The sequence below is a fragment of the Seriola dumerili genome, unplaced genomic scaffold, assembly GCF_002260705.1.
Source record: "Seriola dumerili isolate Sdu_G_001 unplaced genomic scaffold, Sdu_1.0 BDQW01000321.1, whole genome shotgun sequence".
In the NCBI taxonomy this organism is placed as follows: domain Eukaryota; kingdom Metazoa; phylum Chordata; class Actinopteri; order Carangiformes; family Carangidae; genus Seriola; species Seriola dumerili.
Genome location: NW_019174576.1, coordinates 2,717,703 through 2,789,791, shown reverse-complemented (window position 1 = coordinate 2,789,791; position 72,089 = coordinate 2,717,703).

Below are 72,089 nucleotides of genomic sequence, written 5' to 3'. Positions count from 1 at the left end.
GGTTGCAAAGTACCATTTCCTGTTGACTAGTATATAAAGTAGCAGTTAAGACACAATCTACGGCAGCGGTTGTCAATCTCTATCCCTTATCCAAATCCCTTATCACCCTCCCTTCAAATTAAATGAATGCTAATTGTGTTCCCTGGATATTAACGTTGATTATTATTCTCTTTATAATTATGGATAATATTTTCTGATTATTATTCGTGTTGTGCATATATTATCTATTTATCTATTTCTTCTCATATTAGGATTATTATTCTTTGTTATATGATAATAAAGCATGCCACTGAATGCTAAATAACAGATTTGATTTAACTGGACAGTTGGGAAATTGTTATCATTAGTTTCCCAGGGAGCAGAATAGCCATGTGAATAGAAATTATATTTTGTTGAGTGTCAAACAAATACAACGGTTAGAAATTTGACATTCAAACTTTAATCAGGCTTAGGTGTCGTTATTGATCACAATCGGCAGCTAATCAGAAACAGTTAGAAATCTGACATTCTAACTATAATTAGGTATCAACAGCAGCCAATCAGAAATGCCAATTGAAATTCTCAATTGTTCCCATGGAAAACAAGAGGAGCTTACCAAGGAAACAGTCTGAGGTTACTGGGAAAAAAAAACAAAATCAAAATGATTTATCTGAACTTTAAAAGGAAATAAGCAAGATTGCTTTAAAAGTGTGAGACCTTTGCATGATGGTTCTCTGCCAATTTCTTCACTGGGGGTTGTAGAGAAGTTAGTTTCAGCTGTAGTGCGCTTCAGAACAGCAAGTTCAAGCGATTACAGTACTTGTACTGCATGTGGAGGACCTGAGGACCCTGCTCAACTATGTTGTTGGAAAAGAAAGAAGAGGCAGCCTGGTCTTCTCCCAGAGAAACCAGGTAACACTGGGCATATTTGACCCACATGATGCCCCAGCGCAAGGCGCAGAAAGTAGCCCGGGCCACGTTATTGCACTGGACGTCTGACAAGATGCTCCTGGATAGCAGGTTCAGATTCAGTCATGTCCGTCTGAAAGGGCTGCACCACCCAGGCTGGAACATTGAGGTCACTGAAGTGGATCTCTGCGTCAGCCTTAACCATCCTCAGGGGCATGGTTGGAAATGGGGAGCCAGTCATCGGTAAGAACCTTCAGTGGCACGTGCAAGGATGTTTGTTGATAGAAATTGACTTATTCATCTCCATGTCCGGTTGGAGCCCGTAAGCAGCCTTATCTAGTGCTTGTCCAGGGTCAGGCCCAATCCAGTCGAGACAGCTGCTCCTCTATATCAACTTAATTTATCAGATTTTTGAAAGGAGTTTGGTCTCACATTGTTTTGTGCTATTGCAGGCAAATTAAACCTAGTAAATTTACTTCACAGACTTATTAAAGATGTTTAATGAAGACTTTAAAGTTCATGGTTCATAACGCTGCAGAGGGAAGTTGCAGTGGTGTAGAACAGCAGTGTTCAAAGTGTGAGGTGCGCCTCCCCGGTGGGGGGCGCCAGTGTACTTCAGAGGAGGCGCAGCGTGAGAAAAAATACACCAGAAAAAACAACTGTAAACATCTGGTTGGCTAAACTCAGCTATGCGTGGGGCAAAATGGATCAAATTTTAGTACCTACAGTGAGAGGGGAGACAGAGTGTGGGGCAAGCGGAAAACAGAGGAAGTATGATGTATGTTTATTTTCCACAGTGCATCAACCACCTGTGTGCATCAAAGACACAGGGCTCTGTCTTACACAGGGCATACAGGGCTCAGCTGTCTATTTGTTCTCTGAGGGGGAGGCTCACTTTCCCACACTTTGAAAACCCCATGGTGTAGAATATTGTTTTAGAAAACACTTTATTCATGTTTATTATGACTGTATTGTAGCTTCCAGGGCTCTGATGTTCTCTCAACACCCCCTGGGGGTGACCCTATTGAGGAATGATAAGCTCAGGGTAGAATTATGTAATCACATTATTTTTTTTATTTTTTTTATTATTTTTTTTTTTTGGGGGGGGGGTGTTTTGCATAATTGACAAAGCAATCAATTTTCTCTTCAAACTCAAATTTGGCTTACTAAAGGATATCAGGAAAAAAAAACACATCACCAAGTCATTCAAAGAGCCCTGAGGGCAAGATATAAACACAAATGTGAAGTCAAATAACCTAAAAATAGAAACATAAAATTTGGAGAAGAGATGCAGAAGCTGAGGGAAGGATGATGTGCTGCGATCAGGCTGCCAAGTAGGTTGTGGACTGCCAGCACTGGAGGAGTCTGGTTTCTCATTTATGCGCCACAAGGCATGAGTATAAGGATATAGTCTACTCGCACTTTGAATTAAACTGGGGGACATATTCAACAGATCTGCCCCAATCTTCAACCTGCAGTGTCTGAAGATGTCAACATTTCAAATGAAATGTCTGTGTGAGGTCCAAAAATGATCATGAATTGCATTTTAAAAGGAGACATGGGTTGCTATGGCCATAAAAGGCAAAGCTGAAAGGGAGTGATGACGATGAGCTGCAGTCACACTGCCAAATCAGCCACAGATCGCCAACAGTGGAGGAAGCTTGTCTGTCCTTATACACCCCTAGGCATGAAGACGATCATTTTCTAAGTATAAGACTACATAATGGGCCAACAGCGGAGGAGGCTGCCTTTTCTTTGCCTCATCCATTCATAGGCATGAAGGACATGTAACCAAATTAGTCTGCTTACTCCCATTTCACTGTGGTCTTACTGGCAGAAGTCACATTTTACTGTCATTTGAAATGGTTTAACAGTCGGAATTTAATGGGCACCCTGTATTTGATATTTTCTTAAATCTTGAACAATACATTGATATGTAATTTCTAAATATATAAATGTTATATGAAAGGTCTAAAATGATCTCATATTGAGGGTAGGTATCAGAACATGGAGTACTATTTGTGACCTTTCACTGTTTTAGACATGACTTGGAGCTAATTGTCAATGACCCAGATTTTGATTACCTTAATTGAGCACCTGCTTAAATTCTAAAAAGGTACATGCAGAACTGGTTGACCTTTTCAATGCACCTGACTTTAATAACACACTAAACGTCCTATTAGGACCTGTGAGCAGCTAATTACCAAGCTGACTTTAAAAAAAAAAAAAAAAAAAAAGCTTGTGCGTTTTCAGATGTATTGCAATGACATTTTGACACCTAGTCTCACAGTGCAGAGAGGCCCAAGCATCTCCATTGGGCTCAGCTTTCAGTCAACAAATCTGTGCTGTAACAAAGTACTAAAGCAGACAGACTCCATGGATCAAACCAGCTGAATAAAATTTGCAGACTTCCTTTCCTTAATGACAAAACTACGACCATAATGACAGTTGTAAACATTGAGAAGTTATTTTAGGGGCGGTTTGTAAGTTTTTCTCTGCTGCTGAACGTGGTTTGTTGCCGGGGTTGAGTGGTGGTGATTGTCTCTGGACAAGATCATCGGCCATAGTTGCGTTTATAAAACATAAGTCATAATCCTCTGAGCAGAAGGGCAGATTGGAGCACTGAACACTGTGCTCCGATCAGTAGAAGAAAAGACGTGATAGAGACAAGAGTTAACATTGGCATTGCTTTCCACTGCTGGCGACAACTCTTGGTGAGTAAAGGAATGAAGTTTGATGCTGAATCTATAACTTGTCTTCCTGACTGGTGAGTAAAAAGCTGTTAATTCTAACACTGACTATTTAGCAATTGCAAAACTTACAAATAACTCCTTTAAGAAGTTGATTTTTTTTAATCCAGATGTTATGCAGCTTTTTTTCTAGAAAATTAAATTGCTAAAAAGGCAATGCTGCAAGAATCCAGCTAGACATGGCAACCTGAGAGGTCAGTAATAGCTTATAACTGATCTATAAAGCATTAGGAAATTGTATACTAACTGTTAATAAAGCAGTAGTTACAACGTATGACCCCTTTATGAATGGTGCCTAATTAGAAAGTTATCTCATTAAAAAAAATTGTAAAAACTACATCACACTGTTAACTCACCATGTGAATGTAAATTTTATCTATAGTCAAAATATCAATTTTGAAATTAGTACATATAAATGTGGTTCAAATATTAAATATACAGAAAAACACAATTTCACCTTCGAAAAAATGTTAGCCAAAATAAAAGTTGCTTGTTAGTAGATACTTCTTAATGCTTGGTAATGGTAATAGACAACAACAACAGGCTAATTCACTGAGATGCAAAGACAACTCTCCATTTGGCCCACGTGCACGGCCCCACAATGCACTCGAAGTGCTGAAGCACTGCATCAGAGAGGGAATTATCATGGTGTATTAAAGAGGGCTCAAGTATCTCTAGCCCCCATTGTACTGGAAACCTTTGTTCTGGCTCCTTGATGGGGATCTAAGAGGGTGGATGTGTATGTGTGTGTGTGTGTGTGTGTGTGTGTATGTGTGTGTGTGTGTGTGTGTATGTGTGTGTGTGTGTGTGTGTATGTGTGTGTGTGTGTGTGTGTATGTGTGTGTGTGTGTGTGTGTATGTGTGTGTGTGTGTGTGTGTATGTGTGTGTGTGTGTGTGTGTATGTGTGTGTGTGTGTGTGTGTATGTGTGTGTGTGTGTGTGTGTATGTGTGTGTGTGTGTGTGTGTATGTGTGTGTGTGTGTGTGTGTATGTGTGTGTGTCTGCATTATCGAACCTCCGCATTAAGAAACAACCAGTGTGCTGGATCCAGAGCCCTGTCTCATATAGCTCCGTCATCGGTAACAGGAGTCCACTCAGGCATCAGTACCCACACGCAAAAACACAGCACTAACTTTTATCCCTAAACAACATTCCCATACTGTATCCCGACTGTTCATCTGAGGTGAAACAATAGCTCAGTGCACAGGACTGAGAGTTCAGTGACAGCACTTGTACTCGCCATGACAGAGGAGACACAGCGACACATTCAGCACGGCACGGCTAATCACCATTAAAGGCTTACAAGAGAAAAGTAGAGGAACAGGACGGCCGGACAGAGAGGGAGAGGGAGGGTGGGAAAGAGAGACAGGGGCAGAGAAAAAGACGGAGAGAGACCGACAATAAGAGAAAGTTACAATGGGGCATCTGTTCCAGTGTTGAACAGCAAGAAAGGAGCTCAGGCTACAGCAGCAAAGAGCAGGCAGACATGTTGATAGGCACTTTTAAAGCTGCACTTGGCAAGAGGTTTCTATGAAAATCCGCCTGTCCTTTCATGCAAGATTTATTAAAAAGAGTGACTTACTTCCTGTTGCTTTAGTGATGAGAAATCTCCGCCTGCAAGAAAGGACAAAATCAAAATATGAAACCCTCTAACATCTAAAAAGGGGAGCTAATTTGCACAGCATGAAAAAAAAATATATATGTAAATATATATTTTATGATAAAGAAAAAGTAAGCGTTAAACAAACTTTGCTGAAAACCAGATTGAAGTCCGTTTTTGTGTTCATTCTATTATTCAGTCAGATGTTAGATTCATGTTATTTTGCCCAAACCGTTCTCGTACCAACAAGGAAGCAGCTAGAAGCAGTTTTACTATATTATTTTTTGCCAAGGTAATATTCCTAATTGTTAATCCATTATATTCTCCCTCACTACTTTACTGTGTTTTTTTGGTTTAGGCCAGTGACAATGAGAGAACCAGTTTTTTGCTTCACCGTTTCAACCAACAGTATAATTTAATCGTTAAAGTACCTACAACCTACAATATCAATTTCTTAACCAGCTCAGTCAACTCTACACAAACATCCGTCTGTTGCTTCTCTCATTCTTTTTTGGTATGATCATGGCCTGGTAACCATTAAAGTTCGAGGTCAACAGTTAAAGTTAGGAAGGAGCCAAGTGAATTTGCAGGTTCAGCTTAAACTCTCGAACGGTCCTCAATTCAAGATCCCATCTAGAACTCCAACATGTATTTCATTTATTGCCCAGAGAGGTAGTGCAACTTCACACGGTGGTGATTTTTTTTTCTTTGACTATTTAGGCCTGATTTTAATGGTCAATATCAATAGTTGTTAACCTTGTCGGCTTTAAAATGCAGCAATGTTGTACTTGCATTCACAGGCGTGCATGACACTGAGTGATGTGTTGTTCAACCAAAGCGCCAATTTGCTTTGCAGAGCTGGCGAATTGCCTGCAGCATCCTCTGGGTTAACAAAACAGAGATCTTCATCGTATATTGTCCAATAGGTCCTATTTGATAGGTCCTTGCTTCTGAGAACTCTGTTAAATCAAAACATTGCTCTGTTAAATTAAATTTGAGCTATGAGTGCAGGGCACAGATCTTTTGTCTGACTTTTGTTAGTTTGTCTTTTGATGCAGCACCTGCAGAGGTTTTGTGGGCGTGCACGCCCTACACCCTGGTCAGCTTCAGTACAGCACGATACATTCTACATGTGTCTTCTTTCTCATTTCATTCCACTTTACACGCACGTCTACAGATAGTACAACACACTGTGAGCTCACCTGATGAGCATACTGCTGTTTAGAGCACAAAAACACATCAATCTGCAGTAGGACATTAATGTTGCTCAGTAGGTGGCACTCATCAGATGAGGTTGCTGCTTCTAAAACAGAAGGTGTTTATGTGTTTATCCCTCTCTTACTCTCTCTCGTTCTCTGTCTCATCACTCCATCCCCAAATGTCTGAGTTTAGCTCTGTGAAATGGATCTTATGAAATATCACAATGTGGCTGAAAATTAAAGCTGATGCTGCTTGATTGGTCACTAAAGATAAAACACTTTGACTGATGCTAAATTAGGAGCATTATCACAGGGCACAGAAAGGAATGGGAGCGCTGAAACACCGCTGATTTAATTCGAGCAGCTCAACCTCAGTGGGAGACAGCTGTGCTTTGAAATTCAATATTTAATAGCTGTCCCAGAATAACAGCAGCCATTGTGTTACATTTGAACAGAAAATATCACTCGTATGATGTGGAAAGATCATAGCTGCCTGCCATTAATTTGACTTGACTGCTACCATGATCCCTGAGCACAGTATGTAACATAAAATGACAAAATATTACAGGCAGCACTCTTAAATGTTGGCAATCTTCCCCAGTGCTTGCAAGCCTTTGTACGCCTTCAGCATTGGAGTAACTCATGCATGTATGTATTCCTCTGAGATTCTGCTCCCTGTTGATGTGAGTGTATCACATCATTTCTGCACATTCATGCTGCCAATCTCCTGTTCTGCCACATCACACAGATGTTCTACTGGATTCAGATGTGATGACTGTGGAGGTTACCGAAGTTCACTGAGCTCACCATCATGTTCATGAAACCAGTCTGAGACGACTTCTACTTCGTAACATTGTCCATTATCCTGATGGATGCAGCCATTAGAGGATGGTATCAAAGATGGCTGTCAAACTTGCTTGTGCTTTCCTGATCACCACAGTTGTAAAGAGTGGTTATCCGAGTTACCGTGGCCAGTTCTGTCAGCTCCGACCAGTCTGACCTTTCCACTCTGACCTCTCTCGTAAGCAAGTGGATATTTTTTGTTTTGGTACCATTGTCAGTAAACCATATTGACGGTTGTCAGTGAAAAACCCCTGAGATCAGCAGTTTCAGAAATACTAATTGGATTAACTGCATGAATAAGCAGGTGTTCCTTAAAAAGTGCTCGGTGAGGGTAATTGCTGCATGGATTACGTCCACTGGCAACATATTTCCCTCATTTGGAAGTGTAACATAGCCAAACAGTCGAGAAGTCATGGGGCTAGATGGATGGACGTGTGAGTCCAGATGACTATGACACTTAAGACTCAAGTTTGAGTCCTGTGATTTTAATGCTTCTGTTGTTACATTTAGGCTTTTACAAGAAAAGACAGATTATTGCCTACATTGCAAGCATGCAACCACAGTACTGTCATGCACTCAGAGGTATTTTGTAAGTGCTCAGCGCACAATAAACACTCTGCAAAATTTGTGTCCTTTTATGGCCAGAATGTAAAGTTTAATAATTAGAATGCACCATGCCATTACTTTTCTCAAACCATTCCCTCCAATTTCATAGCGTCACATTATCAAGAGACTTTGCCACTTCTAAGCAGATGAATACTTTTCTTTCATCCATACCATTGTTGGACCATTTCACAAAATAGTAACAACCAAGCTATGCAAGCTGTGAAGCCTAGTGTGTTTAATAACAATGACTGTCTTTGCAGGGATAACCAAATATAGACAAGGCTTTTCTGTGCAATTCCATAAAGTAAAAAAACTCCACTGAGCTGTACTGGGGACCGGGATACATCAGGAAACTGACAAACAGGCCTGAAATGTATCCTGTTTTGCGATTTTACATCTCACTTATTGACTTAAATTGTGTCATTTTTCAGTTTGAACCACAACTTCAGCAGTGCTGACAGCTAAAATGTCATATTTGATACTGTCAGTGAAGAACAACCACACAGAATAGAAACACTTGAGTCCAAGTTGTCGTTTTGCTTTCACAAAATGGAGTACAAGCTAAATTTTTCAAGAAGATCGTTTATCCTCGGAGTGTGTAATGTAATAAATAACTGAAGTGATAGTGCAGCACAACTTGAGTCACTCTTTCTCAAGACGTTCACTTGTTATACCATAATGGTTATAGCTGGCAGTTTGAGGCACTGCTCTTTATAGAGCCAGGAGAGGAGGATGCTGGGATGATGGTGGGACTGAGCATTTTATTTTGCTGAAGATCAGACAATGAAAATGTGTGTACTTAATGCAATCCTTTGTAGGAAGATTACCAACATGAAGGAAAGTTCACCTTCAGCAGAGAAAGCAATCTCACCCCAGTAAACAAACTGGTGGTATTTATTGCTAATAATCACACTGAAAAGATGGCTCATTCATTTGAAATTGAGACTGCCAAAATCACAGCCAAATCTTCACACTTATGCCAAAATGTGAATTCTCATTACCAGATATTACCCTGATTGAAGTCTGGCCAGCCATTATTTCAGCTGCAACTCAGTACTTTTATCAAGTATGAATGCTTTTTGAATAAATACAACATTGTAGTCCAAGTAAAAGTATAGCAATTATCCTAAGAAGCTTGATGAAAATTTGCATTCCTTGTAAAATGCCAAGCTATGTGAAGAAAAGCCTTTTTATTTATTCACTCATTCATTCATTCATTCATTATTATTTTCTTTTTACAATTGGTAACCAACATTTCCCTCTACTGTGCTTTGGTTACTTACTTGTTACTTGGATAAACATCACCTCACCATCATAGCTCACCAGTTGCTAAGAGAGACGAACCAACTTTTAATCTTACTGTAAACTCAGATTTTTGGAATTTAAATAACAGACCAAAGGATCAGCCCATTCATGAGTCAACATAAAAGCAGCAGCAAACAGCCAGGAGTACTAAGACTTGCTGCACATGTCATGCTCCAATGACACAGACCAAAAACCAGAACACCCCAAGCATGTGGTCTTGCCACACACACACACACACACACACACACACACACACACACACACACACACACACACACACAATGCAAATGTCCAAATAAGTTGGACTGGACATTAAATGGACTTTCCCCCACTAGCTGCCTGGTACAAAGGCCATGTATTGTCCGACTGAGCCGATGTGTGTGACTCGAGCTGGTAATTGTCTGGAGAATTGGCAACATGGCCACACACATACACACAGAAACAAATGGCGCACACGGCCCCTTTAAGACAATGGTAAACAAAGAACTGAAACTCATGGACTCTTAACTAACTGTTGTCTTCTTTGTTTCAACACAGTCAGTGCTGTATGTTAGAGAGTGTGTGTGTGTGTGTGTGTGTGTGTGTGTGTGTGTGTGTGTGTGTGTGTGTGCATGTAATAATATGTGTCTGTTTTAGTTACACATTCATTCCACTGTTCTTAAGTCAGTATGCGTATCTTCAATTTAACGTCATCATATTTGATATTGAAATATTGATGTTTGAATATAATGTTTGGTGTCATTCTGCTTGTTTAAGCCTCATGCTGAATCTACAATTGGAAATACACTACTAGAAATCTTGTTACTGCTGACACAGAAGTAGAGCCGCCAACAGCAGGGGATGCCCCCAAGAACTCTGTAAAGCTGATATTGGCCGGGATGAATCTAGTGGGTGACCAGAGCAAAACTGTATAAGGTTTCCAACCATGGTCTAACAGAAAGGAAGGAGAAGAAATAACAACAGGAAAAATACCTCACGTAGAGAGCCACATAGCTCCTCTAAAATTTCACTATCTTAAAAGGAAGCTCTCCTTCCTCAGACCTGTCCAGACTTTTCCCCAGCTCCAGAAAGTGTTCTCTCATCATAACTAAATACTGAACCATGTACAGATCTAGAGAGTGAAAGGTAGAGAATATACAGTACAATGGGTAAAAATCAACAAATGGCAGGATGAATAAGGAGCTGACAGCTTTAAAGTCGAAACATTTTATGTCAGGTGGCATAAGGCAACACTAAAGCAAGAACATTTTTGTAATTGTTAAAAATAGAAAACCCTTAACTGAAATTGAAAACTTCACTCAATAAGAAAACGCCTTTGCATGAAATGACAACTAAATCTGTGTTGTCAGACTTGAATCCACTCCCATATAACCTCCATACCTCACTGTTCACAGCACAATCTTAATGTCAGACAACTGCCTGTTTCCATCAGAGTCTGCTCCATCTAAACTTCCCCTGGCAGGAAACGTGTAACCTACGTGCACAGAACAGGTAGTTTCATCAAGGTTATTTCAAAAAATGTATTTACGTAAGAAAAGTTAAAGAGAGACAATGAGAGGAGGAGTTGATACATCTGATGGACAGAAAAGCAGCACAAGCTTTAGAACTAAATGTAATAGAAACAGTTTAGTAGTGAGAATGACAAAAAAAAAAAAAAATACATGTGAACACTCGATAATGGATTTATCAGCTCTGACATTAGTTCAAACCCACTGGGTCAGAACAAGACCTTCTGGATAACTGATGATGATCCAATGAGGTCAAAGCATTGGTGTTGTTAATAAATTTGCGATGTCATTACGCTGTATGACTCAGGCTGACTCATTGTCTTCATGCTGAAAGATTAAGAAGTTGTAAGTGCATCACTGGCTCATCAGTCTCCCTGCGGTTTCTCTGTGTGTATGAAAGGTAGAACGTACCCCCAGCTGATTCCAGCCTTCAGACTAATGCATGCTCAAAAAAAAAAAAAAAAAAAAAGTCAACATCCAGACAAAAAGTAGTAACAACAGATATTTACGCCGTCCTATTGCCATTATTTAAGATTATTTTTTTAAGGGTTGTCAATTTTAATTTCAGTCAGTGATGGTCTAAGACACACAGCTGCAATGTCCTAACTTTGAATATGACCTGTTGTTGTATGGTAAGTGGACATCACTTTTATAGCAGTCTCATCAACCATTTAAAGCGCTTTACACTACAAGCCACATTCACCCATTCACACACACATTCATACAGTGTTTTTTGCTACACATTCAGCACGACCTTAACCACACTACTACTAACCCTAACCACACACACACAGATGCTACATCGGGGGCAATTTGGGATTCAGTATGTTGGCCAAGACCACCTCAACATGCAGACAGGAAGAGACAGGAATCAACGGCCGACCTTCCGATTAGTACATCATTGTACATTGCACATCATCTCCCTTTATCTGCCTGTTTCCTGCCTCTCAACTAAGAGTATACTACCACATGAGAGAAAAAAAAAACATTACTGAAACTTATTCACCACTCAGTAGGCAGACAAACTCATTTGGATTTCTGTTTCTGGTCAGATGCAATATTTATTCTCTTTTCAGCTCTGTTCTCGTGTTCATCAACTCCATCTTTAGCTGCTAAATGTTCCACTGTTTACAAAAGCCAGTCAGACTTTGTTTGTCAGCTGTTTAGTGCTGTGAAGGAACAGTGGATTTGTTAGAGCCTTTTCTGGAGCTGAAACCAGCTTCCTGATGCATGTGGAAATGAGGTTTATGTGAGAGGTGAGACTAAACTGAAACAATAGAGTTGTGGGCTGAAAACAGAAATGATGAGCTGAAAATTGCAAACACGTTCTCTGTAGCTAAGGAGAACTGCAGGGTCTGCTGATGATTCACTGCCGATATTAGTGCAACTTTAAAGCACTAATTGGATGGTGACATCGTCAAACAGTGGAAAAGTGAAAAGGGAAAGCTTCATCTAAAGCAGTGGTTCAATATCAGACAGAAAAACACTATTTGTATTGCACTGTCTGGAGTTTGAACTCCAACTGAATCCAGTCACCGTTAATATTATTAATTACCGCAGTGAGAAAGCTTTTAAAATGCTTTACAACAGCATTCTTGTTCTGCATGATCAATAAGACAAATCACATTAGGTACCTGAAAAGAAAATAACTAATGTGAGGTGTGTTGTGTGTGTATGTGTGTGGGTTACAGCAGTGACCCAGGTCAGTCAGCTAAACCGCCCACACAACTCCCCAAATCATGCCTTTACACAAACACACATGCACACGAACATGCATGAAATCAACTTACCATTAAACCATAACAATGATGTTAATCTGCCCTGGCTGTCAGACAGGTCTTGGTCCAAGGCGTCAGTGGCCTGTCATCATGATCTCAGCACTGTGAAACATGGCACAGTGTTCAGCCTCTCAGCGCTCAGGCTGTTGCATGTCCAATTAACACAATAATATCATAAGGCTGACATGGCCTTCAAAAATTAACAACTCACTGCAGCAACACAACGTGCAGACTGTCATACTGCAACAGTTGACTCACATACAATTAAACACCGCAGTACTGCACTCTCTCAGTGTGTGTCTCCAATCTATGCGTGCGATCGAAATCACAGCTAAGCCTTTACAGCACCGGTAAGCCCCCTGCCATGATGCAGTTGAACGGCCAAATCCCTTTTCCGTTATTACAGATGTATTTTCAATAAACAGTAGCAAAATTTAATTAACGTGCTTCTCTTTCTTTCTACCAGACTAACAGAAATTAAATAGCTTTCAAGGGCTGTAAAGGATTCCAAACAGCCTCGCACTCTTTATCTGAAACAAGATGTCCCTTTATCCGGAATGAAAAATGTTTTTTCGTTCACTTTTTCTTAAGTTTTGTGACATTGCAGTGAACATAAAAATGCATTCATCCAGCGAGACTCATCATTCACCAGCTGGACTGTCCATTAACATGTGATGATAGGATATATCCCTTCATCGTGCAGCTCTGTCTGGGGAGACACAATGAGGGATGGTAACTTTGGAAGATACCCACTCAATTTGGCTCAACTCAGACCGCTCAAGCATCATGTTAGCTTCATCCAAACTTGAGGACTGTGGATTTCCTACCCCTTTGTTTAGAGCAAAGTCATGCTAAGAAGGGATTACTTTACTGTCTGTCTAATTGAAAAGGAACTGGAGATGATTGCTTGAAGTCACTATGTGTATAATTTGAAAATTCCCCCTAGCAACCCCCTGAAAGACTGAACATGAAGCAAACTGGCATTTGAGGCTATTTGAGCAGATATTAGCTGTAGCTGCTTTGCTTATGTAGCCTTATCTGTAAATGTTCATAAAGTGGAGTCACAAAGCATCACTATAAGCATGAACTTTCTGTTGGAGTTGAAACTGTGTCAGTTTTAAAACTCGCACAGAACCATCATCACCTCATGTCACACTGCCTATATGAGTGATGAGTTACAGCTCCTTTGTTTTTCATATCAACATGTGTTTGGACCTTTGCACCTATTTTCACTTGTCATTTTTCTTCAAAGACCAATTATACCATGTTATTTCAAATGGTTTGAAGGACTTTTTTACCTCAACAACATGTCATACATATCTGCATTTTCTTAAGCTGGTGCATAATTTCCCAGCTGGCAAAAAAGTCTGTAGCAATAATGATACCAACACCTGAAATAAAATTGGGTAAACTGAGTGAACTCGTTCTTTGCTGTCATAACAATTTCTTCATTAGATTTACAAGGCACATTTCAGTGTTCAGCCTACTGCCTTTACAGTGTGAATAGACCTGAAAAAAAAAACACCTCCATAATAATTTGGCACCGACTCCAGATAAATGCCAAACCGCTGCAGATGGGGGAGTTGTATCATTACACTAAATGAAGGTTAAAGAGTGTTATAGCAATTGTTGCCTTGATTTACCAATGGTTTTCATCCCCCAGCGAAAGATAATCTGCGTCTCTCCTCATTTTTTCTCCATTTTCTCAATTCATGGTTACTTGTTAAGCATCTTGCTGTATTTCGGCAAATGCTTCTGTATAGATTATTATTCCATGATCCAATTTTCTGACCGACAATAAGATGCATTGAACATGACACAGAGCAGCATAAAGAAAAGAATTTGCATCAAATTGGATATGCATCCGCATAATGGTTCTGTTGACAGTGCTGTCACACTCTTCCTCCAACGCTTCCTTATAAACAGCCCACACTTGTCATCTCTCTAAATGACAAAATGGATCTAACATTGAAGTGACAACTAGATGGTATGTGACACAATGAATATTGCAAAAGAAATGAGAATTTTCTTCTGTCAAAACTGCCCATTCTTACTGGAGGGAAATGCCTGAATGTATTGTAATCAGCACCAGGGCCACCGCCACCCCCCCGCTGAGTCTGCTGTGTTAAAAAGCTGCAGCCACATCATTAATAATGGAAGACCAGGTCAGAGAGGTCTGGATGGTATGTACGTGTGTGTTTGTGTGGGTGTGTGTTATCACCCACATGTCATTGATCTGGCTGTATGTGCATGTGTGTAAGGCGGTGTATGTTCAAGGAGGTGTGTACGTATAGACAGCACATGTAGTCACTGGTGTGTGGTCGTGTACTCATGTGAGCGATTTCTCCCGTGTGTGTATGTGCTGGAAGCACTTGTATGAACGTCAGGTGGAACGAGGAAGAGGCTGCTGCTGCTGCTGCTGCCATCAGCGACACTGCTATGCTACTCCAAGGACACACTGAGGCAGGTTGGCATTATGGGATGTTGAGTGATTTATCCATAACTTTCACAACAGCTAACACACACACACACACATCTCACATTAGTTATTTTCTTTTCAGGTACCTAATGTGATTTGTCTTATTGATCATGCAGAACAAGAATGCTGTTGTAAAGCATTTTAAAGGCTTTCTCACTGCGGTAATTAATAATATTAACAGTGACTGGATTCAGTTTAACTCCAGACAGTGCAATACAAATAGTGTTTTTCTGTCTGGTATTGAGCCACTGCTTTAGATGACGCTTTCCCTTTTCTTTGGTGGCCCTGAGAGCTCAACACACTAAAACTTGAGAAAACACATGCAATTAAGGCAAAACATTTGCATATTCAGAAAACATCTTCATCAACTGTGTCTGTGCAACTCGCAGCGCATTTCTGAATTTGCTTTTTTTTTTTTTCTGCTTTCTTAAGTTGTAGTTCGTTGAGCTCTCAGGGACGCCGTACTCTTCCCTGGTGAACCCAACAAACATACGTTTCACAGAAGCAGTTTAACAACTGAGAACCGGTGAAACTGAGAACCATCTTTGAAGTACAAAGTGAAGTATAACGGGGAGGCGTTTGAAAACGATATCACATGGTGTGAAAAACTCAGGTATTTAAAGCTGCAGGATGCAGTTGGTGTCCGAAAAAAGTTTCCAGTGCAACCAAAACCATCCACATAATTCAATGTGATCTGCACTCAAGTGTTGAAGAAAATTTCTGGAAATGTTACCAATATTAGAAATTTTGGTTATTCATTGTGGATTAATGTGACTGTTTCATTAGTTAATCTATTTAATCTTGGAAATGTCCAAAATACTGAAAAATGCACGTTGTCTCATTGTCCAGGTGTCTTCAAATTTCTTTGTTTTGTCCAACCAACAGCCCAAAACCTCAATCAATTATAAAAAAACGATTTTACATTTGAGAAGATGAAACCAAATAAATTTTTAACACGTATGCTTTATAAACACACAATCAATAATCAAGATTGTTGTTGATGAAACAGGCAAATTGGAAATTTGAATTCCTGTAATACTTGTGTGTGATCTTACATATTCTTATATTAGGTTGTCTTGAGCGTGGGGGGCTCAGCAGGAGCCAATGGGTCACGTTTGCGCACATTTTCAGATAGTTGTGTCACCTAATGGAGAACTGAGTATTTTCTGTTAGATGAAAAAAGCAAAGCAAGAACTTTAACATCTCCATTATTTTTTCACACAGCTTTTTCTTTCTATAAAAGCTCATGATTTACCATATAATGTTCTGTTCTTTTTTCACTGGACTTTGGCTGCGATTCACACATCATTTTTCTCGATACAGTGTTTGCGTATGCGACTCTTTGATCACATGCTCACATCAACAGTACTTATAACCTTCACAGCTATTGTATACCTTCAAATTTCAATAATAGAAGTCCTGAATTTCTAGTGGAGGCTTTGTGACAAAAGAAGATTGCTTTAGTTTTGTGAAAGAATGAGAAAAGACAATGGGAAGGAAATGAGGCAGTTTCTTCTGCGTTTGCCTATTCAAGGTCATTAAATCACACACACACACACACACTTACGGAAGCTACCACACATGACATAACACAGCATGGTGAATAATAAGGTCCTGGTAAAGGATTAAAACAAGTGGGAAATAGCCAGCAGTCCCAGAACACATCAAAGAAAACATGCAGGGACTGTGCACACACACACACACACACACACACACACACACACACACCCCTCAGCACCCAAATTCTCCCGACTATGCAGGAAACACAGGTACACTGAGATATCTTCAAAAGAAAATGGATTCAAACAATACCCGTTGTACTGTATGTGTCCACAAGGTATTGTCTGCCACACCAAATGACAAATATTAATTTTCATCAAACAATTCGCCCTCTATCTCTCACTCTCTCCTGCTCTTTGTGTCTCTCTCTCGCTCTCTGTTTCTCTTGGCCTTTCCTCGGCTGGGGGCCCCTGGGATACAATGGGCTGCTATTTGAAGCCCAGGACCTAGTTTCACTGCTACCATGGGCCCTGTCTTAGATGCACAATTTATAAAAGAAAAGAATGAGATGGTGGGAGAATGAGAAAGAACTAGTGTTTGGGGACTGAATTCAAAATTGTGGAAAGTATAGTTTGAGGAAATGTCTCCCTGGAACATTCTTCATCGAATGAACTGAAACCTGGCCAATCAAATCGGACGGGAAAAGCTTGTGTTTTTCACTTAAAAACATAGTATCAACAGAAGTTAGCCATGTGATGAGTTGCTGACCTGTCCTGGGTGTCTCCCTGCCTTCTGTCCCAATGCATGCTGGGATCCAGTCCTATGTGACCCTGGAAGGGAGTGAAAGATTGAATGACTGAATGAATATATGAATGATCCTTAACTGGCTTTATCCAACTCTTTCTCTGTTCTTTGAAACATGGGTCTACGCTATGTAATGCCACATGACCATAACATCCACAGTCTGATTCCACCTGGGGTATTTCACACTCAATTTTTTTTTACCCATAATGATTTTACAAACTAAACTGTGTGTTTATTATTGTAACCATGACAATGAAGGTCCTCTAACCTTAAGGAAGCACTTATTTTTTCGGTTTGAGTGTCTAAAACTAACCAAACCATGACTATTCCATAAGCTTAACCATGTTTTTATCATTGAATCCATGATGACCGAGGTCTTTTACACAGCCAATAGTAAACCCCAATGTTTACAATTGTAACTACAACGACAAAGGTCAGGTACGCCCACTGCTGTAGGGGCCCTATTTCAGGGATGAGACAAATAACATATGGTAATTTAGGGGCTGAGAAGTTGTTGCAATGTGCAGGTCTACAGGTGTACCTAATAAACTGACCACTGAGTTTCCATTCACAAGTGAGCGTTCTGCCTCAGAGGCACGAGCTGCCAACATGTAAAGATAGAGAAAGAGCTGTGAATGTGATGCTCCGCTTGCGTTTAGTGGACATTAGCACACTGGCTAAAAGTGAATAATCTTCTAATGGGACACAGGTGCATCCAATGGACATTAGGGGTTTAATATAACTACATTCAATTCAGACATATTGGATTATGGAAATGTTATTCTGTCCGACTTGGCAACACTGTTGTTGTAACTTTAATGGAAAAGTACCTCCAGCACTTCCGTGCAAACAGGAGCCCGGCGTGTAAAATTCCCATCACATTTAGTCTTCACATTCAGGTCATGAAGTGCACGTCTAAAAGGGACATCTGTCCTACCACTATGAGAGGAATCACTTACTTAGGGAGTTTTAATTTTTTTTCTTTTCCCCCCACAGTGACAACACATTATACGTCTAAACCCCAAGTCATTGTATGCTGAAATCCATCTCTGTTCTCTTAACCTTCTAAAGTGAAATACAACACCAGCGCACGTCAGTTTAATATTCTCTGCTGGTGATTAGGGATTTGACAGACTCTAATCTTTCCTACTGCTTCTCTTACTGTAGACTAATCCAATAGAGAGTGTTACATAAAGATCTTTACTACAGTGGTAACAGAGTCACATAGATGATGTGGATGAGACCCAGGATATTGATTTGTGGGATTATCAGGCTAATAATTTCCCTCCTCTAATAATGAAATATCTATGCATCATTAGCAAAATATGAGAAGTTTCAATCTAAAGATGACAATAAGAGTTTTTTTTACAACCTTTGATAAAAAAAGGTCAAGCATAATCAGGAATCATTAAAGTTTTGCTCAAATACTCATGTCCAAAATATCATAAAAAGTCTTAAATAAGACCAGCTAATATTATAAAGCCACTTGTTGTCTTGTGTTTTCCAATTTATTTCCTCATTCTTCTTCAGCCATTACAACAGAATCTTGAATTTTTCCTCAGCTGTGACCTAACAGTGGAGTTGCATGAGTAAGAGTGCAAATTCTGTCCTCCGCTCAATCTCTACGATCGCTTAGTGCTGTAATTGCGCCATTGAGATGCAGTCCGGGAGCTTTCTGAATGGATGAACTGATGGAAAACAAGCCTATTTCCATCCTGCAGCATTAATAATTTGCCACATAAAGTGTCATTATTTAAAAAGAAAAGCTGCCTTGGATGACACACTCTCATGACAGAGGAAGAGAGGAGCCAGAGAGAGGAGAGGGAGAGGGAAAGGGAGAGGGAGAGAGATGGCTGCAAAGATGGATAGGTGTGAAAGAGGAAAAGAGGGGAGAGAGAGATGAGTATGCAAAGTTGCAGAGGAGCCGGGAGGCTGGGGACAAGAGAGGAGGCATAAATATGCATCGCCATGGGCTATCTTTGTAGAGGAGCTTTGACGTTAGCTGCAAGTTAGAGCTAAGACGCTCCTGTCATTCCCCTTCCTTTTTCTTCGGCTCCCTCCCTCTTCTTCTTACCTCTGCTCTTCCACTTCAGCCTTTATTCCTGTTGTTACACACACACACACACACACACACACAGACAGAAGCCATGCATACAGGCACATGCACCAGGCGGCCAGTGTTGTCAGTCTCTCGTGCATCAAAACCAATATCAGCTCTCTCCAAATTAATTACCAGCTCTCGCCCTGGCCTGCCTCGGTAATAAGTCTCTCAGGGAGCAGAAGTGATGGGCTCTAGTGTGTCCTCTCCCTCCCTCCACACAGGCTGACAGCTATTTCCCCCCCCTCAGTCGTGGTCTTTCCACTCTTAATACAAGGCCTCTCACCAACACCACTACCCTGTCGCCCTCACGCTGCGTGAGGAGAGAGGATGAACCTGTGAAACAATCACTCCCGGAATTGGCTTTGTGTCAAGGAGAATTAAGTCATGTTCTATAATGGGGCCTGCACCAGAGAGCCCCCCCCCCCGCCCCCCCGCCTGTGATGAGCAGGGCCAATGTAGATGTAAAATGACTTGTTGAATATCATCACGTGCAGATCAGATGTTCTGTCACAGTGCAGCGATATTAATATGATTAAACGGTTTCGTGGTCCAGAGTGCAGCCACAATGAGACTTTGATCAGTCATCCTCCTGGCTGACTGCCCGACATGACTGTCAATCTGAACAACACACAATTACAGACACTGCAGTGGAGCTAGGTAAACCGAGCTGGGTAACAAACGGTTCTGAAATGCTCTCGTATTCCAGCAATACCGAAACTGAGGCACAGTGAGTTCTGCTCTGCAAGCTGCTGAGGTATCAAATCTGACGTCCATAAGCTGCTGCCGACATATAAAAACTGAGGTCTGTAAGCCAAGGTCTTTGAAATATAAAATCAGGGAAACTGTAACCAACCTCTGAGACATAAAACCAGAGGTCTGCAAGCTGCTTTTGTGCAATTAAAGCTAATGTACAATCCTGCTGACGTATAAACACTGTAGGTCTGCAAGCGGGTCGTGGGGTGGGAAAAATTGTGTTCTGCTAGCTTGGTTCCTACATATAAAAACACAGGTCTGTAATCAGCTTCATCTGTGGTATAAAAGCCAAAGTCTCATAAGCAACTTCTTCGTCACTTAAACATAAACATACATCATTTTGAGGCATTTGCTAAATAAATCGAATGCTGTCTTTTTTTTATTATTATTGCTACATGCTATTCACCACCGCGACCTTAGCATATTACTTCCTGCATTTGGCACCGAGTCTTGGCATCGGATGTAGAAATGGAAGTCTACAAGCTGGTTGTAAGGAAGAGAAACCGCAACCTGTTAGCTTGATCAAAAGAATGAGGACTAAGGTCTGGAAGCTGGTTGAAAGGTATGAAAACTGGTGTCAGTAAACTGCTTCAAATGAATATAAAGCAAATCTCAAAGCTGCTGTTGAATGATAAAAGCTAAGAACTCTGAAATGCTTGTAAAAAAAACAGAGGTCTGTAAGCTACCACTGAAGTACAAAAACTAAGAGCTGTAAGTTTCTTCCAAGGTACAGTGAGGTCAATCAATAGATCTCTTTCCGCTTCTTAAGTGTGAGGCCCCCTTATAAATGTTCAGACATAAAAACAACCTGAGGTCTACAACCTGGTTAAGTCTAAAGTTTAAGGTATAAGACAAGGCAAGACAAGTTCATCTATAAAGCACCATCCAGATACAAGGCATTTCAGAGTGCTTTTCGGAGACACATGGAGATACGCTGAAAATAAAACTCTAAGACATTAAAACTGTAAAAAAAAAAAAAAAAAGCTTCTGTGGAATAAAAGCAGGTCTTTCAGCTGCTTTTCAGGCAGAAAAAGCTGAGGTCCTTCAAATACTTGTTGGTCTGTTAGGCCTACACACTGTGCTCAGATATATTAGTCTGGAGTGAAAAATATAATCTAGTTATGAATTCCAAGATGTCTTAAATGCCTCTGTAAACCTGTAAACTGTTTCTAAAGCCCAAGAACAAACTTCTGAGGTATAAAAGAGGAGGTCTCTATACTGCTGCTGCAATCTGCTCCTGGGACTGAAAAACACAAGTCTCCATTTTGGGCTCTGAAGTCAAAAAACTGAAAGCTGCGAGTAACTGAGAGGTACAAAAACGGTCTCCATCTGATGTATAAAAGATGCATTCAGGTGCAGTACTGACTATTGGTCATCAGTGTTTTAGTAATGTTCAGAGCTTTGATCTACATTTATGTGCGTGTAGCACATCAATGTTCTGTGTATGTAAGCAGAAGAACCCACACCTTTCGGGACTTGTAAAGGAACCACCTGTCCTATGATTGGCCTCTACTTTGAGATTGGATAGTGTCTATCCATTTGGGTCAGATTCAGGTGTAAAGACAGGGTCAAAATTTGCACTTGCGTTACTTGAGCATCACACAGTATGGAAACTTTGAGCGCTGAGTTTTACACGCAGTTTTCTGGATGGTATTTCTACAAAGATGTTGACAGAAGCACCTTGCTCTTCATGGTGCCTTGTCGATTTTTACAGTGAATGAAGTCGTGGTGGCTTGTCAGCAAACGCTTTACTGATATGCACTTGGAATGAGTTGTAGAGCGGTAAGAACAAATGACCACGCACACCATAAAAATGCAAACACAGGGACGCCATTCTTCCAGTATTTCTCCATTCAATTACAGTAATAAATAAAGAAAAACAAAACAATCAAACAAAAGTATTGTTCTAATAAACAATAAAACAGGCTCCTTATTTTAAACTTAAGCTGTTAACCGGGTGACTCGTGTGGCAGTACAGGGGGAGCTGTTCCTCACTCTAATCCGCATGTAGCAGTGGCAAGGATTTCCAATACTCCATAAATTCCGGGCTTATCTCCAGACAGTGACTAGTAAATGGTCAGCAATGCTATCAATCATGGAGCTCCCTGCTGTGTGATTCATAGTACCGCGTTTCCATTTAAAACTCCCCTGGGGTGGAGGAGAGAGGAGAGAAGAGGAGAACAGCAAGTCTCTAGGCATCAAATTCCTCACAACAATCAATATGTGGAGCTCAAACAGCCCATGCCTCAGCCTGTCCAGGGTCAAATAAATGTATTGAGGTAAGGAAAATGCATTAAAGAGGAGGGAAAATGTGTTTAGGTGAAAGGAGAATAATCAGGAACGAGGCATCAAAGCAAAGGCCAGGAGCATGCGGAGACTCAGCTGGCTGTAAGAAAGGGCTGAGTGGAACAGCTTTGTAATACGGCTCAGAGACAGACAAATGGAGCTTTATTCTAAGAGAGATGGATAAGAAAGATAATAGTGATAGTAGATAAAGGTGGCATCAAGACAATATGTGAGACAGCCTGGAGAAATTAACATAAGAATTATCACTCTTATCTCCACTACCAACAATTCTCATCAGTGCCATCGCTGAAACATGACAACTGGGGTTCACCCAACTCCACTTTACAGGTCTTGAATATTCATGATGACTGCATTAACAGCCCTATACTGTAACATTAGTTTGTGCACTAACTAAAAATCAGAAACATACAAGCAAAGCAACGAAAGAGTTTTCAGGATGAAGAATTCAAGGAATATACTTGACTGGCCGAGCCAATCACTTGGTCTCAATCTGACTGAGCTGGATTCCACTTGCTGAAGACCAGATTTAAGGCCTAGAGATTCTACAAAAAAGAGCTGAAGGGTGACTGCAGTGACGACCTAGGAGAGCATCACCAGGGAAGATTCAAAGCATCTGGTGATGTCCACAAAATATAAATATGATCAGTTTGTTTGACTTCATGTGTGTCTGTCCAATTACTTTTAAACCCCAAAACTCTGGACCCAATATGTTGAAAGGGCTATATCCCCCACACAGTTCTTTCTAAATGAATGAACCTTCTCAAATAAAAGCAGGGACTTGGCAGTTTGTTGGAGTACTCATTATTCTATTTCATACTGAATGTGCTGAAGCACAAAGTCTGGAGAACAAAAAATGTGTAACTGTCCATTTATTTATGATCTGGACTGTATTTGTTCCCTTGATACAACAACAAGAACATTTCATGACACATTAATAATGCAAGTCATGTCTGGAGTTGTTTAGGACATGGCAGGTAGGTCTGTGCAACAATTCATCCAGCCATTATTTTTGAAAAATTATTATTTTTTTGGACAAACTCAGTGGACCAACCAACAAATACAGTGACATTGCCATCCATGCAGGCACTGGCACAAATTTAAAATAAATGAATACATAAAAATAGTTAATGTCAAAACTCTATAGCTCCCCTGCCCTCCCTTTGCTCTTTCTCTGTATTTTGTTTCTCCATCTTTACATCTCTGTGACACACTGTTCACATTTGAGATTCAAATTTGAGTTTCTTGCACAAATCTGACCACTTGACTGTAAAGTCTATTTGCCAACAGAAAAATAACTTTTCCACCCAAGTTGAAATGTATCATCTCAGTTTGTGCTGCCAGGAGCAAATTTACAACTGTTTGCGTGCAGTGAGGTCTTTCCATTGACTTTGTATGTGCTCAAGCTGCCTCTAAAATCTTCTTCCTACTACGTCTGAACACACCATTAAAATTTATTTAGTGCAATGGCACAAAGGCATGGTGTAAAAGAATAATTTCTCCAGTTAGAGAATAAAATTATCCGTATGTAGTGATTTAAATGTAGCTACAGAATGTAGACTCATGGGAGTTTAGGCTGCTTTAGCAAAATGAAACACAGAAAAGCGCTGAGTACTGCCTTGAAATTAAATTATAAGCGTGCCAAATATTTGAATATTCCAATAGTTGGGACCAACCTACAGCTATTGCAAGTGACATGTTATGATTTATTTAAAGGTGTAATGAATAACCTGTCTTTTTTTTACCAGTCTCTATCAACATTTGAAAAGAAATGCAACAACAATTATCTCATCTCCTGCACAGCAGTAAAACCTGCCATAGCAAAGTGGGCCATAGCACCCCAATCCTCCATGCACACAAGTATCCTCACCATCTCTGTGAGAAGCATCAAGGAAACATGCTTTATCAATCAGAGTACCACTCTGCGAGGCATATGGAGAGCACATCAATCAGAGGCTGCTGTTTAAATTGCTTCAACAGAACATGGATGAGAGACAAACTGACGAGCATTAACTCTCCTGGTGGTAATCATGCCTTCAAAACAACAAACTGATATATAAAGGATATTCCACAAATGTTAGCTTGCCAGTGATTCCCAGCCTATTCCCCAGTTTCATGAAGATGGCCCTTGCAAGTGTAACTAGGCACAGTAAGATGTAATCACTTCAGAAAGTATCCAGACCCCTTAAGGTTTTGCAGACTTTACTGTGTTGTAGGTTTAATTTTAATCAATCAATCTACAATTAATAACCCAAAATGACAAAGTCAGAATATGTTTTTTGCAAATTTCTAATAACTGAAATCTCTCATTTACAAAAGTATTCAGACCTTTAATTTAGTACTTTGTAGAAGCCCTTTGGCAGCAATTAAAGCCTTCTTGGGTAAGTCTTCGCACCTGGATTTGAGCAGTTTCTCCCATTCTTCCTGGCAGATCCTCTCAAAATCTATTAGATTGAATGGTAAGCATCTCTGAACTGCCACCTTCAGGTCTCTCTACAGATGTATATAGGATTTAATTGGGCTTTGGCTGCGCCTCTCATGGACAGTCAGAGAATTGTCTCGAAGCCACTCCTGCATTGTCTTGGCTATGAGCTTCTGGTAAATCTTCTCATGAAAGGTGAACCATTGCCCCAGTCTTTGTTCATGTGTATTCTGGGGCAGGTTCTGTTCAAGCACCTTTGTCTATTTGGCTGCATCCATCCATCCCTAAATTAAGATCAATTTCCCTGTCACTGCCACTGAGAAGCACCCCAATAGCATGATGCCACCACCATCATGCTTTCTAAATGACTGCAGGGATGGCTACTAGCATCCCCGCAGTCATTTAAAAAGGGATGTGACCTTGGTGTGGAACAGTGAACCAACTCTTGCAAAGTTACTGAAGTGGTCATGGGAGTTTGTCCATCCAGCATACATGAGTTTTGTGTACATGGAGGCTTACGACCATGTCTCCCCTTGGGGTTGGTGTTCTTTTGGCTTCATCAGACGGTGGCCTTCAGAATACACTGGGACAGTTTGCAGCTGAGTGTGAATCAAGTTGAACGACAGAGTCAGCACCTCCAAACAAGTCTCGAACTATGGTTCTCTGCAAGACAGTGGTGGATTGCTCCCTTTCAGGTTGGGTGTGACTTGCTGCCTCAAGTCAAGGAATTTAAGCATCTCATGGGTCTCGTTCACAAGCGCACTGGTGAACAGTTTGCTCTGTGCATTACACGAGGTCTTCCCCAAAGCATACGCATACTGTAATAAATACAAGAGAACAGACATCGTGTTTGGTGTCTACCAGCAATCGAGTTTGACGGTTGACTGGAGCCAGACACAGAGTGATAAGCAAGGGCAAAATTCCCACAAACTGGCATAACTTCCTTAGAGACAATGACAACAAAACTCAGCTGTTCAAATATCTAGATGATAACAATTGCAGAAATGTCTACAACAAATGTGGTTATAGTGACCAAAGAAGAGCATAATGTACCCACACCATCAGCCTCGACCAGTTGACGTCATGTAATCACAAGGAAGTCAACACAAGGATATTTGTTCATGCCTGGCATGCAGCAGAAGAAGGCAGCAAAATCCTCATGGACAAAGGCAACAACACAAGATATTCTTGTCACGGCAGTCAGCATTCTGACAATCCTTCTGTAGACTCATCTGCAACAGTTGTGGATTAGCTTTGGCCAAGGAAGGAACCTGAGGTGGATCCCTGTACATGAAATCTATCTCTCTATTAGAATGGAAAAGAGCAGAGGAATTATTTTCTTCCATGACTTCTGATGTTGTTTCAGCCTTCCATGGTTAGCGGGAGACGACGGCTCAGCAAACCTGGAATGTGTTGGATGAGGCTCCTGACATCTTCAACACCAACACTAGATGATGATGATAATGACCTGAAGATTTGTGGTAATGATGTATGACAGGTCTAGTACAGCTGAAGGTGTTGATGAAGCCAGGCTTGAGATGTTTACAAGGAAACAAAGGCCATATGAAGCCATTCCTTATACCCTAGCAGCTCTGTTGCAGCATGTGAAATGTGCAGCCTACCAGCAGGCTGCATATGGAATCAGTCAACAGTACACCATTGTTAAGCCCCACTCTTTAGTGGTCCTAAGGGGCGCACAACACTCCACCAGGGACCTGCATTAAACACACAACAAAATTAAGTTGGCAGCAATGTTAAAATAAAGACTATGCAAAATGACCAGGACACTTAAGACAAGAAAAGACACAAAATCAGAACACAACAAAAAACCCAGGCTGAGAGGCAGCAAAATTAGCAGTCCTAATGCAAAAAGCCTCTCCTCTTCTGATGCTGGCACCAGAGCTTTTAAAGCCTTCCTTCCCAGGCCAGGTGCATCTCATGGAGTAATTTTTTTTGCATATTCACTTGACTCAAAGATGAACTGATTAGATTTTGTAGGTAAAAGGTCAAACTTTTGCATATCATGTGACTGATCTGGTGAGCAAAGTATGGGAAAAAACAGGAATTAAACATGTTTTCCTCTGCATTTTACAATGACGCATATTGATTGGCTTATTGATTCATTTGCTTGTACAAGGACACTTATTGAGGCAACTTTCCTGTCAGTACTGGATAATGGTGACATTTTATGCAGGCATACCTAAGCTATGACTCTGAAGCCCATGGATTCTGTTCATCACTATGCATTAAGATTTATTACCAGTGATAATTATAATATTCATCATTGTGAACTGTATGCCAAGGTTGGGTGGCCCTCTCTCACTGTAAGGTGGCATAAGGTGGCATAGATACTCGGTTTTATTTATTCATAAGCCCCTAACGGTGTCTTGCCCACTTACATTACCTCACTGCTGTCTTTCAATGGCCCATATCAAACATACTCAAATGATTGGTTTACGTTGCAGGTGCTGGTTGTTTTTACTGAGCTTGGAATATCCAGTTTTTGTCACTGTGCATCTGCAACCTGTAATAACATGCTGAATAATATACAGCTTATCTAATTTTTTACCTTTAGGGCAAATTGAATCTTTAATTTCATCTTATTTCACATCCAGCTGTTCTTGTTTTAATTGATTCATTGGCGCTAAATTTTAATTGCTTTATCTATTCCTTATATTTCATTAATTTGGCTTTTTATTATTTTATTTTTATTGCTGTTTTAATTTTTTAGTGAAGTTATTTTCTGTGTTTCTTGGTGCTCAGGATCTTTTGTTTATTTTTTACTTGGCAATATTGTAAATGAGGTCTTCACCTCATCGTATTTCTGAGTTAAAATAAAAATGACTGAATGACTGACATTCAAGTAGACTGGAACAAGTTTCATAACAGCAGAAAAAGCAAAGTATAATAATGCAAGAAAAGCAGCCAAGATCTGAGGCGTTATCCCACCCTAAGACTCTGTGGCACATTCCCATTAAAACACAACAAAGATAAACAAACATGTCACCAACCAAACACAGCCTAAATAGAAATAGGTCCGCTTTCATTCTACGATAATCGCTAACAGATATGAGGAAAATGGAGACCTGACTGATGCTTGGTTAGCACGACGGACCTCTTCCTTTGTGCAAATGATCCATTTAGACTTTGCCCTCACTCTTTGATTCCATCAAGTCAACACGGTCACAAAAAAATGCATTTTACCCAAGCCCATTAGTGACCTCTTTCAAAGAACCCTTTGAATTAATGCTTTAAAATTATCTCCTGACTTTTTCATAAGCCTACGACATGAGTGATGAAAAAACAACATTCTGTCCAGCAAAATATATTTTTTTTGTCATTACACAATCCAGCCTTGCTTTCTCTTCCAACTTCAATTTGGACAGTCCATGGGAGGTGTTGAGAAGCCACGTAAAGCGAGATGGAAAGGATAAATGGATGGCTACTGTCATTCTAAAGGCAGATTTCTCATTATGGCCGAGTTAAATCAAGTCAAGTTGACAATTTAAGGCTGATTAGGGAAAGACATTACAGCAGAGCTGAGATATGAACGCGAGCTTCATCATTAAAATGTAAGCGATGATAGAGTAGATGCTATTACACATAAGGATAAATACAACCACTTCATGGTAATGGCTTTTGACACGCTCTCCCTTAAATCTAAATTATTTGAGCTGATCTGTCTGAATGTCTTTTTCAATCACAGTCCTTGAGATTGAGTGTGACAGACCTTCACGCTACTCCTCAGACAAACTTTGTCCAGTCTTCACTAAAATTCACTGGATGATGTTCACACCAAGCCTTACTACAGATGTCACAAAGATATTTGATTAACAAGTTTTCAAAATGAAAAACAGTAAGTGAGATCATATCTCTTCGCTCTTATGTATGAATACTGTGGGTGCATGGTCTCGGGACCCCATCAGAAAGAGGCTTAAGAAATGTGGTTCCCTCTACCTCTAGGGGGCAGTGCAATAAGAAAATCGCAATTTCCCTTATAACAAATTCTTGTGTCTGGTAAAATCCATCCTGGTCCAATCTTTACCAAAAATGGCAGAGATGATTTTCAGACAAAGACTCACACAAATTATTGATCTTGGTGGATTCACTCAAACCACAAAAAACAAGGTCAAGGACAAACTTATAACCATCAGGGCTCTATTTTCTTTTGCACCGTATTGAGCGGAGGGGCACAGTCAAGGGTCTGCTGTTGCCAATCTCATGATGCACTACAATCTTGGTGTTTAGGATGACCATGTTTCATTTAATTTGCCGTCCCTAGTAATACTGGGCAGTGCCTCTGTTGCTCTCAAACCAGCCTGAGTTCTTCATGGCATGGATTCTATAAGATGTTGGAAACATCCCTCTGAGATTCTGGTTCTTGTTGACATGATTGCATCACGTAATTTGTCAGCTTCACATTCGTAATGCAAATCTCCTGTTCGACTACATCCCAGAGGTTCTCTACTGGATTCAGATCTGGTGACGCCACTGAACTGACTATGTTCATGAAACCAATTTGAGATGAGTTTTGGCTTGTGACATGGTGCATTATCATGTTTGAAGCAGCCATTAGAAGATGGTAAATTGTGGCCATAAAATTTCCGTTTGCAGAACTGCATTCAAAGTTACTGAGCTCACATTTCTTCACATTCTAATTCTGATTGGAATTAACATTAACTGAAGCTCCTGACCTGTATCTGCATGACTGTATGCATTGTTCTGCTGCCACATGTTTGGCTCAGTTAGTGTAGATACTATACTGCATGTGACTTACACAGTGTCAAGTATATTATCACTGAATGGGTCCCAGTTGGTATCTAAAATGTTAAATACATATTATGCCCTGCCCCATTATTTCACTCAGCAACCTTTCCCATCTGCTCCTTTAATGTGTTTGTTTGTGTCTGCCACAGCTTGTGTCGGTGTGCATGTGTCAGATAGCTCCAGAGGCAAGGTAGCAGCATCAACAGGCTAGTGAGGGTCCTGATGGCTATCGGTGGGCTCAGACAGGGACAACAACAGCCTTGATGCTTCTACAATAAAAATCAACACTCCTTTTCTATCAAAGAATACACCACAGATAACTGCAACAATTCTGTGGGGCAAGAGCCATCCCCCTCCCACTTTTGACTTTCTCTGGAGGACTTTTAAAAAGTGTTGTTAAGACAACTTTATTTTTAGACAGTGTCCCAGCTACCTCCTCCCCGCTCTCAACTTAGAATTGCTCCCCAGGATTTGTTGCTCCGCAGAGGAAGGTAAGCTTGGCTAAATATGGGCTTAAAGGGGGTCAGGTAACTAAAAAGCTGTACACCTGCCTCAAGCGAATATTTTTACAGACTCTTATGCGTGTGTGTGCTTGCTTTTGTGTGTGTGTGTGTGTGTGTGTGTGTGTGTGTGTATGTATCTGTGTGTGAGGAGATGGGGTTGGGTTGTGAGAATTGGGAGCCCATAAGCAAAACCCTTCACTGAACCTAGAGGTACTTAGAAGTGTTTGGGGTTTAAAAAGGCCTAACAGCCATGGAGGAAACAGCCACTGCTGTTAATCTCTTTAATCTCACTCTAAACAACACCACTATCTCTACCTCTACCATTGATCATCTCTGTGTGCACTATCTGGTCCCCTGAGAAAGGCTTGTCCCGCATTATGCCTCTCACCAGCCAATCCGCTTAGTGCCTAATAATCTCCTTTATTCCAAAGGTATCCACAGTTTGCATCATGGTACCTCACGATCCCCTCAGTCAAAGTCTGCAGGGCAAAACTGGATAAATCTGACTCTGGTCTTGATCCAGAGGGTGATAATGTTTATTAAAATGCATTACGGGATATATTTTGTTCATCAAATGTGACTTGCATCACTTGGGCCACACATTATTGCAAAGATGGATTGCAATGAGACAGACCTTTTGTTCTTAAAGAGGATGCAACATTTACCGCCACACAGGATTTAATGTAAACATTGCTTCAAGGATAAAGCCTCCTTGTGCAAGAAGGATTTTTCATCTCATTTTATTTCATTATGTTAGTCTGAAAAGGTAATTAATTCACATTGCCTTCTGTATTTTCGCTTTTATATTACCTAAAATGAAGTACACAACATAAAATCCAGCTGCAGTACAATCACTGACCTGAAGTCCAAGCTCCATTCAAAAGCAGAGGAAAGCATTGACAGACAGCAATAGACATGCTTGGTTAGGGAACATTGTCAGGTAATGCACAATGGTCTTTAGCAGCTATATTGGAGATCCCTAACTGTAAGAAGATAGTTATGATTAAAATATTGCTGTTCGAAGATTATAGCTTTGATGTCTCACCAGAATTGAACAGATATACAGATAGGCTGATAGGTGTATTTTTTGTCAGTTTGGTATATACTGTGCATTGATTGGCAAGATGTTGGCTTATAACACTACAAAGCGTGACGAGGGATCAGGAAATAAATGTATTGTTAATTTTCTGCATGGACAATGTTATTTTAATGGCACATTTACACATTCTCATCCTAAATCTCTCTGTCAGGTTTGCTTGTTTACAGAAGCCCTGAGAGGCTTGTGAGAAGACATTTTCTTCGTCTGATCTAAACTTTTTTTTCTCTCCTGTGTTTATGAGTTAAGAACAAGTGAAAAAAATGGGTTGGTCAGGATAATCTTTTTAAAAGTTCCACAAAGCAAAACAGAAAAGTCTTTATTAATTATTCTAAGTTTCTTTTTTCCATCTGCTAAAAATGTTTTGACAGTTTGTTGTTGTAATACTCATTTCAGCCACAAGAGGCTAAGTGCACCACTACCAATGGCTACCAAGTGCACCACTAGCAATCTGTTAATCATGACTATAACTAAATAAGACTAAAATCGTTCATGTTTTCCTCCAGGTGATTTTTTTATTTCTCTATGAACTCTGTGAATGCTATGAACATAAGGTACATATATTGTGTGTTACATAGCATTACTGACATGTCTCCTCTAACTAAAGATCTACACTGCCTTTAGCCGTTTGTCCTTGGATTCACCAAGCTCTTAATTGGAAAAACTTGTTATAAATCACCCACCTGTTTACTCTGTTTATGAGTTTAAGTTTCATTAACAAAAATGGTACCAAAGAGTAAAAAGGAAAAAATTACACCGCAGTCCTCCTTTCAAGTACTACTATTGGAAATCAGAAAACAAATTTAGCTGCCTCAGTATAGTAGTAATAGAGGAGTCAAAGCAATTACATGCCACTGACATGTGACTAGAGCAGCGCTGTACTGTGGCACGCATAATGAGGGACTGATTTAACATGAGATTTGATGCTAGAAAAGCAAAGCGGTCTATGACTGATATGAAAAGCAGTCAAGTGACAGTCACAGAGCAATTGGACAGAATAAATGATAGTGTTTGGTAGGTGATGTTACATTGTTGGAGAATAATACTAGACAGCAATCTGCATGAATACAAATGACAAAGCTTTAGGAGTGAGATAATTTTACAACTACTGTAATCAAACGGTTGCGATTCCTGCATGCCAGAAATAACCATGTCATATTAAAAGTCCAAATTCATTCAGATTGAGGCATTATGATTTCAGGTCAAACTCCAGGAACAAAGGCAGACTGCCTTATCATGACTGATGTTTGGGACATACGTTCGTACAACTGTGTAAGAAAATTGGCGAATGCCCCAAATTTTCTTGAATCACTCACATGTGCCACTAAACAACAAATATTTTCTTATGGGTCACTTTTGTATAAAGTCCATTGTCTAACAGCCTGACGTCGGTACAAAATTTCAGTCCATGTGGTGAATGTCAGAATATTACAATTTACAATGAAAAACTTTGATCACCTGTGGGACTAGATAAAAAGTCAGGGGATTGGTATACGTAAAAACTTAAGGAGAGACGTTATCAGTTGGAAACCTCCAATGATCAAGCTTAAAAACAAACTACAACATTCAACAGTTTGAAGTCTCTCTTGAGTTTAGTTTCAGATTCAGGGTCCATTCAGCAGCTATGGCACAATGTTTTGTTCCCAATTGCAAGGACAAAGCATTTTGAACTTGCTTCAGCTGAGATTTACGCCTCTAAAAAGCTTCAGTGGTTGATGAGGATCTTGGGTAGTGCTCCTAAAATGTAACAAGTACCTTCTACTGTTTTTTTTGCAAGTTTGCTAAAAATCAAGTCTGCAGTCAGAAGCACTCTTTTCAGGAAATAGCCAGTGATAAGTGTTATCAATGTTGGTAAAGACAATGATTTCTAAAGTTAAGATCTTTATGTATCCTACTGCTTAATATTGTGGGATGATATTAAAGCATGTTGTTATACATCCACTTGACACCAGCATGTCATTGAAGTCTGCCCTTCACTTTTCCACAACATCCAACAATTGAAATACTTGAAGCAGGCCCCCAATCAGTATATACAGAGGGAAAATAACAATTGAACATACTGGCACTACTGTTGAGCATTGTAGTATTTAGAGCGGATGGCCTTAATTTAAACCTATAATACTGTTAAATGATCTGGGACACTCCCATGTTTGCGAATTAACCATTGTTTTAACATAGGATAAATAAGGATCACAGTCTATCAAATCTAGTTCATTCGATTCAACTTTGTAAAAATGGTTAATGAGTGAATAACGTGGCATTTCTTTTCAGTTCTGATGGCAAACCAATTAGTCCCAAGTATCATTTCCAAGAACAATTTATTAACCCAGCCATTAGAGCAGACCTCCATGATGGCTCCAGCTGTGGTTGCTAGGAGACTTGTGAGGCAAATGCAAAGCCTCTATCATTAACAATCGCCAGCAGAGGTACGGCACATTTACTCATACGGTAGCTTCAGTATCTTCAGTTTCATCTCTTCTCCTTATCTTGTGTTTTCCTTCTTTCTGTACTTCAAGTATCTAACTGCCCTCCTATCAGTCTTCTTCTTTCTCTACCTCCCCATCTCAACTATTCCTATTTCTCTTTTTCCGGAACTGAACACCATCTCTGTCTCTCAGGGAATGTAAAATATTAGAGCGCTGCAGAGTGCAGGCAGCTCCAGAGTTTCAGCTCCAACTATTAGATTGTTAGTGGTTTTAAAGCAGCAAAATTAAAAGGGACGACATTTAATCCAGCAAAGAGGTAAATTCAAAGATCTCTGCTTGGTGAGATGTCAGAACTGCCACACGAAGTGGCACCAACAGGTACCCAATATGTAACATAGTGCATACACAGGAGTAAGTATATATACTGTATCTCCATCTCAGCGTATGAAGATCATCCTCGAGGGACTGTCGCAACAAGCATGAGAAAGGTCATGTGACCGATAACACAGCCAAAGAGTATAAATACTGGTAATTTGTGCTAATTAGCTTAAATGAAGGTAGGTCCTTTAGCTTATATAAGGCTATCATTAATGCAAGCACAATTGCTTCACCTTCTATTTGCACCACTGCATCCTCACACACCTCAAGGGTCCTGTGAACATGATGTGATCCTGGCTCACTGAATTGGACTGCCAAGTCATCAGATCTCACTTCAAGTGAGATACACTGGAACAAGGTTTTTCAAAGTGGAGATCCACTAGCCACCAGCCAATATGACAGCACTGCTGGAAGCATCTAACCTGTTGGCCAGCTACTCTGTAGCAATACCTTGAAAAGTCAATGGCCTGACAAATTGTGGTGGTTTAGAGAACAAGATGGGACGAAACCGTTAGGCCACTGTATTTTGCACATTGCATGTACACTAATATATCAGTATTGCCTCACAGCTTACTTCAAGTAATTTCATCAACCTTGTTCAAATCTCTGTCTCTGAAAACAGAAGGTGACTGCAAAGGGTGACACCTCATCATCAATTCTAATTACCACCCAATGAGAGAGTAATTGGTGGAAATTAATGCAAAACAGCTAATTTACATATTCATAATAAATATTACACCACATAAACACAGCTGTGAACAAATAAGAGTGAACTGAGTAACAACTGTGGTTAGCTAATGAATTCCATCACTTATTAAAACATTTTAAAAATGTATAGATAGAATGTATAGGGCAGCTATAGAGCCATACAGTGAGGTTATAGTTATATATTATAATTATTTAAATTTGCATGATTATAAACCACAAAACAAAAACAGCTGGAGATTTTCATAAAAAGGAATCATGGAATCCTCCTGTTGGACTACATCAAATCCGAATGTTTGACTCATTCAGCAGCTGAATGTGTGAATGTGTTGCACTTGCAGGTTGCTTTGGTTTCACCTGCTGTCCAGTTCAACCAAAACCAGCTCCATGTGAAGCCACTGTCTAGTTCTTTTCCTCTAATGTTTTGGGTCATTATCTTGCTTTAGGATGGACCTCTGACCAAGAAGTCTGTCTTCCTTTTTCACCTGCCTTTTTCTTACCATGCTGACAGCAGTGTACTGTACCACTTCCTGCAGTATAGTATGGTCCTAATAATGCATCAGAGAGTTTGGTAATAAAGTCTCCAACACTGCCTTTGTTTGTAAGTCATTACCATGTAAGAGCAGTTTGCATTAACTTTCAAGGCTTCATTTACTTCTATTGCTGCAAGAAAGCTGGAACTTTACCAATTTCTTAATCCCCTTGGGCAGTTTACTGCATTTAAAGTTATTCACTGGACATGAACTGCTTCAATTTCAATTAAAACTGGAAAAATGGGGTGGGTTTGTATATAATATTACCTCTCATGCTTTGTCACTTATGAGTCTTTTCCTCAAGTGTATCAAAAACTATGTGGAAAGGGCAGATATAAAAAAAAAAAACAAATATGGAAATTGATGTTACAGAAGCAGCTTCAGCTTCAATTGCAGAGAATGCATTCATGTTATGTCCCTACTCACTGTTACACCAAACAAAATAAATGAATAAAAATAAAAAGGACTGGGCATTATGTAACCACACCTCGTGTCGCAGAGACTCAAGGAAAATAACACACTAAACTGTCAAATTTGCACAAATAAGAGAAGTAAAAAATGAAATTCCTGTTCAGTCTAAACAGGCTTAAAATCCCTAAAAAATACATCTACAGTATATTAGACTATTCAAGACTACCTACACTTCCAGTGTCTACGTCCACTGCCAGTGAAGCAAGTAGTGAAACCACCGGTCTGACATTCACATCCACTTCACGCCATGATTGACCAGCTCTGCAACAGCAAGAAAGTAGCCAAGGTTTCAAATTCTCTCTCTAGCTCCCTTTTTTCCATTATTAATAGACCTGTTTCTGTCACTGTCACTTTATGTGGAACACTATTGTCTTCCAGACCAGACACTCTGAAATGATATCGCCCCGATGTGGTCAGACAGAACATTGTAAAAAATATTTCCCATGGATATTGGTGGCAGACAGGGGAATGACACATCTAACTTGTCACTAAACTTATTTCAGGGTGTTGCCAAATATCAATGTTCTTACCTGGCGATAGGGTTTGTCTAAAGATACCTTGAGGGTATAACGCAATGCATGCTCTTAAGTACTGTGCCCTTCATTGATGATTTCAATTTTTAACTTTTACCGTTTTGAGCCACCTTTGCAGTCAACTTCTCTAAGCAGAATTAAATTTTAGAAAATGGTAAATTACCACTGCAAACTTTATAAATGTCAACAAAACGCTACAGTACAATGGTGTGTCACTAGACACTGTTTTTTTCTGACACAATTTGCAGTTTATTTTTTTTTTCCATTTAATCTCATAATTAATTCATTCATTTTGAGAATTTAATAAGCAACAAACAAACCTGACTTAATAAAGGCAGTCAGCCTCTCTAATGTCACTGTAAACTAAAAAGCCTCTTCGGCATACAGTTAATTCTACCAATACCGCATCTGCACAGCAGCGTCAAACACTGAGGTGCATGGGGGAATGGTTTGACACTCCCATCTGACTCAAGCCTAATGGGGCAGCAGGGTCATGCTGTTTAATGGCAGTTAGCTTGCTGAGTGACAGCACTGCACCAGGCCAGGGGCTCAGCTGTCACGGATCGCAGGTGTGCTGCTGAGTTATGTGTCATTGTAGGATGCGATAAGGTCGAGAAGAGACTGGGTAGGAGAGGGAGATAGAAAAAAAAAAGATACAAAAAAATAGATAGAAATAGAGCAGAGAGAGTAAAGAGAGGAAAGCGTATTGAAAGAGCCCGACAAGCATTTGTGTGAGGAGGTAGACAAATCTGACCAAAAGGTTAAAACACAAACTGGCACAAAACTGAAGATGATATATTATGGTAAACCTCATCAGGAATACTTTTAGGAAATTTGATTTGATGTAATCACACAAAAGATATTTACACATTAACTTGAAGCACATACAATTCACCGACTAAAGAAAGTAAAAAGAGAGACCCTGGGAAAGGGACTCTGCTAGCCTGCACACGGCTGATGCCCTTGCATGCAATTTAACAGGGAAATGTCAGTGGCAATTATAATGCAAAGCTAACCTTTTGTGAGGAAGATTACTGCATTGATATGTTGTAGCTTGTCATGCATGGTGACAAAGAATGCTTTCTTGACAATTCTCAGTAATTCTGTTGAGGGAAATTGCTTTGCCTTTGCCACTACTCCACAATACCGACATCAGAAAAGCTTCTTTATGGGGTGAAGCCAGTAGTTTGTGGTGAATATGGTACCAAGTAAAAACAAACTAACATTCAGGCATCACAGAGTTCTCAAAAATACACTACTTACAATTTAAATCTGAATAAAATGTTATTTTTAAGGTTAATAGTAATAAAAATTTTCTGATTTTCTTTTATTATGATTATGAAAATATGTATATATTTTGAGACAACAATTATCTTATATCTGAATACTATCACACCAACAAATTGACTGACTGTGGTAACTCTGTCTGTGCATCCATATTCAATAATATTGTTCTGTTAAAGTCAGGTCCAAGCCTATACAAAGAAAGCAGCCTTGGATAAATCATAGTATTTGTGGCTGTAAGTCAGAATTTAGAAAAGCAGAGCAGAGATGGGTGTAATCAGCTCCCCAAGTACATTATAAGGCTATGAAGGAATTATTACTATACTACAATAATATTGTAAATAATGGTAGAGCATAATTCTTCTCTGAACTTATCTCTGTCCATCAGCATAACTCAAGATTTTTATTTTTAAGATTGTTGATCAGCTTGTAAATCTAACCCTTTCCTTGTGCCCCAGCTAAAACTTAGAACAAAACAAAAAAACGTGTTAAAGCAATTCCTTTTAACAGCACAAAATACTAGCATTTTGTAAAACTTCTGTCCGGATTTCACAAGTACAGCACTGAGACAGGCCTTCTCAGGATGACTAATGACCTTTTAATAGATGCCAAGGATGGGATGTGCTCAGTTTCTTGCTCTTCTGTATGACCTTGAATTGATTTAAGATCTTACTGTTGACTTTTTGGCTGTTCATGGTTTCTTTCCACGCTATATTGCTGACCTCTAAGTCGCATCCCATGGCGTGGCTGAAAAGTCACAGTCAGAGCCCCCAAACTCTGGAAGACTCTGCCTGACGAAATCAGCTCAGCAAAATCTGTGGCCTCTTTTAAAACTCCTCTTAAAACGAATGTGTTTTCTTATTTTACTTGATTGTTATTATTTTTTCTCTGTTCAAATCCCCTTTTTCTTACGACACAATAATTGGTTTTGTGCTTACTATTCTATAGAGAAATTGTTTTTAAGATGTGCTTGTTTTGAGGTTGTTACCTTTTTTTGAAGAACTTGAAAAAGAGCTCAATAAATCGAGAATGAATATCATTATGATTTTATCATTATTGTATTGTATCATGTTTTCTAAAATAAGGTTTGCAGTTCAGCAGTAACGTTTTCTTTAAAAAAGAAGACTTCTGACATTACAATATGGTGAGTTTTCAAATTATTGCAGATGATGTCACTAGCAATAGTAAATGAATGAATGAATGAATGAATGAATGTGTGTGTGATACACATTCCATGTCCATTACCTGCTCCTCAGAATGATTCAAGAGCAGTATGCCAAAAGCTTTCACATTCACCAACCACTTTATTAGGAATACCTGTATGCCTGCTTATTCATGCAATCTTCCAATCAGTCACCATCATATGGCAGGAATCCAATGCATAAAATCATGCAGATACAGGACAGAGAGTTTCAGTTAATGTCCACATCAAACATCAGAATGGGGAAAAATGTGATCTCAGTGACTTTGGCTATAGCGTGACTGTTGGTTGGTTTACTTCTAAAAACTGTTGATCTTGGGATTTTCAGTCTCGGTTCTGCGGACGGAAACATTTTGTTGATGTAAAATAACTCGGATAGCCACTGTTTACAACTGTGGCGAGCAGAAAGGCATATCAGAATGTACAACATGTCCAACCTTAAGGTGGATAGGCTACAACAGTAGGAGACCACGTCAATTTCCTCTCCTGTCAGCCAAAAACAGATATGAGGCTGCAGTGGGCACAGGCTCACCAAAACTGGACAGCTGAAGACTAGAAAAAGAGGCCTTATCTGATGAATCTGGATTACTGCTGAGGCAGCAGATGGCAGGGTCAGAATCTGGCATCATCAGCATGGATTCATGGACCCAAACCGCCTTGGGCCAACAGTCCAGGCTGCTGGCGGTGGTGTACTGGCGTGGGGAATGTTTTCTTGTAACATTTTTGGGCCTTTAGTACCAATCGATCATGGTTTCAATTCCACAGCCTATCTGAGTATTGTTACTGACCATGTGCATCCCTTTATGACCACAATTCACCATCTTCTAATGGCTACTTTCAGCATGTTAATGCACCATGTCACAAAGTAAAAGTTGTCTCAAACTGGTTTCATGAACATGACAATTAGGTCAGTGTATTTCAGTGGCCTCCACAGTCCCAAGATCTGAATCCAGGAGAACACTTTTAGGATGTGGTAGAACAGGAGATTGACAGCATCAATGTGCAGCTGACAAATCTAAGAAATTAAGCAATGCTGTCAACGTGGAGCAGAATCTCAAAAGAATGTTTCCAACTTTTTATGGAATTTATGCCACAAGGAATTGAGCTTTGAGTTTTGAGGAATATTATTATGGTGTTCCTAATAAAATGCTTTGTGAATGTTTCCTGAGCTATTGTAGCAGTTGTAAAGGACTGTGGCAACTATAAATTTGATGAGTTTGAATTGTACAGAAAGGAGCTGCAGCTTCAGTTTGGCACCAGAAACAATCTATGTGCCCCTTTGTGTCAGAGCAGTGTTGTGCAACACAGTGAAACTGTTGCCTAAAGCAAAGAAAATATCATCTCTCGTCCATGTGCAAAAAACATTGTATTGGGTTGTAGTAAATCTGTCTCTGTGTCGAGCTATTAGGTCCTCCAGGTGCATCAATCAGGGAGCTCTGGAGGTTTTAAAGGTCCAGGTTAGGTCTTATAGGTGACAGGGTTTTTGCAGTGGCTGCAGGCCAACTGTAGGTTTGAACTCCTGAAAGCGTTAGATTGACCAAATCAGTCAAATTGCTTAAACAGTGTGTGTGTCAATGTTCCTGCTTTAAATTATGCAAATTGGAGGCAACAATTAGAGGTACACTAAGGGAAATGGCAGTTCATGTAACAAGTTGAGAATAAATTAAAGTGAATGATACATTCACAATTACAATATATAAAGCTGCCATTCAAATTCAAATCAAAATGGCCATTCAGCTTATTACAGTGGCTGCCTTGCAATGTTTGATAGTATTGGATGGAAGATCTTGTTAGTACAGTTCATGCAGCGCAGACAGCAGAGATGTTACCCTAGATTCACCTTTGCTTGATATAAATGATTGTTTTTGTTATTTTTGTTGAGTTACTCATTTAGCAAGTTGCAAAAATGTTGATACTAATCGTTTTAGTAAAATGTTCACAGACAGCATATTCGATTTCTGCTTAAATATCTGATCTTGCAGTGCAATATCCACTTTTAGTGACGGCAGCATTATTAATTTTTTATGGTTACTTTTAGGCACTCACAGCACTTTGTTAAGGTTAGGAAAGGATTATGGTCTCATACAGAAAAAGTTCACAGTGACCTCAGACACAGTTTGTCTATTTACATTTAACCAAAGCTAACTACAGACAGGATTGTGGATGTGAACTCCAGTCTCTGGTGTGACATTGGCTCGCTTTATATGCTGGTCATTCACCCGAATCACCTCCTGGCGACTCTGCTGCCACTGCCATCCCTGCGGGTAAAGTAATTCAAATAATAATAACTGCCTCTAGGTTGTATGCCTCTGCCTACCAGTCCAGTTGGAGGAAATATGGTCACAATCTTCACTTCCTGAGTTATAGTGTTTTTTCAGAACATCATGATGTCATGAAGTTGACCATTGACCATTTGGATATGAAATGTCATCACCTAGTTAACATTTGTGTTAAATTTTGTCATAATTAGTGCATGAATTCTTCAGCCAAAAACGTGTTTTGTGTGGCCATGGTCACCTCTGACCTTTGAATACCAAAACCTATTCAGGTCATCCAGTTCATTTAGCCCAAGTGAACGTTTGTAGAAAATTTGAAGAAATTCCTTCAAAGTGCTGCTAACAATGTGGCAGATGTGAACTTGAACAGTGACCTTGACTGTGGACCACCAAAATCTATTCAATTCATCCTTGAGTCCAAGGGAATGACTGTACAAAATTTGAATAAATTCCCTCTAGGTGTTTCTGAGATATCGCGTTCAAGAGAATGAGATGGATGGGTGTACGGATGTACACACGTATGTCATGCCTCACCGGCGCCGGGTAATGACAAGCTAATATCACTGCATATATCAGATAAAAACTATTTACACTCCAGCACAGGCCACCATCAACCTGACAAGGAATCATTTATATATACACAGTGGGTGTCTTTGAAGCACATTAGCAATTAAGGCTGGCAGCTGTAGTGATAGGAAGCATAAAGCAGAGCAGAGTGCAGGGTAGGGTCAGTCATAACATGCCCTCTAGGAGCAGACATACAAGATCATGTAGCACTTTGTAAAACAAGTCTATAATTAGATCAATCCAGATGTTGAATATAAATGAAAATTTCACTATAGCTCATTTGTAGTTCCCAGCATGCCATCATTTCCTCAGTCTAACATCTAACATTTATGAAATTTAACTGTTTCTTCTATTGTTTGTACGCAACAGATTACTGATTGATGGACAAAGTACATTTTCTTACAGAAAATATGAAACAAGTTTAGAGATAATATGAAGTAAGTGGTCCTTTATCTGGGGATTGCATCATTTTCAGTCTGAAAAAACCGTATATGCATTCTGTCCACAACATAGGTTGAAGTATCATTTAAAGTCAGATAACAGGCCATGATTGCTTGTGTGTGTGTGTAGCCTAAGTGATGCATTGGAGCAAGTAATGGGAGACAATGACTGCAGAAATGGATGACTCCTCAAAAGTCACCTTGAATAGAATTCATCATTTACACACGCGTTCATGCACACACATGCACACACGCACGCGCGCACAAGTGCGCGCACACACACACACACACACACACGCTTGGAGCCTATCTACAACTGACCAAGGTCTCTTTCAGTATTAAGGACACCAAGCATGTTGTACTGTACTTGGTGAAATTCATCAGTCATGTCTTCTACTGAATCTGTTCATATCATCCCTAAAGATGACTTGCTTGTGCTGCAGTTTCAGCTCCATATTTATTGTGATAAATATGTTCAGGCCTTTTACTGTTTGAACTGGCATTTCAAAGGGTGTGATCTCTTATCTAACATTGATAAATCTAAGGCTGTGTAAATGTAATCGCATATACAGTAAAGCACAGTGCAAAGGTTTTTGGCACTTAAGATGTTAAGATTTTTATCCATTATCAGGGAGGATCAATCCAAAATTTATTATGCAGTACGACAACAACTCCAAACATTCAGCCAGCCCCTGAACTCAACATCATGGACTCAGTCTGGGATTACATGAAGAGACAGAAGACACAGAGACTGCAAGTTCTCCAAGATGCTTGGAACCACCAACAACCAGCCAAGTACCTTCAAAAAATATATGCAAGTGTACTGAGGAGAACTTGTGCTATTTTAAAGGCAAGGGTGTTCACATCAAATACTGATTTGATTAAGGTTTTTTAGGGTTAACTGCACTTTGCATGAAGATGACTGATGAGTAAAAACTATCTGCGGCATTATTTTTGAAAACATTGGTAACTAAATTTTTAGTGCCTAAATCATATGTCTGTGCTATGATCCATGTGTGAACAACTGATTAGTCATATATACTGTATATTGTATTGTGTATCTTGTGTATATATCTACTGAAATTTTGCTCCAGGGCAGGCAAACAGGGTTATACATGGAAAAAAAGGTTACATAGATTGTACCAATAATGTGGCATTCAAGGAGCAGGACTCATACCTCATACCTTCTATTATCTGTGTATGTACTGTACCTAACCACAAAGTTTTTCCATGATTTAATTGCAGAAATGCTTGCAGTGCTAGGGGCCATGAGTTCAAACCACATACCCATTGAGCTTTACAAGGTCAAACTTTTCCATTTCCTCTAAGTATTTATGTATGTATGTATGTAATTAAAATGCAACCAGTTTCATGTCGATAGATCGATAGATTGATAGATTGATAGATTGATAGATCGACAGATCGATAGATAGATACTTTATTTATCCCCTAGGGGAAATTCATGTGTCCATTAGCTAGTTGGTGATAATAAAAACACTTAATAATAATTAAATGACTCCACTTCCTTTGGCTGAGGTGTTGTATAGCCTGGTGGCAGTGGGAACAAAGGATCTCCTGAACCTCTCTGTTCTGCAGCGCAGTGAGATGAGACGTTTGCTGCTGTAGTTGCTTCTCTGTCCTGCCAGAATGTTGTGGAGAGGATGGTTGGTATTGTCTAAGAAAGCCTCCATCTTACATTGTATGTATCTCTCCACAACAGTCCTAAGCGAGTCCAGACTCCTGCCAAGCACAGACCCAGCCTTTTTGACCAGCTTGTCCAGTCTCCTTGTGTTCATGTTGGACATGCTGCCGCCCCATCAGACTGCAGCATAAAAAACGTACGCTGGCCACCACTGACTGATAAAACATGTACAGCATCGCTCACTTCACTGAAGGCCATCGTCAGATCCCTGTACTCTTCTTCCTGCCCCTTCCTGATAAGCGCCACAATAGCTGTGTCATCTGAGTATTTCTGGATGTGGCAAGACTCAGAGTTGTATTTAAAGTCAGCCATATACAGAGTGAACAGGAACGGAGCCAGAACAGTCCCCTGTGGAGCCCCAGTGCTGCTCATCACTGTCCCTGAGACACAGTTACCCAGCCTGATGTACTGTGGTCGTCTTGTCAGGTAATCCACAATCCAGGACGTGAAGCAGGGATCCACCCCCATCCCCTCCAGTTTGTCTTTAAGAATAGGGGGTTGGATGGTGTTAAATGCACTTGAAAATTCAAAGAACATAATCTTCATGTAACTACCTGGCTCATCCAAGTAAGAATGAGCCCAGTGGAGCATGTAAAGGACGGCATCATCCACTCCAATATGTTCTTTGTAGGTGACCTGTAGGGGGTCTAGTGCATGTTCAACCTGTGGCCTCAGAAGGTGGAGAAGCAGCCGCTCCAGGGTCTTCGTGATGTGTGATGTGAGGGCTACCAGTCTGTCATCATTTATCTCAGCCAGTTGTCCTACTTAAGGGACTGGAACAAGACATGATGTTTTCCACAGGACCGGGACCCTCCTTGTTTGTAGACTTAAATTGAAGATCCTCTGGAGAGGCTCAGCCAGCTGGGCTGCACAGCCCTTTAACAGCCTCGGACACACACCATCTGGGCCTGTTGCTTTTCCAGGATGTAGCCTCTTGAGCTCCGCCCTCACCTCCTCCGCTGTAAAGGACAGGAGACTTGACCCCAGTGTGGAGGGAGTAGCAGCTGCAGTGTCAGGATGTGGAGGAGATCCCGTAGGAGAAGCTGCAGGTGAAGCAGTGGGAGAGAGAACAGGTGAGGTGTCAAACTTGTTGTAGAACAGGTTGAACTCATTGGCCTTGTCCACATCACCTGTTGATGCCTGGCTGTTCTTCTGTGTATAGCCAGTAATGGTCCTCATCCCCTTCCACACCTCTCCGGTGTTGTTGTGCTGCAGCTTCCTCTCTACTTTACTTTTGTAGTCCTCCTTCGCCTGCTTTAATCTCCAGGTCTCATGTTGCACACACCTGAGCTTCTCCCTGTCTTCATCCCTGACAGCCTCCTTTTTCTGGTTGAGGAGGGTCTTGATGAAACTGGTGATCCAGGGTTCGTTGTTTGGAAAGCAGTGTACAGTCCTTGCTGGTGTTACAATGTCCATACAGAAGTTAATGTAGTCCATGGTACATTCAACCATTCTATCAAGGTCAGGGTCCTTGCTTTTATCATTTTCCTGTGTCTCCAACAGGAAATCCCAATCTGTGCACTCAAAACAGTCTTTTAGAGATTCACTGGCCTCCGGGTTCCAATTCCTGAATGAGCAGGTGGTTGCAGCTTGCCTGAGTACACAGGGCTTGCAGGAAGGCTGAAGAAAAACCAAAACCATTATGATCTGATCTGCCGAGTGGTGGTAGAGCTGAAGAAGTGAAGGCCTCCTTGACGTTTGCATACAACAGATCAAGCGTCTTATTTTCCCTAGTGGGAAAGTCAACATACTGAGTGAAGCCAGTAAGGTTAAATACATGGTTAAAATCCCCCGATACTGCAATGAATGCATCAGTTTGCTGGGTCTGTACCCTCACAACAGTCTTGTGAATGACATCACACATGACTGCAGGCTCTGCTCGTGGTTGTATGTAAACAACAGTGGCGACGATGTGAGAGAACTCCCTCAGTACATAGAACGGACTAAGACCAACTGCAAACAGTTCAATATTCCAACAGCAGATCTTCTCCTTCACCATGATATGACGGGTGTTGCACCATCTATTGTTCACAAGCAGAGCCAGTCCTCCACCTTTATTCTTTCCACTTACTCCGCTCGTACTTCAGTGAAGCCAGGTAAATCCACACAACGGTCGGGAGTGTTGTCGTTTAATCAGGTCTCCGTGAAACACATGAGACTACACTATCTATGCTTGCTGGTTCTTCACAAGTGCCTCCAGATCATCATATTGTTAGCCAGGGAGTTGACAAGTTTGTAATCCTCACACCAACTGAAGAAGTGGCCTCACAACTGGGAGTTAACCCCACACTGCTCTGATAGAGCTATTCAACAGACTGGGTTTGTGTGGGCAGCTCCCAAGTTTGTAAATGAATGAGTCTAACCCTGGGTCTCCTTGGAACACTTCTCACAGGCTGTTGGTCTAATGTCCCTGCAGAGTTTGTCTGATTGGTTAGAAGCATAAAGGCTGACAGCACCTACAGTGTTGCAGCCATGCCTTTGAGACAACATACATTTAAACTGAAAAACAACTACATCAAATCAAAAACATTCACCTTGCTTGATGCTTATTAGTGAATAACTTGAATTTAATCACTTAGAAACCATGAAAACTGTTCCCATCAACAACATGCAGCAGTGTCAGCCACTGGTGCCACTTCTATTCAACACAAGGCTTTACTTGTTGTTATTCATTGTCATTGCTTAATGGAAGGTCGACTACAGAGAGCACAACAGGTGTCCCACTCACACTCTCCCTCACACACACACACACACACACACACACACACACACACACACACACACACACACACGCTTAGTCTAAGAAACCTGCTGGCTGCGGTCCACTGATTCCTCGGTGAGCGACATGCATCATTAACAGCTTTTAAACTGCAGAGGCGTCCTGCCTTCAGGATCTTCTAACAGGCCGTCTCCCCCTCTTTACAACATCCCACCCACTACACACACAGTCTTTAAAGTGTTACTAAAGAGGCTTAACAGCCCATTCCAAAAAGCCTGCATGGGGCATTTGTACTCCATTAAAAAAAAAAAAAAAAAAATGCTACAAGCTACAAATGGTACTTCACTGAGTGGAGCATACTTATGGAGCATACACCAGTTGCTGTGCTGAGATGGTTAAGGGCAGCAGCAGGTGAGTGAGAGCATTTTCTCTATAACACACTTTCCAATAATTGTTCAAAGCAGTGTGAGAATTGTGAGGAGAGGGTAAAAAAAAACAGTCTCGCAACGACTGTACTTGTACGTATATGTTCACGTGTTTAGAGAGGTGTTCAGGATATGAATATGTCGGGACGTGATGTGAAATCTGAAGCAATTGTAGCGTGCAGGCCTTTTCTTTGAAGCGACTGCATTAACAGGCTGATGGAAGGTAATCCTTAATGAAAAAGACATTTCTCGTGGTGATTTTGAACATCAAAACAAGCATTTGGCTGGTTCAGCAGGGTGGATGCGCTGCGAGCTGACTAATCCTTGTAATGTGCCATTAAAACATCACATAATAATGTATAGACTGCCTTACATCTGACGATACAACTTTAATGAAAGTCCCAGTGTTTGATGTCGATATGATGCACGTGTATTTAGCAACTACACACTGAGAATGTGTTGTTATGGTGGAAACTGAAGGCTGTAGTAGGTATTATAGATATATATTTGTAAAAATAGGTTTATAAATATAAGTTTACGTATATAGTGAGGCACACACAATTGTGCCTCACTCGCATGTTTCTGAAATGACACTGTTAGTGTCATGGAGCTGACGTGAAATCCATGTAACTGCACTGGAATTCAATCCATGAGATTAAACATGCCTTAAAGCGATTGAAAACTGTTTGGTAGGTACAAACCGATAAAGCAAGTAACAACTATGAGCAGCAAAATGAAATGGCTTTACGTCTGACAAGCACAGTAAAAAGAATGACTGTGAAAGAATGTAAACATTGTGTATCGTGTACAAATCTGAAACCCTGTCATATTTTTCAGATGTATCTGTTGTTACAAAAAGGCTATTCCATTTATTTACGTATTTCTGAGTGTTTAGCGAAACATTTTCGCATTTCATGGATCCGAATTAAATTTAAAAGCTTTAATTTCATCAAATCTTTCGCCGTAATAATGCTGGTAAACCGTATTATTGCCAGTACAGACATAATATAATAGAAATTATCCTGCGTATGAATTAAATCTTACAGTAGAACAAAAAAGGCATCACACAGCGCTGCAAACAAAGTGCAGAAATATGCAAAGATTTAAATCGCGAAACATTAAAAGCAAAGCGACATTTCTTCCCAAAACCGCAGAATAAAATCATTTCAGCGAACATACGAGATCAAAAAGATGCAGTGTATCTTTAATTCGCTGCCTTTGTGTCGACGGCAGCAATAGCAAGGGCATCCCAGGCAAACCACAAAGCCAAGGGTTAAAGACGATACCATGCTGACTCTCCCTAAATGACATGCCACGCCATTTTACCAGCTCTTTATTTCCCCGTCATTGCAAACCAGCTCCAACTTCCTGCTCGCTTGCATGCCGTTTCATGGACAAGGATGACAGAAGCAGAACAGGGAAAAAAAGGAGGAATCAGTGTTTCAACAACATTAAGGGAAGGTTATTGTCTGCGGGCTTACCCTGGGAGAGACGGAGAGGGCCTGAACCTGCCAGAACCTATCCACAGCGACCGGGAGCGGGACCTGCGAGAGACCAGAACAACAAAGACAGTTTGTGACAAAGCTGAGGCGCCGCAGTCCGAGAGGAGTGAAATCAAATGTGACATTTTTCATTTATTTGTAAATGCCTCCTTGGCGGCACACTCACTCGAAACGACAGTTGGGCTCTTACCAAGTTAAAGGGAGCTGATGGTAGAATAGAGGGATCCTGACAGAGGTTGTAATGAGATGCCGCATTAGGGCCGCTCTCTCATCCACTCTCCCCTCTCTCGCCCAGGAGCACGCCCTTCACTTCCAATCTACTACCCCAACCATTTGGAAACGGTTAACCCTATGAAAAACTACACTAACCCTCTTTGGTGCTCTGATGAAACACTCTTTGTGGGGTTATATTGCCAGAGATGCCTTTGATGCTACAAATACCTTTGTCAGAGGATTTTGCATTTGGAGCCTAAGAAGGTTGGAAAATGATTCATATTATGCATTACCTACCCAAAAAATAAGAAACGGTGCATCGTCTGAGGCTGCGAAGCATAGAATTGCATAGATGGAAAGTAACTGGTATCTACTGATGTAATGTACTTAATTACAAATTGGAGTACTCATACTTCTATTAGTATTTTCACTACAGTTTATCTGGAAATGTTGTACTTTTTACCCCAGAGTCGCTAGTTACTTCTCTAAGCGTTTACAAACTAAAAGTAAAGTGAGCTAGTCTAAATCCAATTTAGTTTAATCTAGTCTGACTTGGTTTGTGTATGGATTGGATTGTGTTGTGCTGACTATACATGGGACATATCTGTTAGAGAACCCCCAGTATGCTTTGATCCTTAGTTTATGTTCTTGAGTTTCTGAAGTAAATAGTCTTGCATGTTTAGGCCTGCATGATGGAATATTCCTAAATTTAACAAAAGTATCTAATTTCAAGGTTTTAAATTTTGTTCCCATGAGTTCACTGTCTTCAGCTTGTCATGTTCTAATTGATACTGCAATTACTTAATCTGGTTTATGTCCCAACCATTGGGACATAAACCAGATGAAGTACTTGCCTAAGGGCCTTTTCTGATGATGAAAATAATATTAATTAGAGCAGCAAGGTTTGTACATCTACAACAATGAGGACCAACCTTTAAGCAACTGCAGGATTATTGGTCAAAAGTGTCTTCAAAGGTTATACTTTCACAGTCTCCATTGTTAATAATCTAAACTATGTCTACAGCCATGCTAACTTTGAGCTAAATGCTATCAGAGAACTTAACATGCTAACATTAGTAGTGCAAACAATGTACAATGAACGCTGATGGGAAAGTATTGGACAAAATGAACATTTGATTTGGTGTTAGTGGATAAAAAGTCAGAATATCACCAAAGTCATTGTGATTCATCCTCGGGGTATTATATAGAGCTGTTCAAAATTTCATGGCATTCCATGAAATATTTCCATCTGGACCAACATGGTGGACTACCTAGACATCCTGGGGTGGGGGTGGGCGCACAAGATAATAATACCTACTCGATACAATAATATAATTATAACTATATGTGCTTTTAGCACTTCAAGGAAAATAAAGGCTGTACTAAGTATAACTACAGAACAGAGGGCTTTTGAAAAATTATAACAAAATGCATACGTTTACAAAATAAAATAAGGACTGAAGCTTGACTTTCAATTTTTCTTCTTGGTTAACTCCAACAATTCACCGACAATCTCAACCATTTCTTTATAATTAACAATCTCCACACATTGAACAGCTTTAAACGCCCCCTTTTCTCTTTATTTCCCTCTTCTATCCCACTTTCCCCACTTACTTCTCCGACACCCTCTCTCACCATGTGTGTGTTTCACTCACTGACTCGAGACGCAATGATTGGCTGAGCAGCGTCACGTTACCAGTGCCGTAAAGGCTGCAAAAGCTGCACCGCTTAAAATAGAAAAGGCTCTGTCAAAATTGAGTAATTCTCAATTTATAGGCTATATGTACGGGTCCAGATAGGACGGCGTCTGGGTGCGAATCAGGACCGCAGTCCGTCTATTAGTGACCTCTGAACTAGACTTACCGTAACTGTATGTAAAGCAGTTAAAACTAGTTTCACCTTCAGCTACATCTGTAAAATTATGTAAAAGTATGGATCTTCTTCCATCACTTCCGATATGTATATCATATACTGCATCGTAAGATATATTAACTATATAAACATGGAAACCTTAACCACAAAAAGTTACGTTAGCCATACCAAGAGACGTTCAACATCTGACACACAGGCAATACAAAAAACATTATCATTAAAATGACTGAACAACCATTAAAAGTAATGATTGAGTCATAATTTCCCCCACAAACTGGGTCAAGCTGGAAAGAGGTCTCAGTGGAGGAGCTTACAAGGGAAATGAACTATTACCCTCTACAAGTGTGTGGTGCCCTCTAAACTGTCCTCACAGATTGAGAGAGTGTGCTATATAGTGGGCAGCATGTGAGCAATGAGTTATGTACTTCATTAAGCTCAAGTAATTTCCCTCCCAGATATCACATCGCCTTCATGCCTCTCAGTAATCCATCCTTGCAGCCATCAGCTAAATTTAGTTCTCCGGCGCACAATGCCACAGCTCGTCACAACAATGTAGGTAAAGGCGTCTGGCTGAGTCAGGGGTGTACAAGGTGCCATTGAAATAGCAGTACTTTAATATAAACCAGAATATTCCCTTCTAAAATCTGCAGGTTTTCAGCGGCAACTAATTCATCATCCTTACTTATTTAACTTGTTCCTCAATAATTCTACTGATGTAATTAGGTTCATCAGCAGCATGATTCCAATTCTCAGCAGGATTATCCACACTAGAATATACTGTATTTAAATCCAAATTGTATTAGGCCCTCAGCGAACTGTGAAGAAGTTCATCTAACATAAACCATTTAATTCTGTCAAACTACTTCAATTGTAGTTGTTATAGTGCACTAGCGCTGTTATTGTGCAACCAGCAGATTGGGATAATGCTTACTTAACATTAATTCTACTTTGTACTTACTGCAACACTGCACAACAATGCAGCAGCAGTGCATGGCTCTGCTTCCTGTAATAGTTTTTTAACATTCACCAGTTAATATTTCTTTCTGCAGGGCAAGTAATAGACTGCAGTTTGAAAGTTGTACTACAGCATGGATAAATGTAAAGTCCTTAAAGCTGCTCTAACCACCGGTTTATATTAACAATGCATCAAATGACAATATGCAAGATGTAAAGTGTTGCTTGATGTGACAAATTTAGAGAGAATTATCACCTGTCTCTGCAGTTCCCCTCAGTTCTAAGGCTCTAGCCTTTCAGCGTATGTCAACCCATTATTTTATTTTCATAGCATTAAACCTGAGTGTTGTAGTTCAGTCTCAACACTCTAATCAGCTTTAGCAGGCAAAAAAATTCACTACCATACTAACACACTGTACACTTTCCTACCCACTACCCAATGGCTATGTTAGTGACTATTTAGTGAACACAGCGTAGCTCTTAAAAAAATAGACATTTACTTCAGGGGATGATGGGAGAAAGCTAACACGTTTGCGTCATCAAATTAATTAGATGTTATCATTGGCAATGGTCAAAAACGATAGCTGAAAAAAACCCAGTTTGTTTGACTGCACTGTAAACAGATACACAAATTGCTCTTTTTATGTTGCTTTTCTCACAGTGTAGCTGCTCACGGCACATTTGATGCCCCCAGTGGCTGATAAATGTGTCATTTTGAACAGACCTCGGGGAACTCTATTATTAAAGCATGCTTGGTGTTAACACCCATAACCACAGGTTCTGCCAAGTCAACCAGGACTGAAATCTCAAAGCCTTTAATCCATGTTTTTATAATAACCATGGTTCAAATGGCAATGTGTAATGTGATAGGAGTAGCTGATACTGACAAACAAATTATGACACAATTTTGCAGCATCTCTCAGCTCTACAGAGTATCTTTCAGCTCAATGTTTACTCGATGCGCACTTTATTTATTTCACTTTTCCTGCTCTTATCATCATGTTTCTAGCTACCATTTATAGCCATTTTCAGCAAATAAAAAAGGTTTGATGAAGCAAGTGAACACAATGCGCCAAGCACCAACATTTAGACAGACAATTTTAGACAAACTTATGAGTTTGTGGAGCGATAAACAGACTTAAAAGGAGAGTAGATATTGGACTAATGCTCTGAATCTGTTGAGGGCCTTTAGGGATTCTAACTTAAACAGCCTTTAATCGAAGCCATTATGTGTATGCATTTGATGGCATACACTTTTGTTTATAAAAAAAAAAGAAAAAAAAATCCAATCAGTTCTGTCTGTCTTATATGATTCTACCACCACAAGAACCAAAATCCGGAAATTTGCAATTCCTACATAGTGTCTTTGAATTAACTTACAGTATAAAGTGACTAGGATCCGTTACCATATATTCAAGGAACTATACATTATTGCAAGTAAGTCATACTATATCAGACAGTTGATGTTACATTAACATTAAAATAACTCTTCACATGTAATGCCTAAACAGCAACAACTGGGTGAAGGAGTTTTTAGAAATTTCTGTTTTATAAATTCAAAACTGTGGTCAGTTAAGTGCTTTCTGTCTTGTTTTATGTTAAGACAGAAGCAAATTGCAAAATGAGAACAATGAAAGCTATAAATGTCACGAATAAAATAAGAACAGACAAAAACATCAACAACTTCACTCATCAAAAAGTTGACATTAACTTTCACTCGGTGCCATGTATGAACCCTAAATCTTCCAGTGTGACACCTACTCATAACTTATATTAAAAAGGGCTGATATATGAACTCATCAGCTTGAAGGCATAAATTGTTTGCTCAGCTGTTGGATTACTAAACCTACCCGCCTCAGAGTGTGGATGGTAAAAGTGTCAGAACCACTGACACTATAGTACACCCCTGTAAAGTCGCTGTCCATCAGGATCTGTGTACTTCCAGGCAATATGCCAATTCCGACATTAACATTTTATCCACCACTGAAATTACACATATGTCCGTGTCCATAGCAAGTCTTTACAAAAAAAAAAAAAAAAAATCCCTCACAGATCTAGTGATTACAACAGACACTCACAGATGTCTCAGTCGCAGCAACTGAACAAGAATAGACCTGAAATTGCCTGTAACCATGCATTGAGTTCCCTACAGTGGGCGACACTAAGTGGTTATTTTTTATGAGCATTTTCAAATCCTGACTTTCAATTTAATGCTTTGGCAGAGTGTTGAGTGAGTATGGGAACGAGACATGCTCACAATGTGCCTTTGCTATTACAATTTAAATATATACTGTATTTATAACTTATATCTGTAACTTGGGCATTAGTGGAGCTTGAAATCATCAGGTAATGGACAAAGACATTAGGAAAAGATTCTTTCCAAAATACTGCCTAAGGCTTGTCACACTATGCACTCAAGTGCATGGAAATTCTCTTCAGCACACATTCACATTTATAAACCAAGGACGAATCAATACTGCATTTCATTGGGTAAAATTTTGTAAATGTTTGGGCCTTCCAGGGTTATTAGTGGTCTTTGTTCCTAATCTTTATTCTTTTTTTTGATCATTGCTTGATGAAGTTCACACAACCTAATTTCAAAAAAGTTAGCAAGTGGAGTCTTTTTGCTGTTTCAACAGAATCATGAGTCTGACGGTCGATAAATGATCTAGTGATAGCTAACTGCACATCACTTTCCAGCCACACATACTCTAGCTAGGTAGCTAGGTAATGCCCAACTGTTAATTCTAGCAGATAGTTGACATTTCTCAGATATACTTTCTAACACATCACTTCAGTATTTTTCAGTTCATCACCTTAATCAAGATCTCGCTGTCCTGTCAGTCTGCAAAACTCATATACATGTGTTGTGGAACCTGAAAAGTTTAAGTGTATCACAGAATTTAGAAAGGTTCAACAGCAGCACATTAGGAGTGTGGCAAACTCTCACAACTCTGTGCTATCCTCCTGATTGTTGAAGAGAACCTATGATGGCCATTTTTAGTGTTGATCATCATTAAAGATTTACATGCTTTAATGTTCTGTAAAGACATTTTTCTTCTGCTGTACATTTTATACTGTACTCTCTTCACCCTCTGCCTGAAACGCTCTGTCAGAGCTCAGGGCTCTTTAAGGCCCCCTCCTCCCTCTGGAGGGAGCTACCATGGCAACGACACGTTCTGCACGTCTTGTGTACACAAACTTTGGATGACAATATTCATAACTTGGAATATTTTTATGAGAACCCCTTTTGCTTTTTTTTTTTTTTTTTTTTTTTTTTTTTTTTAATGTGTGGACACTTCCGGGCTAAAGGAATATAAATAATGGAGGAACAGACAGACAGGCGACAGGCAGGGAGACGCCACCGCTTCACCTCCTGCTGGTTTACGATGCCGGTAAATCTGAATGAATTTAACGTTAGTGCGCATAGTTACTGAAAAACGAACTCAGCAGTTAAACTGTGGATAATTTATCTGAGCTCACGAGGTACAGCATGTCAACACTGACAAACATTTAAGCATTTCTATCTTTGCTCTGCTGCTTCTTACTAACATGATCAGGTCGCAGTTAACATCCACATTAAGTGTGAATTACTGTTGTACACAATAACCGTTGTGAAAATCTAACTGTGTGTGGTTTTTGAAGCAGTTCTCCTTGAAGTGCCGGCTCACACCATAGAAATCTTATACTGTAGAAAATTAAGAACACTGTCTTTTCGGCATGGCTACAAAACTAATAACTCTTCACCATAAGTAGTTATGTGCTGTGCCTTGTGTGGGGGTGTGCCAAGCTTGCAGGGGGTGTCCAGGTTGCAGTATTGAAGTATTGAACGAGGCGTTTCATACAAAGGGGAAACCTGACAGAGTTACTTCCTTTGGTGTAAACTGTGATCTTTGTGACTCTGGAGACCATTTACATGCACAAAAACCTACATAACACATTATAAGTAAGGAAAAACTCAGGAAAGCATAATAGGTCCCTTTTAAAGAAATGAGAAAGACAAATTGTCATACTGTCATGTTGTTTGACTAACATAACCACATGGTGCTGTCAATGCTCTAAGCTATAGTTGTGTATGCTGTTCAGACAATGTTTTTCTCTTCCTACTCATATGATCCTGCAGCTAAGCCCAACTCTGGTGAGGAGAATAAAGTCACAACTATAACTTTTATTGTTTTTCTCGTAAAGTAACTCAGTGCCTCTCGAGATCTGTAGAAGCTGCATGCTAAAACTGTGTGAAAGTGTGACATAACATTAAACTGTTAATGGTTGGTGTAATAAATAAATCAGAGCAAGTCTGATATTTAAAAAATAAAATAAAATTTCAGTGACTCTTTGCATCTAGAGTGCCTGTACTTTGCATTTTGAAACTTGTAGAATCTTCATGCTGAGACAGTGTCCAGTAGGCTTTGATATTTGATAATATAAAATATTGCAATATTTTCCGGCATATGCAATGTTTTTCATAATAGCAAAAGAAAAAAAAAAAAGTTTGTCTGTCCCTCATTTCACTGCTTTGCTTACGGTGTATTTCACCTTGGCATATTATATTTATTGCAAAATAAATAAATAAATACTCCTTTGCCCCATTTTGGATATCGCCCAAGCCTAGTGTGCAGTCTCCTCACTTCTGAAGCTGCCTGTATTACAAACTCAAACTATGCTAACAACTTACAAACTATGCTTTGAATTACAAAGGCTGTTGTTTTCCAGATAGCTGTGGAGCACTTACACCTGCCTTTACTATGCTCACATTATGGAATCTCAGCTCAATTAAACTTCAACTTAAATTATTGCGTTATTTCATCTTCAGTTAAGAAAATGTAGGTTCAATTTCCCAGCAGACTAAACTAAGGGGGAGTGACCTTGCCTGACACATTGTTAAATCGACCAGCAAGAATGTTTTCTGTGTGTATGTAAAAGGAAAGGCTGGCTGTTAAAAGTCCACCATTTTCCCATTTCTCTATGTCATTGATGCCTGACAGGCTGTAATTTTCATTCTCTCACTCCAGTGGAGCCTACTGAGCTGGAGATTATGGAGATGACGGTTTGGATTTTTAAGCACCCTCTTCATCTCATTTTAAATCTCTATAATGTCTGAGCATAAATAAAAACAGATGCCTTTTATAAAACAACCGGGCAGTGGAGCTGAATAACATTGTGCTTCAGTAAGCTCACATTTATTACTGTCGCTGTTGAGTGAACACTTCCTCTAGTCAATGTCAATCTACATGTCAATGGAAATCTCCTTTGACTAATGGCTTCTAAGCCTGAACTGAAAATCTTGGGTAGAACATTAATTTTCTAATTTTCCTGTCAGTGTCAATTTCATCATTCATCATGTCAATAATACTGTATTGTTCATGTGCAAAAGCCCTTTAAGATTTGCCTGTGTTAACCGATTATCGGCAAGAGATCAACCGCTGTCAATAAGAAAAAGAGCTTTAATTAAAGCTCCAAAATCAGTTAATCAGTAGTAGTGACTCAGATTCATTTAATTTGCTGGAGACAGGGGATGTTAGTGACAGTGACCTGATCCTGTTGAGTGGAAGAAGGAGGAGGGTCAAACTGAGGGAGCGTGTCGGTGGTCACTCCTGCATTAAATGAACCACAGGGTTTGAATCATCTCCTTGACTCTTTGCGACTTTGTCAGTTGGGGGATCTCTCCAACTGACAAAGTCTGAGCTTTCACTGGCTTCCTTGGGGCAAGGTCAGACCATTACTTCTCCACTGTTACAAGAAAAACTGTCGTTTAGCTCATAGGCCTTGGCCCATCATTTTTGATGCAAGCTAAAGTGTTTCTCTGGGTGTACACTAGCCAATACAAGAACTCTAGAACTGTATGTGGAAGAGATCAGGTAGTTACCACAATCACTGCAGCATGAAATTTTAAAATTAGAATCTAAAATTATAATTATTTTTAAATTAAAATTATTAGAGATTATTATTGGTCTGCATTACCGCTTAATAAAATGATTTACTCTCCTTAAAGTAACAAAATAGTTGCACCTTAAGTACTTTAATTTGCTACATTTAAAGCTGCAATCGTAACACAGTAGAAACACAAGTTGCATGAAAAAGTCACGATAAACCATGTGAGAATGGACGAAAAGAAAGAAGCCAAATCAGCAGCTGCAACAGAAAAGAAGCTGATGGTGTGTTTGCTGCTGCTGGAGGACAGAGCTCCATGGAGCGCCATGTCCAGAGAGGTGCCATTCTCAGATGCTCTCAGCTCAGAGTTTGTAAGAGATACCTATTCTACATGTATATCATTGATGGACAAAGATTGCATCTAATGTAATTAATCACTGATTAAATGTACCACCTGATGAGTGACTCAAATCAAATATGCCCACGATGTTGCGAGAACAAAAGGTGCAGACTGGGTCTGGCTAAATGCTAAAATGCTCATGGTGGACCATCCAGCTGTGACTTCAACGTTCACTTAGGAACCTCTGCCTTTAGTGACGTCCACACAACCTTCCTGTTTTGGACAATCCCTGTTGTGGCTACGTGATAACAAATTCCTATCTCCCACCTGCCGGGTATCAGAGCGTGTGAGCATGTCTGGATGCACATTGCCTGCCAATGTCTCGCCATGATCTAAGAGCTCAGAATTAGTATCCCCATAGTTGGGTTTCTACTTAAGTTTCCCGTTTCCCCCAGTGGATTTCCTATTTTTCTATGTTCACAGACCTTTTCCCTAGCTGGGTTAGTGGGGATCATCTACAAGAATTACATATGACATGACACATTGAGAAAAGAAATTATATAGTTACACAGTTAGCCATTTAGATCTACAACCGATGCATTTTTCTCCCACAAAAGTACTCATTCGCCTCAAAATGTTTTAAAAATTTGAGGAGCACTGTGATAGCAGAGAGGCTGGATGGACTAGTTCTATTTAGTATTGAGAATGAGTGAGCAGAGAAGTTGAAACTGGAGGCCACTATTTGATTTATGTAACTTTAAAGTCTGTGGAGTCCCACGGTGGTTTTATCTTCTTTTCTGGTAAATTCTAGTAAAGCTATACTGAGGAAGTTGGTTGTATATTTTTATAATCCAACCTTGTCTCTTAGCAATTATATTCATATGCTACTTAAAGTTGTGCTCGTTTTCCAAAGCCTCAGGTAATCAGGAAAGTGGCTACCTGTCTCACCTAACTGTTTCACCTAATGGCGGCTTTTAATGCAATAGATAAGTCCTTGTAATTGTCATGACACTCTGCTTGCATTTGTTTGCAATCAATGACACCCGAACATCTTTCATTAATTGGCCCTGAATATTAATGCAACTACTGATTAGATGCAGACTAGCATTCTACACAATGATGTTCCTAAATCGACGGGTTTAAGACAGCAATCATGATGTGAGCGTGTTTTATGCTCCCTCAGACTTTAATCATTAGTTAAGCAAGCAGCAAAACAGAGGAGCTAAATGACTTGTGTATACTACATCCGATAAGCCAATAATTACTACCCACTGTTCTCTTTGTGTTATTGATAGACTACATTGGCCTATAAAAAGGATAAAGGTCAGGATGTAACAATTGCCATTTGCTTTCTTTTTATACAAATGGACATCAATAGAGACTGTGTACTGCTTCAAATGGCAAAACAATTTAATGATCTGCTGTAAAAAATTAATGATCATAACTGGAGTAGAATCTATATTAATGAGAACTGTCTGTATACAGAAGCCTTGTTATTGTATTTCCATCAGAGAAAAACTGAAAGCAATGATCCCCTGTTCGACAAACCAAAGTTTTAATCAATGTCAGATTAAGCCGATAGGGGGCCAAGAGACAAAACACACAGCTGTGGGTCCCTTTTGATCTCCCATTCCTCTCACTATCTGTGCAAACAGTACAGTACGGAATCCATACCACATTGAATATCACATCTTGACGTCAACATAATGTTTTGTCAGTCAAACAAATGAAAACAGGCTATGAAAAAAGCAGAGTTAAGAAATGTACTTCGGCATACCACACAAGAAGTCTGGCACTTTCATGAGTGATGACTACATGCTACGCCAGTGTGCTGCTATTGGTTTAAAAACTGCGTCTGACCTTGAGAATTTGCTCATGCTGGAGAGGCTGTCTGAATCCTGCTACAACAATTCAATGATCTGCTGGTCACACGTGGAACAACACCCATTGAACATCCACATTGCTGGTAGAAAAAGTAAGCCAAACCTTTGGATTTAACATCAGACCTTCTTTGGCAGCAATAAAGTCAAAGTAAAAGCAAATTTATGAGATTCAATATAAAATAATTCCTCGTCTCCAGTGTCTTCTGTGAAACCAGTTGAGGATTACTTTGAATTCCAGATAGTGTCTGTTTTAACAAATTTTGGGACTCTCTGGATACAAAAGTACTAGTAAGAGTTGCACCTCAGCAGTTTATGACACACTTGTCTTATTACTTCACTTATCTTTTTAAACCTTTCATTCTGCATTCAGGGCTCGTCATTCAATTAAAACTGCACTGACTAAAGCTGTAAATTATTTTCTGCTTACAATGGATTCAGATTTCACCTCTGTGCTTCTCTTACTCAACCTCAATACAGTTTTTGAAATTACAGATTATTGTATACCCCGAGACCTTGTTCTGGGCCCTCTGCTACTCTCTTTACAATTCACCTCTTGGCCAAATTATCGTCATGGAATTAATTTCCAGTGCTACACTGATGATGGTCAGGTGTATGTCCCTGTTAAAGCTGATGACCCCCTCTAAAATGATCAAATGCCCACTTGTCTGGATGTCAAAAAAAATTGTGCTCCTTAGTTCAGATAAAACTATACTAAAAATGTAACAGTAGACCAAAACCATCTTTTTTGACTTGAGTAACATAGCTAAAATTCTGTCTTTTCTGTCCATGGCAGATGCTGAGATGCCTTTGTCATCCAGTAGTGATTTTTGTAATGTTTTGTTTGCAGGCCTGTCATGTGCTAGTATCAAAATTATTTGAATACTTCAGAATGCTGCGGCTAGAAATTTTTAACTAAATCCAGAAAAATTGACCACATTACACAAGTTTCAGCTTCCTTTCATTGACTGCCTATTCATGTCAGATCAGACTATAAGGTGCTTATGATGACTTACAAAATCCTAAATGGGCTTGCTCCTTCATACCTGTCTGATCTCCTTAAAACTTTACATTCCATCCTGTGCTCTCTGTTCGCAGAATTCAGGGCTCCTGTCTGTCCCCAGAGTTAAAAAAAAAAAGACATCCCATCTCACCCCCTACCTCTGGCGCAACCTCCCTGCTGACATCAGACTGTTTGACTCTGCTGAGGCCTTCAAATCCCAACTCATCTTTAAGTCTTAACTTTCAGTTAGTGGCTTGTTCTTTGATTACTTCCGGCCTGGTACCTTTTACCATTCTGCCGCTGGTGGATCGGTCTCAGTCTTGAATGAATCCATTAAACCCGGTACACACAGGACAGTCCGCATTGTCCTGCTGACAAGATTACTGTTTAACTTTCTGATAACCACTGCATCTCTCTAACCCTTTGTCCATTTATTCCCTCAAGCTGTGTACCTCTCTATCAATCTCTCCTATCTCTCTCTCTCTCCTTTTTCTGCTCCCTGTCCTGTTCTTTTCACTCAGGCGCTCTGTGCTGGACCATCAGATGTCATGGGACTTCCCTCCCTCTCTTGGCTGTCGCTGTCTCATTCCAGATATTTTGGATCTGGGTCTTCGTCGTCCAGGAGTCCCACCTTCCTCCTTGTCTCGCTCTCCTTTTGCGTGTTTGATTCCTTCTATTAGACATGTGAATGATGTGCTTAGTTTTGCCTTGTGTGTGTAGTCCGTCTTGTTTCCGGGTCTTCATGGTGGAGGGGAGGTCATATGGCTCAGGTACGATCCGTTTGGTGGCACCTTGAAGTTGCTTGACGTCCTTAGGTCGAAAGGTTGGGTCGAAAGTTCTGAGACCACGTTTCCATTCTTTTGAATGGGAAGTTGCTCTTCCTGAGGTTTCTTACACTCTTTTTCTGTTAGAGGGGTTTTGGGGGAAGTTTTCCTTGTCTGACTCGAGGGTCTAAAGGCCAGAGGGTGTTTTAAGGTCTTTGAGGCAATTTTGTGATTCATGATATTGGGCTATATCCAACTAGAAATGGAGGACTGACTGTCTTTCTGGGAAATATTTAGTAGTGTATGGATATTTCTTCTCATAAAAAGATCAGAAGCTTTAGCTTTATTTCCAGTTATCGTCACAGAGTCTAAAGTCATGTTATTCTGAGCTGCAGTGATGGAAGAAGAGAGTGAAAGCATCAACACCATCAGGAATCCTGTCGGGATTAAAGAATCTTTGTTAAATTAAAATTAAGCTATAATAGTTATTATGTATTTAATATGATAAACTCTCCCTCTGTTCATTAAAAGCTCTGTTTTAAAACCAGAGAGGACCAAAGGAAAGCCTCAATCTGCATTTCATTATAAACTCTTTTGTTCCTGTCGGGATGGTGTAACCTGCAAGTTACCATGGCGATGTACCCCAGTAAGATGTGAACCACCATTGTAACCCTGAAAAGCCAGGGTTAAACTTGAAGTTACCTCGCAAACCCCAAATCCTGCTTCGTAATACAGACCTCAGATTTCCTAAATTCCTGACTCCAGTTAACTTTTGCTGATGTCATTAGCCGAGAGGGTCGCAAACTTTAGTCAAACCTACACTGTGAATGTTTAAATGATGTATTCAGTATGGACAAGAGCACTGCAAGCATGTGTGTTACTAGTTGTTGATGATATTAAGATGAAAAGCTGACAAGACAAATGAATACATAAAAGGCAGATGATGAAGAGGTTTGCTTACTTTTTCTAGCCACTACATTCCATGCACGTTTGTAATTCATATTCACTGCACTTCCAGCCAATAAAATGACAGAATCTATGCTGAAATGTATATTTTTATATATTTAGTATAAAGTTATAGTTACACAGTTACAGCCGTAGCCTTAGGTAGACATATTATGTGCATACACATTGTGAAATAAAGGTCTTGTTTTACCATACATTGCATTGTTGTGTTAAATCAAATTTAGTGTGAGTGATAAAAATTTCTGCTGTGTCTCAATTTGCGTATTTCCAAACTCGCACTTGCTGTTTGCATGCGTTCACATTGACAAGTATGGCAACATTAAACCTTCCCTACTCACCAATATATCATGTTATCAAGTTATTTAATATATGAATTAGCTATCAATAAAACATTACAATCATATATTCTTGAGCAGAACTCTAATGAAAGGAAGTGTTTACATTTAGGAATGGTCACCTGTTTGTGAGTATGTGTGAATAATCTGACATCAGTTCAGGAAATGCTGAACCCTGGTTTTTGACTTGCAGGGAGTAGTTTTATACCTGTTCACAACCAAATCAACCATGTTTTTCTAAAATATCACTCACACTGTACTGGGCTACATTATACAGTGAAATTCAAAGGTTTCAGTATACCTGTTTAAAACCATTGTTTTCTTTAAAATTGTATTGTATGATACGTGTGAAATTCATTTGTCATAATGCCAAAGTAAATTAGTAGCTGGTAAAGGCTGAGCAATCAAGCTGTAGAATTTAAAATTTAAATTTGGATGATGCAATTATTTGATTGAAATTGTGACTGGTAGCAGGAAATGAAACTAGTGATATTCTACTATTAGATTACTGTTTACTTTTAGGCTATCAAACCATTTAAGTATAAAATTACAGTACATCAGTACCACAAAGCTGTGGGTGATTGATGTCTTTCTCACATTGTGGTGATACATTGCTTGATGCAGCTTTATGGAAAGCTTGTTAATTCAGTTCTCAGTAGTTTGTATCTGCAAAGTAATAGTAGTAGTAGTAGTAGTGACATCAAAAATCAAGCTCCACTGAACTGAATGAAAAAACAAAGCTGATGACATCAGCAGTTTATGACCATAAGGGCTAAACAAGTCAACCACATCAACCAGGAGGGGGTCATGGTAATGGACCAGGAGCCAATAGACAGCTGGAGGAGCATGAAATGGGCCAATTACAAAGATGAACAAATATGTTCCTGGCATAACGCCAAGGAATATCTTTAAACAGAGAAAGAGGTTATGGTCTCTTCTTCTGTAGTAGACCACTTGTATCATGTGGCCAAAGCCTACAGTAAAAGTGCAATATAGAATTTGCTCATCAACAAACATTGTACAGTGTACATTACATCCATGTTTACTCGCTTGCAACCTTTCCTTCAGCGGCTTTGTAAAGGCATTGCTATGCTTCTTTATGTGTTCTGTCACTAACTGGCAGATACTACCAGATTATACTTACACATCACATTACAGATAAACTATAGACAAAACAGAGGCTCTAACACAAGTACATGTCGGCTTAAATATGTGCTTTTAAGAACTTGCGCATTGTATAATTGGAGCATTCCCTCCTGTATTTTCCGCAAGTCAAAGATTTGCTTTAAAAGTTAATTTCTAAAGTCAGCAGGTTGCGATCAAAAAGTCCTGACGTTCTGCAATACAAAACAAATTTATGGAAGACTTGGGAATGAGAGGACTGAGATTTTCTTCCCCCTCTCTACTAATGCATGTTTATGACCAGCAACAGCAGGGCTGCTATTGTTTTCATCTCATCTGTCTGCGTGTGTGTGTCTCTAATTATGGTCCTGGAAACATCTACTGTAGCGGGAACTAACATAGGCAGTTTTGAGTACAGGTTTATATGTCTGTCTTTCAACAGATGCTGGCACTGCAATAGTGTCACAACTGTGCAAGATACAGTCACAAAACTTTAAATGTAGTTGGGATCAAAATGAAGGCAGGGTTCAAATATTGTTGTGTTCCAAGCAAAGGCAGCATAGGGGGGGCACTGGTCCCCAGCTTTATGCCTCGGGGCCAGTTGTTTTCAGTCACGGATCACTGCATCCCAGTTTCAGATGCAATGTCTGTCAATACTGTAGGTGAGGATTTCAATATTTTATAGTAAGTTGGTGTTAACTAAGCGATGATACACAATATTGTTTAACCTATGCAAAGAAAATTGAGAGAGCAACTCAAACATGCATATTGTACATGTACAATTCTGTATAACTGTACTAATAATTTTGTGTCTAGTCATAGACAAACTAAACTACTGCTTTCTGCACGTCATCTCTGTGTTGTCTCCTGCTCTCTCAAGAGTCAGTCTCTATGCGAACGTCCCTGTCATCATTACCTATGGTTCATCTGACCTGCACTAACCTCACATCTGTTGTAAGTCTGTTTCAATCCAATAACTTCATTTGAAAGATTCAGAGTGCATTAGCTTGCTGCAGGAAGCAGTAACTCCTCATTTCTATTCCACTTCTCACTCTGCAGGTCGCTTCAGAGCAAGCCATCCAGTTTTCTGCCATGATTGACAGCTCTGAGACACCTCACGATGACTCCTCTGCCTCTGTCATGTTTCGTCTTTCTCTCTGTCTTCTCTCCTTTTTCCCTTTGATGCTCTTTGTCTTTCTAGCTTACATGTATGCCTTTCCCTAACCTCCCCGGGGACCTCACTATCACCTAGCCCTTGGAAGATACTGCATCCAATAAAAAGCTGGCATATATATGTATGTATGTGTGTGTGTGTGTGTGTGCGTGTGTATATATACAGTATGTCTGTATATAAATGAGAGAAATGGCGGTAATAAGTGCAGTGCCAGCTGTGTTAAATATGCGCCTGTGCCACAGAATTGACCGAAAGGATTCGCAAGTGGAACTAATCATTTACCATAAACAGTGTGCCTACGCAACATGCATGTGTCACTTTATCTATTATTATTATAAAACAACTCATGTACTTCCTTGTTGTTCCCCCACAGTTTTTGTTTGTACTGCCCAAAAGTATATTTCTTTAGCCTACTGGTCAGGCCAGAGTCTTAACGTGTCCAGAATTGATTGAAAGGTAATTAAGAGGTTGGCTCTGATGCTGAGCCTTGAACTTTCCAATATAGCTATATTTTAAGTAATTGTATTATTTTTGCGCTGCATTCAGGCCTGGAGAGGTATAAGATCTTTGTATTTTCTTACAGGGCAGGATTTCATGGGGATGAATTAAAATGACAAAAAACTTCCTTTACAAAAATAAAGGTTACTGTATTGTTTCCTGTGTGAATTCAATATTCGATGTTGTTTCTTTAATCCATGCCCATTCCACGACCTCAACCATGTTTTTATTACTGAACCGATGACAACAAAAGTCTGGTACACCTGCTGAGTGTAGGAACAAATGATCTATATGGTTGTTTAGGTTGGAGGACTTCCTGCATTTTGTTAAGCTCAGGGAAGAGACATTTCTACACGTAGCAGGTTCCACAGGATCTCCTTGACAAATTTCTAGGCAAAAACTAGGCTTTGTTTATTTTCATCTACCACAGGCACTAAAACACAGAAAAGGAGGGGCATTGACTTATTGCACCATAAATGTAAAATTAGTCAAACAACATGGCAACAAAGATTTTTTTTTTGATAAAAAGGTTCACTGTTGACCCCATATATAAACCTTGTTGCCACATTGAAGATCGGCATTGTTTTTAAACCTCAACCACATCATACATCTCTCCCTGATGCTCCCATCAGCTCCTGTCTCCTCACTACTCTTATCATACCTCTCTGAGGACTCTCTCTCCCTGTCTGTTGGCGTCCCATCCATCTTCCCCCATGCCCTCCCTCTCAGGTGACTTGTGTGTCAGGGTTGACATGGATATTCTCTACCTTTCCAATCTGGTCCTGTGGGAGAATTGGTGTGTGATGTTGACCCAGGATGAAAGACGGCAGTGCCTGGAAATCCAACACATCTGGAGTGAATGATGCTGTCCTGTATGGAGAGGAGAGGAAGCATGTTGACAGTACTGATAGTGATGCTCCTATGCCCCCCTACATACATATACACACATATATACATACATACATACATACATACATACATAAATAAATAGAGAGACAGAGAGAGGTATAGAAATGTCAGCGTCTTTACAGAAAACTGCATTATCTTCACTTAGGTTTTAGTTTTCTGGCTTCGGTCATCTCTTCTATCAGTTACAATGACATTATATTCACCAGAGTAATTGCTGAGCTCTAGGAATGAGGCAACATCAACACAAACAAACAAAAGATCATACACATTGTAAATGAGTCAACAGGTCCACCAGATTACCTGCCACTTTATTCAGAAGCAGAACCAATGTGAGCTCCCTGGTAGCGCTGGTAGTTTTCTCTCTTATTCGTTATTATCCAGGGGATTTGTTTACACCCTGTCTGAGTGTCTGACCAGGACCTATTTTTAGTGATGTTGCCATGTTCTGAGATCTCAGCAATTAAATTGATGAGTACAATGTTAACTATAGTGTTCCTTTAAGGCCGGATGACAATTAAAGAAAGTTTCATTCCACGTTCTTCTTTCAGTGAGTCTGTTAAATGGCCACTATACTGTTTTAATTCAGCCAACAAAGCACATATTTGCCCCACTAAAACACAAACATCAAATTTCATCCATTTTGTTTTCTAGGGTGCAGTGAGCACAACAGCCTCACAGAAAAGGCTATAAACTTATAAATCACAGAGGTGATTTTAGCATGGATGAAGTCTTGATAATTAGGGGAAAGGCAGTTCCTTGAAAAAGAAACATCTCATCACTCAGAAGCCTGTAGATCTCAACACAATAAACTTGTCATCTTTTCAGAAATTACTACATCCATTTGTCATTTCTTGAGTGAGAGAGATGATGGTGAGATTGGGTGTTTTGTAAGAGCAACAGAGGTCAGAGCAGCTGCAGTAAAATTACAGTTTCAGTGTGTCTGTGTTTTTTGCTGCAGCAGCGTACAGTTTATCATGCAGGTCAGCTCCAGGATGAATGTTTTCATTTGAACCTCTGATAAAGCAGTATTGACTTTGTTTAATCAGGCTCTCAATATGAGAAATCCACTGTGAAACATTAAATGTCCCAGTGAACTATTGATCATTGCTTAGAGCCAAAAAAATGCTTGGAGTTGATATGAGGCTCAAGTGTTTGACACAGACCAACAAAAATACAAAAGCTGGGCCACACTAACAAACTGAAGGTTGAGATGATTTTTTTCAAATGAAAACCATAATTACTCCTGATTTTCTACATGTAATAGATAAGCAAAATGAATGTAATTTACCCAAACAGATGTGAAGTGTAATCCAAATCTTGTCTTTCACCATGCTGACACACACTACCTACTGAAATGAAACCAAAATGGCGGACACACACCTGTTCCTCTTTACTGATTATGTGCTCACCGCTGCCACCAGTGGCCCAAAACTTAAATAGCAATATTTGATACTTGAATACTTAAGATATAAAGGAATATGGACAGCAGTCAATTTTTTTAAGATCCAATTAGGGATGGCTAACCGAAAAAAGATAATTACACTTATCAGCAACTCACATACCTATACCAGCCTTTAATATCAAATTTATTACAAAAGAAATTAAGAATACAATTAAATAAAAATGTTTGTGGTCATAAGTATAAAAAAATAGTCCAGTATTTTACAGAAATACTATGATGAAATGATAATAAAATATGTAAATAATTTTAACATGCATACGATTAAAATAAAAAATACCAACTAATGAAATGCCAACAACATTAAACATGCACATCTGCACTTTCTTAAACATTTCTTAATCTTCTTAAACCCACATGAAAAAGCATGAGTTATACTTTGACATTTCCTAACAGCATTGTTTGGGGGGGAAAAAGTTACATTTTCATATTCTCTTACATTTCTTTAGTGTTCTCAAAAGATACTGTATATCTTGGCATTTTACTCAAGTTTTGGATAGGTGTTCAGGAAAAATAACATTTTGAGCTTCAAGCCGATTTCGCCTCTGACTAATTGTTTCTCCTGCCATAGAAAACAGCCTGTCTGCTAGAACAGAGATCGCAACAGATCCCAGGTATCTTTTTGCCACTTTGCCGAGCACCACCAAAAGCAAAGGGTCCTCACTCCTTGGGATCACTTTTTTTTTTTCCCATGTATCTGTGCATTTCAACTTATCCATCTGTCTTTGCAGAGTAATTGTCATTATCCTCCCCTTGGATGTTGAACAGTGTGCACCATTCCTTTCAGTGTTTGCCGTGGGTGACCCTTGAGGCACTGACAAGGCTGTCCCCCCCATAGAGGCGGTTGATGCGGTAACAGAGGGATCACTGGTTGCTGTCTGTCCATTACAACTGCACAGGGTGTGCATCTCACTGATGAGCCACAATTTAACAGTTTCCACAAAAGTGTCACAAAAGTTTCTGAATTTAATGTCCAAAAAAGGCGTTGGCTGCAAGAGTACAGATGTGCTCAACTAGAGAATAAATTAGAGTTTAGTAAAATAATTACAATGCAGATAAGCAGTCAGTTTTATGTTAAGTTTTATGCCAGAGGTGGGTGTGCTCCTGCAGGTGTATGATTGTATGTGGTTATTTGGCTGCTGCGCTAGGCTGTTATAATGTTGTGTCCCACAGGGTCATTGCCGACACGCTTGTTTGTACAATATGTGCAGCATGCTGCATGCTTTACTGCCTGTGTATCCGTATGTATGGTTTAACTTTAAATAAAAATGGATCTGTTTTGTGGTGGGCAGCAACTAAATACTGAAGACCCCTACCTCATCTTAATGTAATTGCTTTGGCAGGAGGAACAAGGGGCCAATAGGGGCCTAAGTGTTTAATTGTGTGTGTCCCAGAGCCCCATGGTGAGTTAATCCAGCCATGGTCCACACTTTGGGGAAACTGTACCCACAATTTAAAGATGGAGAAAATAGAGAGTAAGAGAGAACAAACATATTCAATTAATTTCGCACAATACAGGGCTAACATTACAGATATGTTTTTCTAAACGTAAGATGATTAAATGAATAGTACACTCTGGGGGCCATTGCTTTGGCAATCTAAAGAAATCTTCACGATTCCTCATGAAATGGAACAAAGGTATGAAACTGCTGCCTCCCTGCATTATTCAACGCACTGAAGGATGCTGCCTGTCCCTGTCTTTACATGCCATGCCGCTTCCAACAGTCAACTGCTGTTGGTGTGGAGAGCCTGGCTGTCAGATTTGTTAAATTAGCTTCACTATGGACAGTTCGAACTTTCTTCACTTCCACAGAGACAACAGGAACAGCCCGACTGCCAGATCTCATTAAGCTCAAAGATATTCAGACGGACAGGCTGGGAGAAGCATCAGATCCTCTCAGATTTAATTTGTTTGGTTCAATCACGGCGGGCTGATCGCTTGTAGACAAAGGATGAAACACAAGAGAAATGCGCCAATTCCCTTGTGTTGACAGTAACTTATTTCTAACTCAGACAATATAGGCCTGTGTTCGCATGCCATTGATCAAATAAAACAAAATGTGATAATAGTTCTCAGTAAGCCAGCATTTACATATGTTAACGACAACAACAACAACAAAAGTATCACCAGACATCTTTTCCTTTTTAAGTCTTAAACATGCGTTTAAATCTGTTAACAGCTGAAATAGCGTCAGTCACACATTTTGTCTTTTACCTGTAGTTGTGTAAACCCAAAATAGGATCAATGATGCTGGATGTGTTGGACTCAATTTTTAGATTTCCTAAAACACGCTGAACAGATGTTATTTGTAATCCAGTAGCGTTTGATCATTAAACTTGTAAACAGCGCTCCGATCAGGTCCACTGTATGTTTTTCTTCACAATGCGTTCTTTGAGAAGAAGCTGGGCCTTGAACAAAAGAGAGACCGTGCGCTGATTCTAATTGCCTTACCTGAGGGTAGCATCCAGTGGACTAACTCAAACGATGCAGAAACTCAGCAAATCCCAATTAAACTGAACACAGACAATGAACAAAGATTCTGCTGTGTGTGTTGTCAGCAACATAACAAAAGAGTGATTAAAACAGCTTGTTAAGGGGAAAGTGTGACTCATCTGCCTCAAAAGCAGAGCAAATTTTGGATGTCTAATAAGTGGCTAGGGAATTTCAGTTAATAATTTCATTGTTTTAATCTTTCCATCTGAAATATAACCCCCCAAAATTAATTTGCTTTTATGTAGTTCATAGCAAACTTTATGGCTTTTTTGACTGGCAGCTGGCCCAGAAATTGTGTCTTCAAAACAGCTGGATTCAAGCCTTTACAACTCTGTACGCATGTTTTACACATACTTTAAATTCAGTTTGTTTGTGGTACAAATCTGATTTTTATTACGACCCAGAAACCAGCAAAAAATTATGCAGAGTCAGATTTTCAGATGTGATTTTGGGCCATTTTAAAAGGGGCACTCCACAGAATTTGCACACACAGTAAAGGCCAGTTTACTTGTCATCATGAGTATTCAGCATCCTGTAATACAGCTGTAAAATGTCAAAAAGAATGCACTCACCAAGCCTTTCACATGCAGTGAGTGAGGGAATTTTAAGATGCCTTTGAAGTTCCCTAAAGTGGTCACAGAAAAGGAGAAGTTACTATACAGTAAAAGTCTCTATATGGACATAATGGCTTAAAATGCTGAGCAGTTTTGATCTCAAAAGGTCATCATCAGGGTTGAAATAAAAAAAACTATTACTGGCACAATGTAGACAACACACCAGAAGTAGGAATTATAGAATTAGAAAATGCAATAACTATTTCCGTTGCCCAGCCTAAGAGTGCCTGAAGAATATTTTATTTTCTATTACCAATTGTAAAATGTCTTCTGTATCGCTGGTGAAGCTCTGTCAAGTCTGAGAAAATAACCCTGATGATGTCATCAGATTTATTTCAGAGGCCTTTAAAATGGAGGCATGGGGTTTTAAAATGTGGATATTTGTAAGGCAAGAATTTTTGATTCATACTAGGGACTAAAATCAGGGTTTCTCCGCCTCTGTTGCTGCAATTCTGACCATAAAATGAAAAACAAACCTCAAACTTTATGGATATGTGTAATACTAAGTTAATGGGGTTCTGTTTATCTCTATATAGTGGGGTTCAAAAGTCTGAAACAACGTTCCAGCTCACTTGAATGGGAAAGTTGGGAATGTGGGATAAATATTAAGATTTTCTGGAAAACACAATTTGCACAAAAGACTTGTAGTGCTGCACCTTTTCCACTATCCTCCAACCGCCAGAAAGAGAAAAGATGTTAGTGGTGCTCTGCCGTGTATTACAGCCCTCTCCTTTGACCCCAGCTGCACTTGCAGCCACAGACATGACCTCCAAGCCCTTATTACAATTCTGACTTCTACCATTATTTCTGTCTTCTTTACACACATTGCAGTGCACAGAGTCCAAATTATAAAATGGCAATTGGGGGTAGGGTCGGGTTTTTCTCAAGGGTGAAAATACAGTACAGCGTAGGCGTGTGCTTCAGTGAACTTACAGTATCTGACTTATTTAATGTAATGCCTGCAGTTTGTAGATTTTGATGATTTTCTCTAATCTTTGATTTTTAATGCAATATTAGATCATTTGAACAATAATTGAAATGCAACCATGTGATATGTTTGGAAAGAAAACTCACTATTTGGTACAGCTGTTAACTCATGAATCTGAAATGTGACCCTGAACACATTACTTTTTGTAAGATGTCAGAAGCCAAAAAAGCTGGAAACTACTGATTTAATCTTTAACAATATCGTATTTTAAAATATTGTTATATTATCCACTGTGTAAAATCTTAAATCTTAAGAAAGTAACTAA